Genomic DNA, 72089 nt, shown 5'->3' with positions numbered 1-72089 from the left:
AGGATCCACAGCACCCAGCTGCCACCCAGCCTAGCCTAATAGTTTGCACTAGGAGTGGGCGTCCTAAGGATTGTAAGAACTAATTAATGTTTTTGAAGACTTGTCCAGATTCATAGGAGAAAAGCACTGTGTTAAAAAGCACCATGTGTTCTGGGAAATATCTTTTTTTTTTTTTAACTGAAAGTTAGAGCTGATTGGGCAGAAATGTCATTTCAAGCTAGCATTCATTTTAATTCTTTTGAAAGTTTTGGGCAAATTCTTTTCCCATCTTATAAATCCTGTCTATTTGGAGTATGGTGGCTATTTTGCCAGCATACAGACTTGTAGAATTGGGATTTGACTGGGCTTAATGTATATAAAATATCATCCTCATTCTCATCAATGAGTAAATAGAATCAGTTGTCCAGTTCATATATGTCATTATACCACTTCTTTATAGTGTGCAGAGTAAGCAAATATAGTCTCTGCAAAATATAGTAGTTTACAATCCAGGAATAATTTTCACCAAAATGTAAAGAAACATGGTGGCTAGATATGTATATCTGAATTGTTCATACTTAATTTTCATCTTGGCTTAAAAAATTTAAAGCATGATATAAAAAACATGTTTTAAGAACTATCAACTGAGATTTGTTTATTATTTTAATGCAGCTAGTTAGCTAGCCAATCCTTTGTGTGCTTTCTTTTAAAGAGATTATTTGAACACTGAAGGAAGAAAGTAAGTATGATTAATGTAAAGTTGCAAAGTTAAAATAAATTGTACCTGATATTTCTAATAGCATTGGCTCACCTATATGGCATAGTGTATGGAAACATTTTTTATTTAGTAGATTACCTGTGACTGTAAATATAATATAGCAGGAGAATAAATTGCTAACTAGTATGTGCTTTTATGGCTTATCAGCCTGTGTTCTAGGTGCTGTATGGAACGTAAGTTTAACACAATTCTTAGCTACTGAGCAGCATTGCCAGTGTCCTAATCAACATCATTAGGCAGACAAGGTGGCATCATCCTATTTAATTCAGAATAATTGTTTTTTAATATTTAAGAGTGATCTTTCTTTGTAATTAAAGGAGATGCTTAGAATAGCTTTAATATTACACCTTAATTTTCTTGTAACAAATGCTTAACTCAGCAGTTCATTCATGTGTGTTTCATTAGGCTAAACACATTTCGTAGCAGATCTGCAAAACAGGGAAACGTACTCAGGTACTGGAGACCACAGATAGCAAATGTTTTAGTGCTGGCTTTTAATTCTGTTTACATTTGATTTAAATTATTTGATAGCTCTTTACACTTCTTTCTCAGGTGTGCAAATTATTCTCTTCTTTAAATTGCATTTTCAATAGAAAACTCTACCTTGTCTGTTAACCTAGGGAAATATGAAGACATTACAAAGAATCTTGTGTCATCCATTTGTAAAGTGATTGATCTGGAAAGAGGCAAAGAATACTTTACTTGGAAACTCAATTTATTGCATGATTTCATATTGAATAGAATATTAATCTACACTATTTATAATTTTCAAAATGCAAAGAAGCTTCTGAGCCCTGTCTCTGGAATGCCTCCAAGTGGGGAATTAGGCTGGTAACCGAGGAGGCCTGTGAAGGCAGGATGGGTGTGTCAGGGGTGAATCAGAACAGCCTAAGGAAGGACAAGATCAAACCAAGAAGAAAAACTGAAATGGAATTTGATGTGATGAAGAAATCTAATTCGTAGTTGAAAGCAAAGCCATTTGTTTTTAACCTTAGATTTTACGTTTGGTGAGCTAGAAACCAGAACAGATAATATATATTGTGGTAGGACAGAAAACATAAATGGCCTGAGAAAGAACTGTGAAGGCTCACAGAACTGATCTGGTGGCATTCACACCTACAGGGGCTGCCAATTAACACCCTGGGATCAAAGAAGAATTAGCTGAAGTCCCTACAAAGAGTGAGAAAAACATTCTAAAGAATTCAGGGTTGACTGACAAGATGCCTAAATAAAATAATCAATGTATTTTTAAAAAGAGAATTAATCAGCCTGGCAATTTAACTTTAATATGAGGAGATACTCAAGTTTATCACAAATTGTCTTAGCATAAGTTTTCATATTTTCATAGAGCAAGTGAAATTTGAACTAGCCCTTAAGGGTTCAGGACTAGGTCCTGTCAGGAGTTCCTGACCTGCTGTTGCCCAAACGAACTTTGAGGCAGTTTTCCACCACTGTCCTAGACTTGCATTGCTTTTCCACATAGACTTTGCCTGCAGGTTCCTCCTGGGACCAGAATAATACTGAATTATTAGGGCAGTCATCTGTGGCTATGCCACAGATGGAAAGTAACTGATTTTGTAAATTGACACCTTGACCTTGCCCCTGAGCAGACAATGATATAACCAACTTAGCTAACTAGTCACAGACCTAAGTAGATGAGTTTGGTTGACGGAGGGGAAGCAATAAATTATGTTTGTATTGACCTTAGTAAACCTTTTAATTCTTTCCCACATGATATAGCTCTCAACAAATTGGGAAAATATGGCCTGGAGTCTAGGTAATTGCACGACTGCAGACCAGTGGCCAAGGCCTGCAGCATCGGTTTCATGCCCCGGTGTGCTCAGACTGTTTCATCACCTGTAAGGAATGGTAGGGCACTTAAACTCCAGTCCCTTCCCTCCCATGGGCCCAGAGGATGCTGACCTTGTTGTGCCTACAATGGTGGGAGGAGGGGACATGGCCTCCTGCCCTATTAGGGAGGAAACGCTGCTCCAGGTGTGTTGGGGGTCAGGGCTGACATGAGGAGGCCTGAAGGTTACTGTTGCATTTCTCCAGCAGCTGGGCTCTCAGAATGGAAAGAAGGACCCAATTTGCCCCCTTGCACATTCATTTGGCTGCTGGTTTCTGTCAACTTGAGTGGAAATCTTCCTGAAGTGTCCTGGGCTTTTTTTGTCTGCTTGTTCACGAAGTTGCTTCGCTATCTCTTACCTAGTTACAAAGGGGAATAAACTAAAAACTTAAATGGCTTCCAAGTTGGAAAGTCTGTAGAGTCTGTAGAAAATTCACTCCCTCACTCAATCAATACATAATTGTTGAGTAACTACTACCATGTGTCACCACTGTACTTGGCAGTGGGCATGCTGAATAAGATCCAGCCTTTGCTCTGGAGGAACGTCCAGTCTATGTGACGACACTGACATTTATATATATAAGGACCCTATTAGTTTGCTAGGGCTGCCGTAGCAAAATACCACCTTTTGGATCGTTTAAACAAGAGAAACTGATTTTCTCACAGTTCTGGAAGCTAGAAGTGCAAGGTCAAGGTGTTGGCAGGTTTGGTTCCTCCTGAGGCCTCTCTCCTTGGTTTGTGGATGGCCACCTTCTCCCTGTGTCTGCACACGGTCTTTCCTCTGCGTGCATGCATCCCTGGGGCCCAGATTTCCTCTTCTTATAAGGACACCAGTCAGATTGGAAGGGCCCACCCTACGGGCCTCATTTTAACTCAGTCATCTCTCTAAAGGCCCTGTCTCCAAATACCACCCCATTCTGAAGTGTTGAGGGTTAGGGCTTCAACATATGGATATTGGGTGGACATAATTCAGCTCATAACAATGATATGATGGTGAGATAAGTGTTAACGGGTATGGAAAGTTTTAGATGAGCTCAGATGGTGTCTTGGCAACAGGACGAACATTAACTCTCAATATAACTAGGGTCCAAAGCAGGTGTCACTGTGGCAATTCATAGATGGAATTAGCTGTGCAGTCACGATTATCTGGCTAGTGTCAAGTTTAAATCTGAATCTCTTTGAGGCGAGACTAACACCTGTGTCTTCTCCACCTATATAATACCTGTTTAGTCCTTAGAGGTAATGAAGTTTGCAATCCCAGGCTGAATTCATAAGGAAGAAGAGAAACATTTTCCTAACCATTCCATGATTTGCCAGGCCCTCCAGCCCACACGGAGTTTGTTAACTACATTATTATACATCTAACTGTTACTAATTTATTTTATCCATTCCTCTCCACCCATTTTCATTGAGTTCTTCCCCAACCAAGCAAGAATCAGGGATGGGCTCTTTATTGATCCAGACACCTCTTCACAGCTGGTCCTCTGGCTACTTGAAGATTTAGCCAAAATTTTGAAACTACTACTTAAGGTCCTGCTAATTTCCTAAACAGGGCTTTCCCTGCGACTACAAAACTGCGTCTTCTCCATTCTCTTCTAATTTAAAATTGCACATGGCTGTGACTGCTGATAACCAAGACCTACCTCATGTGCTCCTTTAACGTTTAGCTCCACTGCCAACTGGCAACCTTCTTGGGATGTCCTGGTTAACATAACGGGGAGACAGGATCTGATGGCTGACCCATATCCTACATCAGGCGGCACCATCATTGTGGTGTGGATGAAATGGGCAAGGTGCACCGTGAAGGACGGGTCAGTGAGCAGGATATATCTAGATGCCCGAAATACTTTATAATCTTGGTCTTGCCTATTTTTCCATGATGGCTTAGAAATAACATTTCTAAAAATTACATTTTTTTCAAACCAAAATGAAAATATTTTATGTGAGTTGTAAAAAAGAGTTTTAGTGGTAATCAAGAAATGCAAATAAAGCAAATACGAGTTATCACATTTGAACCTTTCAGTTTGGCAAAGAATTAAAGATTAGTGATAAATTGTGTTTATGTATTTGTTAGAATGTGGAAAGATGAGCACTTATACATTATTAATGGAGTGTTAACTGGTACTATTTCTAGAAAGCAGCTTGATGCTAGATATCAATATTTTAAATTCCACTTCTAGGAATTTATCTCAAGTGTACATATATAAAATATATATATAAGTCATCACAGCGTTAGAAATAATTGGAGGAAAAATAACTAGAGACCTAAATATCCATCAGTAAAAGATAGATAAAATCATTCCTATGCATTCATATAATTTAACTCTATGTTGCCATTAAAAAGAATGAGTCATAGCTATATTCACTGGCACGGAAAGATATTGTAATAGCATATTGTTTAATAATTTAATAAAAGCAGTCTTGAAAACCACTATGTAGGACAATTCCATCAATATTAAATTGTATATATGTGTGTTTTTGTGAGTGTGTACATGGAGAGATGACATGACAATGTTCAGTGATATAGATACAAGGACAACCTCTGGGAAATGAGATTTGGGATGCTTTTTACTGATTTTTACTGGTTTAGGGGAGTTTTACTTTTTAAAATCTTTTATAAGAATGAAACCCTTTCTTTGCATATCTTTATAATGAGAAAAAAGTAAATTAAAAAATTTGGACAAAAGTATGTTTCCTAGGGCCGAGATATTTACCAAAAGAGCTCTATTTTAATACCCGACTCTATAAACTACTGGCTTGCTCAGATATCTTAGTTTTATTTAGAGGCTTAATTCTTATTATCCAGAATATGATTAAAAGGGTCTGCAGTGTATCTTGAGCTTCTCTTTCAATAAGTATGAGGTATTCCAATAGTGGCCAATTAAATTAGGAATATGCACATATTCATTGAAGACAAGTGTTATAGGCTGAAAGTGTGTCCCCCTTCAAACTCAGATGTTCAAGTCCTAACCCCCAGTACCTCGGCATGTGATTGCATTTGGAGATAGGGTCTTTAAAGAGGTAATCACTATAAAATAAGGTCATCAGGATAGGCTGATCCAATATAACTGATGTCCCTGTAAGAACAGAAACTTTGGACAAAGACATGTACAGAAGAAAGGCCGTGTGAAGACACAGAAAGAAGGCAGCCATCTAGAAGCAGAGGAGAGAGGCCTTGGAAGAAGCCAACGCTGCCGACACCTTGATCTCGGACTTCCGGCCTCCACAACTGTGTGAGAATAAGTGTTGAGCCACCCAGTCTGCCGTCCATCGTTATGGCAGCCCCGGCAGGCTAATGCAGCGAGGAAACCCCACCTCATCTGTAACCCCGGTTGAAAGTCTTGTGCTTGTTCTGTAACATTTTGAAGTCATTTAAACATGTATTATTTGAATGGTCTTAAACAAATTTTATTAAGCTGGCCCAAATAGTGAAAAAAAAAAAAAAAAAACATACATAGTAAGCACCAACTCCAAAATCTTACACCTTAAAAAAAATCATCTAAGGTAGAAACCTAAATATAATACCAAAGAAATGGAATTATACCAGCCCTAGATTGGGCTGGATTTGGCAAAAAAATTTATATACATAGGTGTGGAGCTGTTCTACAATTTCAGTTAGATAAAAGTATTTGGAATAGAAATACAATTTTAATCAGGGCTATATCTTGTAAAATTGAAGAACCTACTATTTTGTTCCGTTTATTGTTTTTGCATATGTGGTTTTTCACAGGGGGAGGGAAGCCTGGTGAGCGAGACAATTTAAAAAATAGGAAGAGGGTAAACTATTTCACTTAAAATATTCTTCAATTGGTGGGCCTTTTAAAACTTGTATTGACAAATGGAGTCCATAGAGTAACTTATTTAGCAGTATGTAAAGATTTTAGATAAAGTATGAATTTTTGGAATGTAAAGGCATGCTTGTATATGACGGGTTTAATTTTACCAAAGTGATAGTAGCCACTTGATGGTTACAAAGTATGAAATCCTCTGGAAAAAAAGTTACTTTTAGTTAACATGTGTTGGATCTTGTGTATTTACAGGAAATGTTTCCATTTAAGATCATTGATACATTAATAGTTTCCAGGCATATTTTATGACAAGGCCTAAATTAGTTCTCTTTTGAACAACTAGGAAAGGATGTTTTTAAAGTAAGCACTTAGATTTGCCTGGATCTCATTTCTAAAGCAAGGGTCTTAACTCCAAATGTTTCTGAAATCAGACTGTGCCCTGGAGTAGTGAATTCCCCAGAGATGACCAAAGCATCTTCTATTCCATTTCTTTTTACCATCATTCAAACTTCCTAAGTCTCTTGTACCCCCGTGTTTTCTTTCTTGAAAAATAGTGAATGGATGCAGCTCCCGGTTGTCCCTCCATATTCTCCACTTTTATTCATGGATAGTCTGTGGTTTTACTTTCATAGTTCCTTCAAAAAATTGCCCATCACAAATCATTTATTACAGTACTGTTTGAAAGCTCTGTGCTCATTTTGACATTGGGGTTTGACTGGCATATTTTGGTGGCATTATGAGATCTCTATGAATTGGGGGGATCTGATTCAGGTAGAAAAAATATGAATGTGTTCTTAAGAATGGGTGAAGAGCTGTTGACCTGAATCCTTTTCTCTTCCAGCATACCTAAAGCCCCCAAGTGGCCAGGTGACCCCAATCAGGTGCTGCGTGCCCCCTGTTTTGGGAAGAAGATCTTGACATTCTAGCTCTTCCTGTCTCCGGATCTCTTAACCGGGAGACAAGACTATTGGGTTCCCAACATAGCCCAATTCCCTGGTTTCCAAACTTCTCAGGGAGTCCTCGCTTTTACCCTTGCAGGCTTCCCAAGGAAGGGAGTGGCCAGCAAGTTCTCCAGCTGAGAAGAAGGGCTTTAACCAGCCCTGTAGAGAGGTGAGGGCTATTCCTACTGTCGGTGCAGACTGGAAAACTCATAAGGCTCTGAGATCTGTGAGCTACGGTTCCCCGAGCTGGCTTCCTGGCTTTAGGTGTCCGACCCTGCCTGCGTAATCTCAGCAGGAGGGAATGGAGTCCAGATTTCCCCTAGATTCTTTTTCCTAGGAAAGTTCAGGTAACACAAAAATATAGTCTATACTGTTACATTGTACTTGGTTACACTGTACAGTTTACACATGACTTGGGTACTGGCTGTAAAATCAAATGGCCCCCCAAATTGGGCTGTACAGTGTAGACCTTTGAAGAATTCTTAACTCCCTTAGGAGCCGATTCCTCTCTGCCCATGTGACCCCACTGGGCCCAAGCTCCTTTAGAAATGTGTGACAAGGGACTATGTCTTCCCTGTGTCCTCGGCGATGAGCCAGTTGTCTGGCACATAACAGGGGCACACTTAATCCTTGGAAGAGAGGAAAGTAATTGATCAAGTGGATCTGAAGTATATATGTTCCCGAAGAGACCCTGCAAGTTGGAAAGGGTGCCCTTTAGCAACCTTTTTAAACCAGGTGCTTTTTGTTGTGTGTGAGCAGCGTACCAAGCACTGTGGAGATGCAGAGATGTCTTAGATCAAACTAATTCCTGTTTCCACTGAAGAACCTGGAGTCAGGTGGAAACCACATGCCCTCTTGACGCTGTGCCCCTCTTAGCCCTGCCCTAATTCTCTGCTCCCTGTCAAGCTTCTTCGTGCTCTTTCCTCACCTCGTGCTCCCCTCAGCCCTCTCCTCTGCGTCCTGTACCCACTGCTCCATGGAATCTGCTCTTGCCGAGGTCTCCACGTTGTGAATAAGTTGTCACTTTTTAGTCTTCTCAACCTCAATCTCACCTGTCGAGGCATTTCCATGGGGACCACTTCCTCATCTCCACTCTCCGCTCCGGTTTCTTTTCAACTCTAACTGTTCCTTTCCCGCCTCCTTTACCGATTCTCCCTTCTCTTCTCAGATCTAAGTGCTGGCTTTTCTTAGCCCTCTATTTTGGATTCGTTTTTCTAGTATCACTTTTCTGGTCATTTTAATGATGGGCTTATGTCAGAAGCACTTGAGCAGTTGTTTTTTTTAAGCCACATGTATCCAGATCCCAGAAATTCTACTTTATTGGGCCTCTGGTGTGTGTATTTTGGGATAAGAAAATTCCACAGGTTATTCCTAATAACAGCTTTGTTGAGGATCATGGTTCTGCTTCTGTCTCTCTGTCTCTCCCTCCCTCGCTCTCTTTCTCTTCCTCCGTCTCTCTAGGTGATCCTGTCCTCTGCTATGGCTTCCATACGCTAACGACTTTCACATCCAGATCTGCACCTCAGAGCTTGCTTGTGAGTCCAGATCACTGCATACAAGTGCATGCTTGGGCAGCTCAGAGGCATCTCATAAAACTTGTCCTCAACACAAATCATGGTTTATTTCTCCAAATCTGCCCCTCTTCCGTCCTTTTCATTTCAGTAAGTGACACTGTCATTTGTAAAATCCAGAAAACCAGACATTCTCCTCAACTCGCTCTCCTTCATCCCGCATACCCAGCAAAGCACCACGTCTTGGCAAACCTGTCTCCTAAATATGCAATTGCTGATAAGCAACCATTTTTTTACTGCAAAAAAAGGCAATTTCAAATGATTTGACCCAATACTTATCATCTCTGTTCACTTTTCTCTATTTCAGTGACATCTTGGCCCACATGGTTCTTCAGATGGCTGAAATTCCTTTCTTACTGGCCCCTCGGCATCTGCTCTCGTTCCTTCCTTCCATTATTTACACTGTCTCCAGAGTGATTGTTTTTTAATGCTGATCTAATTACGTCATACTTTCACTTAAAATCTTCAATAAGCTCTCAGTGCACTTGGAACAGGCTTAAAATTCTTGAATGGCTTAGATGATGTTATATCTTCTGGTCCCTTTTCCCTCTGCCCTTCATTCTAAGCCACTTCTTTCCTTCTAATTCCTCCTGTGATCACATCTCAGGGACTTCTTCAGGCGCCTTCTGGTTTAGGGACTTGGCGCAGGATGGCTTGCTTCCTGGGATGCTCTTCACCATTGTTTTGCTTGGGGAGCTCCTGCAAATTCTTCACATCTCAGTCTAAACATCAGCCTGCTGGAAGCTTTGCCTCATACTCCCCGCAAGATGAAGGGCCCCTATTTGGTAGCCCAAAACTCTCAATTTTAGTACTAATCACTACTGTTATTCATTTTGTAAATGATTGTGCAATTTTTAATCCAATAACTATCTTTCTGTTAGACTGAGGCTCCAGGAAACCAGAGACTATGCTCATCTAATTTTCTGCAGTATCCTCAACTTTTTACAGGGGGCCTTAAATTGGGTTAAATCTCATGTGTATCCATTGAATGTGTGAATAAGGTAGGAGTTAAGACTCTCATGTATAAAATAAATACCAGAAAGTACTTTAGAAGCTTCGTAGTAGAGGCATGAACAGAGCATAGGGGGTGTTGGAAGAAAAGGAAAGATTATCCTGCATTTTCCACAGAAAATTTCACACAGAAGGTGGCACTTATCTTGGCCCCTTGCAGATGGCGAGGTTTCCCAGGGATAAGGAATGGCATCATAGGTAGAGGGAAAAGCAAGAGCAAAGGCACAAAGGTAGAAAAAGATAGAGTAAGCTTAGGGATAACCAGTGATCCAGTTGACCTAAGGATAAGGCACGTGCTGGGGAGGCTGGCAATAGACGGGAGACGGGGCCAATGATGGAGAACGTAAGGAGATTAAACTTTTAATTTTCAGCTATGATCCGAGCAGTGGTCTGAGAGGACTGACCTGGCCTTTGTAAGCCAGGAGCACTTGGGGCAGCCCAAACCGGGTAGGAAGACTGCAGTAAACCTTGCGAGAGATCGTGAGAGCTGGAACTCAGGTTCTTGCAGTGGGAATGAAAGGAAAGACGGACTTGAGGGAAAGATTTGAGAACTAGCATTGCTAGGAGTTTGGTGACTGGTTCCATATGACAGCAACAGAGAAACGAGGCCAAACTGACCCGTAGGTCCCCACCATAGAGAAAAGTGAGCCTCGCCAACAATTTCAGAACAGCCACTGGTCAGAATTGAAGGGGAACCCATGGCTGTGTCACTTGTTCATTCTGCAAAAGATGCAAGACTTCATTCATCAGGCAAACATATTCACCAAGATTCCCTGTTTTCTATCCAGTGTCCACTCGGCTGGAACATTCTTACTTGATAGTAGCTGTTCAGGTGATTTGTAAGCTGATTATAAACTGGTGCTTAAAAAATTTTCTTGGCGTTTTTAAAAACTCTTTTTTTCCCAGACAGTCGTTTTGGTTCAGTCCACTTCACAGACGTGCGGGAGGCTTCAAGCGCCCGCTCCGCGTTTCCTGCGTGCGCTGGTGGTCCTGTGGCAGCTGCGTCAGAGCCAGGTGCGGTGGCCGTGCTTCGTGAGGGAGCTGGTGAAGAACGCACTCCACGCAGCAGGAGCCTCGTCAGTCTACAGAGAGGAGGACGTGGGCAAAGCCTCCTTTTAGAATCGCGTGGGATTTGTTTGCTTTTTCCTAAGGCAGAAGCTCTAGATTTTTCTTTCAGACCTCAGAAAAAGCTTATTCATGCCTACGAGCTTATTTTGAGAAGGGACACCATTGGCATCTTTTTCTTGAATTATCTCTTCAAGATTAAAAAATAGTTGAAGGAGAAAGTAAAATTCTAGGGGTTGTTATTCTGCTTTGTGAGTAAGAGCCATGCATTTTCCCTCTAGACTCCGGGGGAGCCTGGCCAAAGAAAGCCAGCAGGCAGCCTGGTGCGCCCCGGTCTCTGCTGCCCAGCGGCTGAGCTGCTGGCTCTGGCCCTCCGTACGTAAGGGACGTGTCCGGGATCGAAAGTCTTCTAGAAGCACAAAAACAAGGAAACAAGAAGTGGGCACGAGAGATTATTTATTTTCTAGCCGTAAAAGAACATTTATACCATCCCTATTTCAGCTTGGATAGAGATGAAACCTTCATATTTTTTCCCTAGATAGCCTCTCCTGGCCGTGCAGGTTTTGGCTGAGAGGAATTAGGATTAGGGAGATTAAATGGAGGGAGATCGACGCTGAGGGGAGGCCCCGGGTGGAAGGGTTTCTGCAGAAGACAGCAGCCCAGTTCTCAGCATGCGCTTGGTGGCCCGGCAGGTCCTCCGTTTGAATGCTTTGGTTGGGTTGATGACTTGCGCAGCTTTCGTGGCATGGAAAAAACTTATAATTTATTTTTTTCTGAAGGAAGTGCTATATGTTCGTCTAAAGAGACCTCGGCATTCTGTCGTCTCACGGCCTTTGTTACTGAACTTGGGGAGGTTCTCGGGTATGCACGGTGTTAGAAACAAGTCTAGGACTTCTAATTTTTATTTTCTGTTTGCCACATTACAAAATTTTCCTAGGAATTTGCTGTATTATTTATCTAAATTTGTACTTGAAATGCAAAGCATTTCATCTTGTCATGGGACATTTAGTTAGTATTAGTCTTTTAAAAGGTGTTTTTGTTTCATTTCTGCCCTAAATAACACCATTTCCTTGTGTGTGTGTGTGCGTGTACATGCCTATAGTGCCCGTTAGAAATTTGTCTTATTTTGTTTGACTTTAGGAGACTTTTGAAGCTATTCTTCAGTGCCCAGGGACCGCCTGGCCCGGAGGACACAGGTCTCGGAACTGAGGTGGCCACCCTTGGTGCAAGAGCAGCCCAAGAGACCTGTGGCCAGGTATTTTAATATTTCCTTTGGTGAGTAACTAGAAAACATTGCCCTTTTAATTTACAGATGACACTCGCGTGGAAGGAAGAACTAAAAGTGTACATTTGAGATCAGAATTAGACTTCAGAATAACCTTGATAGAAACTGAGGAATTAGAGCAAAGCTTTGTTCTGTAGCAAATACTTTCCCTGGTTCACGGAGCATGCCCTCTGTCTCCCGCCGGGACTCCCACCTTGCTGCCCGCCAGGACTCATCTGCTGGGGTCTGCCCAGTGGGGCCTGCTGCGGTCCCTGTTCACGCCCCACGTCTTACACACTCAAGGAGAGCGTGGCTCCTCTGAGGTTATCTGGATCTGTCGCTGTCTTCTGCTGATCTCCATCTTCTGACCACTTTTCTCTCGCTTTCCTCTCACATTCATTGATGGATTTGTCGTGTTCCTTCTTCATTCTTTCAACACTATTTGTCTCCTTTTCCTCAATCATGATGGAACAGATGCTCCTTCTTTTACCTAAAGTCAATCCCTACACTTGGGCTCTGGATCCCATCCCTGCTAGCCTCTGTATGGTCCTCTGATTTTATCTACTTAATAGCTCTTGGATTTTTTTCATATCTCCAGCTTCACTGCCTCTGTCCTCGTTCAAGCCTCCACAATCTCACAGTCTCTCAGCTCCCCTGATCTGTCTCTCTGCGCATTGTCTTGCCTTTCCCAGACCATCCTTCTTCAGAAAGCCAGAGGGAGTTTTCCAAAATGTAAACCTGAGTGTTTCACACGACTCCTTCCTTCCCTTCCACCCTGGGTTCCCCTTGGTCATCAGAATAAGGTCCAAACTCTCCAGCACAGCATTCAGGACTCTGGACTTTGCTGAGCTCTGGGAGGAGATAACAAATCACCTCTCAGCAAATTAAATAGTGATATGGATTCAGGAAGTCTCCTATGTTAATATATATATATATATATATATATATATATATATATTTAAGATTCACATTGATCCATTTTTATTCTCTTCAATACAGATGGTAAACAAAGCTAAAACACATATATATATATTTTTGAGGAAGATTAGCCCTGAGCTAATATCTGCTGCCAATCCTCCTCTTTTTGCTGAGGAAGATTGGCCCTGAGCTAACATCCATGCCCATCTTTCCCCACTTTATACATGGAACACCTACCACAGCATGGCTTGCCAAGCGGTGCCATGTTCGCACCCAAGATCTGAACCCGTGAACTCTGGGCCGCTGAAGCAGAATGTGTGAACTTAACCACTGCGCCACCGGGCTGGCCCATAAAATATATTTTTTAAATAGACAATTTCCTGTCTATACGTAGCCTAACTTTAAAGGGTCGAGAGAGAACTTTGGAGCTTATGGAATTTAGTCTTTCTTTATAGGTCTGCCTATAAAGAAAACTGTTTCTGACATCTGCCAAATCTCTAAAGACCATACGCTTTTTTCTCTTAGGTGCCTATGAAGCCTGTTTGGGCAATTTCTTTTGTATGAAGATGTGATTCATTGCAGAGACTGATTGCTAATTTAGAAAGCATAAGTTCTAATTATAGGAAGTTGCCTGTGCAAGGCGTATGTGCAGCCTGCCTATTTCCTAAGCTATAAGATGGTGGCAAAACTACTGTAGCATCTCTGTGAGTGTTTGTGGAGCATAACTAATAAAAAGAATGGGTGATGTATGTTATAGGATATTAAGATCTCTTGCAAATAATAATCTTTTTTCTTAATAAGGCATGATGACTTATAAGTCCTGTGGAATTTTTGTAATCCCTGAGGTTAGCCCTTCTGTAATTTAAGCAGGAATAATCAGATACAAGGTGGCAGTATTTCCTGCTTCTCAGTGTATGTAATGTGATATGCAATGCCAAAATAAAACCATGAAATCAAAAACACAATCAGCTAATATTTGGCGTTTACGAGTATCATTTTGCTTTCACAACGTTTCCAAACCTCGGCTAATTAATTTGTCCACATGTCAAAGGAAGGCGATGATTGTCTGTTTCCCAGGTGGGAAGAAGCTCAAGTTAGTTGTTACAAGCCTTGCCCAGGGCCGCAGAGAAGGGGGTGTCTGTGCTGGCCTTGAACCTGGGCCCTCCTGACATCTAATTCAGCTGCTTCCCGTGCTCTTGGCTCTTGGAATTGTCCCTTTGCTCCTCGGGGCGGCAGCCTTGATGGTTGACTGAAAGGATCTGTGACGTTTGCTCTTCAGTGGCTGGAAAGTTGAAGCTAATGTGTTTTGTGATTCATGTGGACTTCAGGGGCCCCAAAAACTCAGTTCATGGAAACTTATTGTTTAGTAGAGAAAGCAAAAGGAGCCTGAGCCAATATGTAAAAACGTGATAAACCGGGAAAGGCTTCTGCTGCAACACGTGGGTGAATTATAACTGATGGCTTGTGAGCTTCCAGGGGGCATTTGAAGCATTTAGTGTTAAAGGTGAACTGCGAGTGCACTCGCCTCACCTAGTACAAGGTGAGGAATTGTCAACTTCTAGAGGGCAGAGATGATGGCGTAACTCCTGTGTACCTACAAGCTGAGGATGACAAGTTACTTTGAAAAAGGACTGTCTGAGGTCTTAAATTGCTTGCATTCCTCAATTTACATAACAGATATATTCCCCTCAAGTTTGTGTAAGTGGAGTCATATTTTTAAAGCACCAGGAAATCCTGCCTTTTAAAGGATCCTTGTTTTGAATCCATTTGAAAGTGAACTAAACTATTGTGATCGAGACAATTGCTTGTGAATTAATCTGTTTGGCAGTTTGGGTTCTTCAAATAAGTGAGTTTTTAACAACGGAGCCTTACTATGAATTGTCACAAAGCTTGGCAATGATACACTACATAGTAGGAAGTAGAAGGGTCCCTAGAAGAAGATGTCCTTTAGAGACAGATTTCTCTGGGTTGCGTTATAAATTCTGTCAATTAATCCCGAGTGACCAAAGGCAAGTTTTCTTTGGTAAATTTTACAAAGAATGGAGTCATTTCATACTGAGAATCTTAATTTAACCAAGTATCATGGCAAACTTCAAGGCAGCTCCAAGGCAGTTTATATAGATCTCTCTCATTCTTTTAATATTTGCATAACCTTCCATTTCATACATTTACTATAGCTTATTTATTCATTCTTCTAGTAATGGATGCATTCTTTTTTTTTTTGTAAACAAAGGATCTTGCAAAGAACATCTTTACAATATGTGTTTAGGTAGTCTTATTATATATGTAGGTCAGATTTCTAAAAGTGGGATGACTAAGTGTGTGTATTTTTTATTTCATAGATCCTGAAATTATGCTCCAACAAGGGGGCAGCACTTTGAATTCCCGTGAGCGCTGTATCACAGTGCTCATGTCCCGACGCTCACTTATCCTGGGCTCTCGGTTCTCAGTTATCTGATCGGTTGGATGAAAAAAAGCATCTCAATGTTGTTTTTGTCTGTATTTATTTAATTGTGAGTAAGCTTAATAAGCAGATTTTACATGTGTGTTAGGCCAACAGTTTTGTTTCTGGCTGATTGGAAAGGATACAAATCAGCGATGCCACTTCCTCCAACTCTGGGACTGAGACCCTCCCTGATATTCTCCTCCATTAAAACGGTTACAGTAACTCGCAGGATGGTCCCTGATTTATCCTTTCTCAACATATTGGGGAAAGAAGGAAAAGCAAGTGCAGGCAGTTCCTGTATCATCTCCGACTTTATTAAGACTCCTAATTATTAGACAAGCACTTTTGGTTCTTGGAACCGGAATTGGTGGAAACACTTGTAAACAAAGCTTAGGAAAGAATTTAACTTCAAGGAACACAAGGCTAAGATTTTAAGGAAAGAATGATTACCATTTTATGGAAAATAATTTTATACCCCTGAGCTCTGACTTTCAGCTAGAGAGTCATTTGTTACCATGACATTTCGATTGTTTTAGTTGGTAGTAGTTATGGGCTTAATCACTTTAATTCATGATTTGAACAGCCCACAGAAATTTGGCTGTAGCTTTTTGAAGAAAATGAGCCTTTAAGTGTGTTACTGTTGAAAAAAGAATGATCTCTGAGCAAATATTGTCTATAACAAGCGTGCTTTTAAGGCTTTCACTGTAACTCCTCTTTCTTCTTTCCTCTTCTTCCCCTCTCTCCTTCCATCAGTCAATTCTACTTCTTCCTTATCATTACAAGAAGCATTTCTCAGGTCTTACCTTACTTTATATTAATCAAAAAAGAGAGGAGAGAGAAAAAAGACCAGAACATAAAAGCAACCTCTTTTTAACTAACAGGAAGATACAAAAAAAGTTTGCAATTAAAAAAAGAATCAGGTATTTTTTGGCTGTCAGCCCCTTACGATTGCAGCGCAGTTTCTCAAACATGGACCACTCTTTGGAAAACCCTGTGAAAGTGAGACTAAGCAGAAATACAAATAGAGGTAGAGTTTATGTCTCTCGGAAGAACCAAAACATTGCTGCTGCCAAGGAATCACAGGTATTGTCTTTCTTTTAACTAGCGGTTTATGGTATTGTAATGGTCTTGTCAATGCTCACCTTCATAATCAAAATAAGAATATTTAGTACCTAAGCATAAGACTGCGAAGCTGGCCTTCCCCTATCACTCAGGTCATTTGGATTAGGGTAATTTGATAGGAGGGGTGATGGTGGAGGACAGATGTAAGACAATGGAAAAGTACAAAGGCCAACAAGGTGGGGAAAACCTGGTGTGCTATGTGGGGGTAGTCTGGCCGTGAAAAATGGTGGTGGCCAAGAGGAGTTTTAGGAGCAGAGATGGCTAATTTTTAATTGTATGCTGTTTGCAAATATGCAATTTAAATCCTCTTCATCAAAACTTCAGTCAAATCTGCCTAGACACACAAAGACTTACGTATTTTTTTAAGGTGTTATTCTTTTGCTGGAAATTCAGGCAAAGTTCTGAGTTGACTGGGTGGACATGTTATAGAGGAGAGAGAGCGTGCACATGCTGCCTGAATGATTCACAGGATGAACTGATAATTGGAAGCAGGAAGCAGAAGTCAGAGATTACCTGGAGAATGTAAGCCTTGAAGCTCTCTGACCAGCCCTTCTCCCTTTTCACTCCAGTGCCCGCGACAATCTGGGGGTTGTGGAAATCTTTGGTTGAGAGTGGAAGGAGGAACAAGGGATTTTCTACAAAATGGGAATGGTGTGTTCAAGCTGATCCTATCTAGACTTTAAAAGTTATATCTACAAGTAGGCAGATATCCAAAATGCCACCTTGCTGTTGAGGAGAGGTACTCCTCAGAGAGAAAAGGTACCTCCCCAGGTTCTAGCCCTGAGAGCAGACGCAACTATGGAGGATACGTTAGCCTTAGAGATATTGTATCAGGATTCAAAATGTGGGGGCCGGCTGGGTGGTGCAGCAGTTAAGTTTGCACGTTCTGCTTCTGTGAGCCCCGGGGTTCGCCGGTTCGGATCCTGGGTGTGGACATGGCACCGCTTGGCACACCATGCTGTGGTAGGCATCCCACGTATAAAGTAGAGGAAGATGGGCATGGATGTTAGCTCAGGGCCAGTCTTCCTCAGCAAAAGGAGGAGGATGGGCAGTAGTTAGCTCAAGGCTAATCTTCCTCAAAAAAAAGAATGTGTGTAGGGTCCAGCCCCGTGGCCGGGTGGTTAAATTTGCGCACTCTGCTTCGGCAGCCCGGGGTTTCGCTGGTTCGGATCCTGGATGTGGACATGGCACTGCTCATCGAGTCAGGGCTAATCTTCCTCAAAAAAAAAAAAAAAAAAAAACCCAAACCAAAAAACCCCACAAAAACATAAAAAGCAAATCAAAATGTGTGTATCTGTTGAGGATATAATCAGTTAAGTGAGCAAAAATAAAAATAAAGTAAAAAAAATAAGTATGTAAAAGGACATTCATTGAAGTAATTTTTATAATAGACAAAACTGGAAACAATGAGCTTTTTGGCAGATGCCTTGATTGTCAATGCAGACAATCCAAAGGAATCTACAAAAACAGATTCTACTAGAATCCATAAGTGAGTTCAGCAAGACTGATCAATAATAGCATACAAAGATTAATTGTATTTTTATTTAGTAGCAATAAACAATTGGAAATCAAAATTTAAAAAGTGAATGGCATTTAAAAGAGCATCAGAGACATGAAATATTTAGGTCTAAATCTAGCAAAATATGGGCAAGATCTGTATGTTGAAAGCTAGAAAACTCTGATGAAAGAAAGAGAACCTAAATAAATGGAGAGAGATACATCATGTTCATGAACTGAAAAACTTGACAGTGTGAAGATGTCCATTGTCCCCAAACTGACATAGATTCAACACAATACCAATCAAAATCTTAGCAGAATTTTTTGGAGCAATTTACACACTGATTTCAACTTTGTATGAAAAGTCAAAAGATCTAGAATTTTGAAGAAAAAACTACACTTTTAAAAAAGAAGAACGAAGTTGGAGGACTCATACTACCAGAATCCAAGACCTATGTAAATCTACAATAATCAATACAGTGTGGTGTTGGCAAAGGGTAGACATAGAAATGAATGGAGCAAAAGAGAGATTCCAGAAATAGATTCACGCATATATGACCAGTTGATTTTTTAAAAGAGTTTTTTTGAGATAATTGTAGACTCACACGCACTTTTGAGAAATTGTATGTAGAGAGAGCCCCCATGTACTCATTACTCAGTTTCCCTCAATAATAACATTTTGCAAAACTATAGTATATGATGGATCAATTGCAGTGAATCAGTCCATCAATCTTATTCAGACTTCCCTAGTATTCCTTGCACCCATTTGTGTGTGTGTGTTATGTAGTTCTGTGCAATTTTATCACCTGTGTAGGTTCATGGATCTACCTTTACAAAGTACTCACAAAACACAGTTCCATCACCATGATGACCCCTCATCTTTCCCTCTCGTAACCACACTAATTTCTTCCCCTCACTCTGATACTTAACTCCTGGTAACCACTAATCTGTTCCCCCTCTTTACAATTTTATCATTTAAAAAATGTTGTATAAATGGAATCACATATTTAACATTTTGGGATTGGCTTTTTTCACTCAGCATTATTCTCTGGAGATTCAGCCAAGCTGCTTTGCGCATCACCAGTTTGTTCCTTTTTGCTGTTGAGTCTTATTCCATGGTATGAATGAGCCACAGTTTGTTTAACTATTTGCCCTTTGAAGGACATCTGGGTAGTTTCCAGTTTTGATTATCATAAACAAAGCTGAAATGAACGTTCCTATACAAGTTTTTTATTTGAATACAAATTTCCATTTCTCTGGGATAAATTCCAAGAACACAGTTGCTGGGTTGCATGATAATTGCATATTTAGTTTTTTAAAAAACTGCCAAACTGTTTTCCAGTCGTCTTTACATTCTTACCACCAGTGTTTGAGTAATCCAGTTTCTCTGCTTCTTCACCAGCACCTGGTAGTGTCCTTATTTTTCATTTTAGCTATTCTGAGAGGGGGAGGGTGATATCTCATTGTGGTTTTAATTTGCATTTCTCTAATGGAGAATTATTTTGAACATGTTTTCATGTGCATATTTACCAACTGTATATCCACTTTGGTTAAATATGTCTTCATGACTTTTGTACATTTTTTAATTGGATTTTTTCTTTACTGTTGAGTTTTGAGGGTTCTTTATATATTGTAGATACTGGTCCTTTGTCAGATATATGGTTTGCAAATACGTACTCCCAATCTACAGGCTGTCTTTTCATCCTCTTAACAGAGGTTTTTATATAGCAAAAGCTTTACATTTTGATGATGTCAATTTTTCAGTTTTTAAAATTATGCTTTTGCTGTCCAGTCTGAGAACTCTTTGTCTACCCCTGGATCTCAAAGATATTTTCCTACGTTTTTAAATAAAATTTTATAGTTTTAAGTTTTACATTTGAGTTTGTGTTCCATTTTGAGTTAATATTTTATAAAGTATGAGGTTAATGTTCCATTTTTTTTTGCCTTATGGGTGTCCAATTGCTCCAGCATCACTTGTTGAAAAGGTGCCAATAGATTTTTGATAATGCTGCAAAGTGCATTCAATGGAGAAAGGATGCTGCTTTCAACAAATGGTGCTGGAACAACTAGATATTCATGGCAAAAATAAGAACCTCAACCCATACCTTACACCTTGTTTAAAAACTTAGCTCAAATGAATTGTAGATCTAAACGTGAAAACTGAAGCTATGTAACTCCTGGAAGAAAACATAGGAGAAAATCTTTGTAACTCTGGGTTAGGCAAAGATTTCTTAGATACAATACCAAGAGCACTATCCATAAAAGAAAAATGTTGATAAAGTAGACTTCATTTAAAACTTCTGATCTTTGAAACTGTGAGGAGAATAAAATGACAAGCCACACACTGGGGAAAGTATTTACAAAACACATAGGTGACAAAAAGCTTGTATCCAGTTTATGAAAATAACTTCCAGAACTCAGTTTTAAGTATACAAACAATCTAGTAAGAAAATGGGCAAAGGATTTGAGCAGATACTTCGCCAAAGAAGAAATTCGGATGACAAATAAGCACATGAAAATGGACTCAACATCTTTTGCCTAGAGAAGTGCAAATTGAAACTACAGTGAGATACCACTTCGAGTGTATTAGAATGACTAAAACAAAACAACAACAACAACTGACAATACCAAATGGTGACAAGGATGCGAAGCAACTGAAAATACATTGCTGGTGGAAACGCAAATTGGTACAGCCTTTTTGGAAAATGTTTGGCAGTTTCTTGTGAAGTTAAACATACACTTACCGTATGACCCAGCCATCCATCTCGAGGGTATTCACCCAAGAAAATGAACACTGCATGTTCATGGCTGCTTTATTCATAGTCACCCAAACCTGGAAACAAACCAGATGTCCTGATGCCCTAATGGATGTTTCAACCTAAAGGTTAAAGCTGGTAGATAGGTGAACTGTGGTACATCCATGCAGTACAAAAGAAGAAACTGCTGATTCATGCAACAACATGGATAAATCTCAAACGTATCACGCTAACTGAAAGAAGGAAAACTCAAACGCTACATACTGTATGATTCCATTTATGGAACATTCTGGAAAAGGCAAAATTACAGAAATAAAAATAGAACAATCGTCGACTGGCTGAGTGTGGAGAGAAGAGTTGAATGAAGGGACAGCAAGAGGGATTTTTTTTGGATAATGAAGCTTTTCTGTATCTTGATTGTGGTGATGGTTACATGACTGTGTTTGTCAAAACTCATAGACTGATATCAACAGAGAGGGAACTTTGCCATGGATAAATAAAAAGAGTGAATAAGAAGTATTTCTCTATAAAAATATATACCAAAATCTTAAAAATTCTCTCTTGAGTGGTAGAACGTTGCAGAATTTCAATTTTTCTTTTGTTCATATGTACCTTGTAATGTTTTGGTAAAATAATAATTTTCAGGATAAAAATAAGAGAAAAAATAATACATGCTCACTGTGGAGTATTTGGAAAAGACAGAAAAGTGGAATGTAGGAAAAAAATTACTGTAGCCCAACCACCTTTTGGTAACCGTATTCTTATCTATTTTATGCCAGTCTTTTCTTTCTATATAATATGTACACACTTTTCCAAATCACTTAGATTTGGTTTTGTCTTTCTTTAAACTCGTACTTATTATCTTAACTTCCAAGGGTGTGCATACTTACCCCAAGAAATATATTTCTGTTGTTAATAAAAACAATGGACACTTGTTCCACTTTTGCTGCCACACCCAAGGCCTTGGACTTTGGTCTGGTCTTGGGGACCAGAGGCCACAAAGCAGCCTTCTCCCCTTTGGGGACCATGTGAGTTGCCACTCGGTGGATGCTGTCAATGCAGAGCTAGCTACTGCCTGGCTGGGCACCTGCCGGGGCATTCGCACGCGTGAAAGCCCAGAGGCAGATATCATACCTCCAAGAGCTTTATTTCCAGCACAGGAGGCACCCACTTAGGCAGCCCTCTGTGAACTAGGACGTGTATATTTGTTCTCAAATCTAGTTCCCTTCCTGGCTCCCTCTCCTATTTAGAGTTCCTTTATGGCTCCTCCCTTTACCTCAAGCCCAAGTATCACATTCTTTCAGTTCTCCCTGCTTGATCGAGCCTGTGTGTATACTAGACATTTCCAGGTTTGTATCGCATTTCCTTCTGAGCATCTCCTTGATTGTCCTAGCTGCTGTTCCTCTGGTTGCTGGCTGGTCCCTTCTCACAGTTCTCTGTATTTCCAGGTCATTAGTCTATGCCCCGCCTCTCTCTCTCTCTCTCTCTCTCTCTCTCTCTCATTCTCTGTCCCCTCCTTCTTTCTCCTGCCGTCCTCTCCCATTTGGACTCTTGTGTTGCACAGAGATGTCTGAGGGTCAATCCTCTCTCAAACGCCTCATGGCCAAAGTATCTGTAGTGACTCTACACCCAGCACTAAATGTCTGCTGACAATATTGCCTATGAATATACATTGTCAAGTGTGAAGATTATAGAGGCAGTTTTTGGCTTACCTTTGCAGGATCTTTTTTAGACATAGGGAGAGGCAGGGTAGTCCACTGCCTAGGAATGAGTACTCTGGGGCCAGATGACATGGATTTGAATTCCTGTTGTGCCAGTTTCCCGCCATGGGAGCTTGGGACAGTTCCTTCACTTCTCTGTACCTTGACCTTCATGTCCATAAAATAGGGCTTTCACAGTATCTGTCTCATGGTGTTGCTGTGAGGATTAAACTGGTTTTATTAAAATCATTTGGAGGAGTGCTTGGCACATTGTAAGTGCTACAGAAATACTAGCTCTTCTCGCTGTAGAATAATTTCACCTCTGTGGGCCACAAGGATGATGGCAGAAATAAGTATTAACCACAAATGTCAAACATAAGTTGGGAAATGAAGCAGTTCCCAGAAGAGGATCCTCTGTGATATGAATGGAAACCAGCAGTCAAGGCCTGGAGTCCCGAGCCGGCGGAGGGGGTCCCAAAAGGATGAAACAAGAAGGCTCCCCAGACAGAGCAGCTTCTGGGACACCTGCTACCTCTGCAAGGCCTGGAAGCAGCAGGAGCCCAGAGAGCTGCCTAGTCCTGTCCAGTTTCGCATGTGCGGCGAGTGTGGGGGCGGGGGGAGAGGGAAGGAGGGTCTTTCACTCACCAACTCACCAGTGCTCAGTGAGCCGAGCAAAGGTTAGAGCAACAGGTGCTGTTTTAGACGATCCTACTGCTACCCAGGGGCCTTTGCCTTGGCTCTTGGTTGAGTCCTACTTGGACCTGGGAGAACATGCTCTGCTAGGAAAAAGTTAACAAACCTCATTCTGACCTTTGAAATGTAAACTCAGAACCCTGAGAATCCTATTTACCTTTCCTGTTTTGCTTTGTCCTCCCTGGCTAGTTACTCGCATAATCACATCCTCGTCTCCCCAGAGAATAGAGGCAGCAAAGGGACATCTACGCGTGCCACGGGGAACGAGCTCTTTCCACAAAACACACAGGGCTAGTAGAGGACGTTGTCTAACTCGATTATCCGTGTCCGGCATGCATCTATCGGAGGTGCAGAGTGCTTATGTGAGCTCTCCATCTGTTTCTTTACAGCGTGCTCTGTGACTCCTTCTCATCTGGCCTGAGGATTCCTGTGCGCACCCTCCCTCCAAACAAAAACACAACAAGCAAAAACTCCAGCGGCTGGAAGCAAACTGGAGGAAGGAGAGGGGATCAGCAGCATTTTGTGTCCAGGAGGGCTTCAGCTACACATGAGGTGGAGAAACAGGGCGACAGGGGCGGGGCAGGGAGTGGCTCCACGCTGCCCTGTGGAAGGTGCCTCCTCCCTGATTGCAAGAGGGTTCAGTGGGCTGGCTGAGTTTTCTCAAGCATATATTTGAAAAGTGAGATTTTGAAAAATTCCATTTACCATAACCACAGAAAAACATAAAATACTTAGGAATAAATTTCACAAAAGGCATTGAAGACCTCTACCCTGACAACTACAAACAAACCACTGCTGAAAGAAACTAACGAAGGCCTAAATAAACGGAGAATATATACGTGTTCATGGCTCAGAAGTCCAACATAGCCCAGCTGTCAGTTCTCCCCAGGTTGACGTATACAGCCAATGTAAGCCTGATCGAAGTGCCAACAGGATTTTTTTTTTCCGGTAAAAATTGACAAGTTAATTCTAAAACTTGTATAGAAAAAGCAAAGGCCCTTGAATAGCCAACACAATCTTGAAGAGAAAGTATTTCATAGACCTTAAACATTGATGACTAAAGTTCTGTTATTGAGTTTAAAGGTTTAAGCTCGTTTGGGGAAAAAGTTAAAATACTAATTGATATGCCCAAGGGGATTTATTTTTTGTTTTCACTTTCCGCGTGTATTTCACTGGTGGATAATTCTGAAAAGTAATGCAGTTGTAACTGTATTTGGTTCTTGATTGGCTGCCTTCTTTTTAATTTAAAAGTTGCAAAGCGTGGGGGTGGGAGGCGGGAGCCAAGAAAACAGATCATTTCCCTGCACGCTTCTGTTCGTTTCTAAGCGCGCAGGCAAAAATTTAGCTCTAGCATACACAACTCTCTGAATTTACTAACAAAATCCCTGTGTAAATCTTAAAAGGTGGTTTATATTTATAACCGCTTCCTAACGTCTTCCCCTTTTGTCCTCTCGTTATACATGGTAACCATCAGGTTTAGAAAACTGGGGCTGTTAAGGGAATGTTAGAGAAGATTGGATTAAGGCCAGGCTGTGTTAAACTTCTAAATGTAAATATCGACTAACATCCCATGGTGAGTGGGAGTGCAGCTAGCATTTATATTTACCACTGGTTTCCATAAATTCACATTAGCAGGGCTGCAACGTTAAACTGGATACAAAACTTGAATGGAGCTCCTTTCCTATGTACAGTCTGTGAGTGGATGTGAATGGTGATGACAGCTGCTAGAATAACAAAACTGGGGAGAGGAAAAAGGATAGCACAGCTCTCATCCTGAGCTCAATTGTTGCTAATTGGAGGACTAGTCTCAATATCCAGGCAGCTTGTTCTGGGCTCAAATGGCAGACAGATGCTCTAAAGCCTTTGGGCTCAGGTGTCTTATAATTGTGGGTCCAGCCAAGGACAGATGTGATTTGTAGCCCACATTTTGACCTCTTTATAGCGCAAAGTGCCGGGAGTTGTTCCCACTTTGCCCCTCTCTTTCCGATTGTTTCCATCACAGTCCCCTACTCCCAACTGCTTGTTGATTTCCAGAACTACCTCTATATTTTACTGACAGTCCTCAGGAGGTTGAATTCCAGAAAGAAGGATGGGAAAGAAATGAGACCAGAGGAGAAGGGAGGACAGCCTCAGCATAGAGGTCACTATGAAGCTGACCCACAGGCTATTTGGGGGCAGAAAACGAAAAACATTTGCTTGGGAGCTATGTGGTTCTGGGAAAACCACTTCTGCCTCAACAATGCAGATTTTTATATGAGTAAAGTCAAGTTAAAAAGAACAATGAAGGCAAGTTTGAAGGAAAAGAGTCTTGTCCAGAAAGAGAGGCGATTTACACGGTGTATAGGAGGTGGTGTTTTGCAACAGTCGAGAAGAGGTAAAGACTGTATATTATGAGCCTCAAAACTTTCCAGTTATCAGCTGTCACAATTACCTCTCAGATAATCAGCAGGCCTCTGTAAATGCCGTCACCAATATGTGGGTTCGGATATTTATCTTAAAACTAGTAGCTCAGATTGATGGTTAGTTTATGGGCTGGCTCTCTGAGAAGTTGTCTATCCCAGTTAGAACACAACCTGAGCATCATAGTGCTCCCCAGCACACACACACTAACGCACTTTGCATTAGTGAGCATCAGGCAACTAGTTCCAACTTCTGCAGAGTTCTTTAGCACGGTCAGAACTACACGGCCCCTAGCATTTGACCTTCCTCTTTAAACATTAAACTTAGCTTTTAAAAAGAAATGTATGTAAAATTGTAAGATATAACGTGCATCTGTCATTATACATCTTACTGACCCTATACTGTCTAGATCTGTGCTGTCCGGTACGGTAGCCGCTAGTTACTTGTGGCCCCTGAGCACGCAGAATACGACCACGCCACACTGCCGTGCGCCGCAGGGATGAAATGCGCAGGCAGCTGGAAAGCTTCAGTGTAAAAAGTGTAAACTGTCTTAGGAATAATTTTTCTCTTGCTTGCCTGTTGAAATAATATTTTCGATACGTTGGGTTAAATAAAATATATTAAAATTAATTTAACAGTTTCTTTTTACTTTTTTAATGTAGCTACTAGAAGTTTGAAATTACATACGTGGCTCAGATTATATTTCCATGGATAGCACTGGTCTAGATTTTTAATATAAGAAACGTGTAAAAAGAAAGTTGATCAACAGGCAAGAAATTCACTGATTCAAGATATTCCTCTCATATAAACAATTAAATATTTATTCAAAACCAACTACATGATCAGTGCTTTGCTAAATGTAAAGGAGACTACAGTTTCAGTGAGGAGAAGCCTCGCTAATAAGATGCACTGGTGTCCAGTCATGTCTTATTCGGAGACTGGAAATGAAGGGTCGGCATTATACCTACAGTATTTTCATACGAACGATCATCTGTGACGAATCAGATAAGCCACGGAAAAGTCACAAGAAAAGACAAGACCCAGGGGTCATAGAGTTTGAAGCAAGAATGAGTTGAAAGCCTTCATTCTACAAAGGTTGGGGGGCCTCCACATCCAGGGAGAGTAAGTGACTTGCCCACAGCTACACAGAATCCTTGGTCTGTGCAGACTGGTCAGAGCAAGCCGCTCCTCTGCAGAGTCCAGGGCTGGGTGAGAGCAGCTGGGGCTTGCTCTTGCCCGCTTTGTCCCCCTTGGCCAAGCAGCTCTGTGTACCACTGATGGCAGAGGCCCCGAGAAATGTCACTTTTCTCTGAGCCTCTCATCATAGTTGGAATAGCCCCAACTTTTAAAAATTTTACTTTTTCCTCCTTCTCTGAGGTTCACTGTGGGGAAGCCAAATGCCTATCACAATCCTCAAAGGTCGTAACGAAATCCCTTTATTACTTCACGTTGTTTCAGGAGTTTCAGACATATGCTTCAGCCTCCCTAAATGGGAGTCCGTGCTCCTCATTCAAAATATGTTTAATATTATCATGTTTTTAAAAGTGAAATGAAGAAGATCTTTAAAATCATATAAAACAGGATTTGTGGTGCTTTTGAGTTCATCAGGAAACCCATCATATTTGTATTTATAAACCAAATATTTGATTGTAGGCGATTGCAGCAGGAAGTTGAAGCAACTTGTGGGAGCCAGGGCTGCTTCTGGTGTAATCAAAGTTTGTTTTCTTTTATTGTTCATAAGATGATAAACTCATTAAAATATCTTTTTAAAAATACAATCTTCTTGAGGGCTGGTGTTTTGGAGGCCTGCCACGATCTTTATCTTTTTCCCCCCAGCTTTATTGAGATATAAGTGACGTATACTATCGTGTGAGTTAAGGTGTACAATGCGTTGATTTGATGCGTTTATAGATTGCAAAATGATTACCACCTCATAGTATTAGCAACTGCCTCCATCCCACCCCATAATTACCATTTCTTTTTTGTGGTGAGAAAATTTATGATCTACTCTCTTAGCAACATTCAAGTCCATGATCTTTAATCTTAACGTTTCTCATTGTGTGCTTAGGGATTTTTCTCCCCCAAAATTTGACATTATTTTTTCTTCTTACTTTAAGGAAATGGGAAATACATGTATACAAAGTTTATTTTTATTTCTATGTGTTCTTTTTTGAGATCAGTTCCTCTTATAGTTAATAATAATTGTTTTCTACCCTTCTCTTTGAAGATATGTATTACCATTACTGATGATTTGTATTCGGTAATCTCTAGATAATTATGCTTATTCCTTTGGAATTTTTGCCAATAATTTAGGACTGAAAACTTAGCTCTGCGTATAGATTTCTAATTCTGGATCTTGTTGCTTGTTCCTACTATTGGAGTCTTCACAATAATTTCTCCTATTTTCTTAATGCCTTTTAGCTGCAGAAGTTGGTCACTGATTTTTTCTGTTTGTTTTGGGAAAACTTACTTCTTTGTGAATTAAAGATGATGACTAATTTTTCAATTGGAGTATAGTTTGTTTTCTGGCTTTTGTGTACCTATTGGGGACTGAAATATTAGTTTCTTATTGAAGGTGCATTTAAACATAGTAAGCTCTCCGTTTCTAGACTCCAGACAACTAGAATGATAAATCATTTAAAAAACATAAGATCCTTTTAGCAATATTTAAAAAATGATCTTGTAATATTATAATATTTCAAAATGCTTTGAGAATTGTGTTACTAGAGAATGACAGTTTCAGGACTATGGGTGCTATTTTCTAACATGGCACATAAACTATGAATGAGATGTTCTGACCCCGGTTTCATGTGTCTTTTGTGGACTCAGTCTCGTTGACTTTGTTTTCACACTTCTTCTACGGTAACACTCAGTTTGCCAGGAATATTAGATTAGTCAGAACAGCCCATTTCTAACCCAAAGGACGGCAGAAACAACAACAAACCCCCTAGTTTCAGTAATAAACATTTTTCCTTCCATTCAGAACGTACCAACTTTGTTTCTTTTTTAATGTTGCTAACGATTATCACTTAGTTGAATAATTTTATTTTCTGAAAGTTGTACTCCTTCCACCACAGATTTAGATTGTGCCTGGTTTAACCTCAGAGCTGATTCTTCACATCTGGATTAACAGTCCAGCGTGACTGACTGACCTAGCGTTTCCTTTAGAGGTAAATGTAAGTGTCAGCTCCGTAGTAAAGGACATGAAACTCCACGGAATCTCCGTCAAGCCGTCCTGAATTATGTATTAATGGTGTCTGTTTCCCCCGCCGGATTACAAACCTGGGATGTGTCCCCAGGTTGTTATAGTCTACTTTGTTTTCCCTGATTCATCCAGCATTTGGTGAGCACTCAAAAATGTTTATGGATGGGAAATAGATAAACACATTACAATAGGCCTTGGAAAGCGCTTCCTTTACAGGTGATGCATCGGGTCTCAGCTGGCGCCTTCCACCTCCTTGAGACCATCCAGAGCTCTCTGCTCTGCATTCACAGAACTGGAGAGGGATGGAGCAAGAACGGGTTTGCTTACTGCCCGAGACTGAAATGTGTGCACCCTCTAGAGAATCATGCACCAGGGACAGGGCAGGGAAAGGGGTCATGGAGGGAAAGCCTTGGTTTCTAGTCAGGACCTGGTGCTTCCAGGTGCAATTCTCACCTATTTCTGGCTTCATTTTCACATCTGTCAGATATAGGTATATATTGCGGGCTAGTGAGTAAGGCAAGAGGCCAGTGCTCCTCAAATGTCATTAAGCACACGACTCTGCTGGGCATCTTGTTAAAATGTGGGTCCTCATTCAGTAGGTCTGGAACAGGGTCTGGGTTCCTCTCTCTCCATCTAGTGCCCAGAGGATGCCCACGCTCCTGATCCATGGACCACACGTTGGGCAGAGAAGTAGGAGCATGTATACTTCATCTCTGCATATCTGAACCTATGAATGGAAGACAGCAGGCCCTCAACAACTGTCTGCTGAAAAAAAAATGGACAGTTCTATATTTCATACACAAGCTGAAAGCTTTCAATTCAGAACTCGTCCCTTAGAGGAGAGAAGAAGGATTTCGAATTCCAAACACTTTGCTTTTAATGTCAAGCCTGGTAGACCGAGGGTACAGAGTGTTTACCATGAGCCACAGAGTTGGTTTCCAGCTGGAGAGGAAATTCGAGTTCAGCTCACAAGTGAGGAAGGGATTGGAGACACAATGTGCGGCGAGGTGCTAGTGGGTGCTGCAGAAGAGGCCCTTCCACACTCCCTGCTCCAGGGCTCAGGCCCCAGACAGAGTCCCAGAGCAGAGAGGACAGCTACCCCCTCTCCTGGGCCTCCAGGAAGACTGGAAGACCCACCTCAGAGCATCACCCGAGGAGTGGACGGGTCGAGGTGAGGACAGCCTTGAGGGGTCCTGGGCCCCTCAGAGAACTTGAACTGGCAAGTTCAAGAGTTCCAGAAATGGGGTTTGTGATCTGAGCCATGTGCTGTGTGTTAGCAAGACATAAAGTGTAGTTATTTTGTGTTTCTGAGAGGCATTGGTAAATTTTAAACTTGTTCCAAATGTCTGATATTAGTCTCCACTTGAAGTGGAAAAAAGTAGAGAGGCAAAGAGAGGGAGGAAGTAAACAGAAGAGTCATGGAAAATGCCAGCCAACTGTTGCATGTCCATAGTGGCGATTTCCCAGGTGTCTCCTGCCTGGCCGACGGAATGAATTGGATTTATTTGATTATGAACCCACTTTGTTGGAGTATGGTAAAACATTCCCAAGGACTTCAACAGGTCTTTGGTGACACGAGCAAGGAGAAACATCCACATTCAAAATACACATGCCCGACATAGTTATGGTGCCTTGCTCACTCAGTGAGGACTAGATCTGACATGAGTTCACTTTCAAAGGTGGGGTTCAGACAGATCCCATTCAGGGGAAGATAAAGGAGAAAACCTGCCTTGAAGACATCAGGCCGAAGGGAGAGCAAGAGTGCTTCTGTTTTTTCGCTTGTGTTGTGCTGTGAAGCACTTGAAACTCCCACAGCAAGGTGGGCCTCCCTCTGCTAGGTACTCCCTCCCGCCTCAGTCCTGTGGGATGCCATGTTCTATCCTTCTCTGTTCCATGAGATGAAGAGAACCCAGTTCAAGTGGTGCTGGACTCTTGCAGGCACAACTCCAGTTACAACATCTGGTAGCTTGGGAGGCGCACTGGCTTGAAGCTTGGAAAACTGTTGTGACATCCTTGTCCTCGTAAGAGGCAGCCTTCTACCACAGCTTCCTCTTGGAGCCCCTGTACCACCCAAGCTGACAGCTGTGGAAGTGGCTGGGATCATGAATCAAGTAATGGCAGGACCCCTGTGGCCCTGGACCTTCAGAAGGACTAGACTGGGAAATCAGTGCCCTGGAAGATCACAGGCCCCTTCTGGTTCTCATACTTTGTCTCCTTGCTAATTTCCTCAAGCTTTCATCTCAGATTTGTCTGAGGACTGGAACTCCATGCTTGTACTTGCGTTGGATCTCAAACTTAAGCTGCTAACAATTCAGAGTCCCAGGCCTTACCTCAAACTTGGTGATTAACGTCCAGAGGTGGAACCTGGAAAACTTTTCTTTCTCTCCATCTTTCCTTCCTCCCTCCCTCCCTCTCTCCTGCCTCTCTTCCTTCCCTCCCCCGCTCCTTCCTCCTTTCTCCTCCATCCCTTCCTCCTTTCTCCTCCCTCCCTTTCTTCTTTTCTTCCTTTTCTCTTTTTCCCCTCTTTCTTGCTCTTCTTTCCTTTTAAGAAGAAGCTTGGTAGGTGTTTTCTGCAGGTCAGTTAGGCAGAGCTGGGCAGCATGGTTTTTGTGAACGCTCTCTGGGGTTTCTGCTGTGCCCCTCTGGCCATGCCCCTGACTTCCTTTTGGCCTATGGACCAGGCTTTAATGTCTTGCCCACACATTCCTAGCAACTACCCCTTCCCCTCATCTTTGGCTTTGTTATTTCTCTCTCAGCCAAGGCCTTGCAACAGCACCAAAACACAGAGAGAGGAGGGCTGAAGACGGCCCCTGGGAGACAGCTGAGGTTGAGATTATGGTGCAGGGCAGCCCAGAGGGGTAAGGAGGGGCAGACCCAAATGATTATCATTTCAGAAGGGAGAAGAGCAACTGAGAGAGACAGGTAAGCTTCGGTGCCACTATCTGCAGACACGCCCGAGAGAACGCGCGCCACAGGAGGAAGGGCATTTTACCGTAGTGGAAGAAGTGGGTGGTGAGGGGAAGAAGTCAGATCACACGGGCAAAGGAAAGTGTGAGAAAACCCCACTTAAATGGAAAGGAAATTGCTTCCCACCGTGGCCACTATAGGCAAGTTACCTCCATTTTCTGTTTCAGGGTCCTCATCTGTAAAATGAAGACGAGAACAGTTAGGAAGTTTAACCATTTTCGTCCATAGTAGCTAAACACAGGGCTTGGAGCAAAGCCAAAGCTCAAAACCCATTTCTCCCTCCCCCCACCCCGTTCCTCCCCCTCCCTCCCCCCCTTCCTCCCCCTCCGCATCCTCTATTCTACCTTTTGCTCTTCTTCCTCTTTTCCTCTTACTTTTAAATCTTGTTACAAACTCTGGACTTTGCACATAAAAGTAAGCAATTATTATTATTATTATTTTAGTTGTCAGAGACATTGACCTTGAGTTAAAATTATAACTTTATCTGAGTATACACTTCCCTTTAAATTTTGCAGATATGAATGCCTTCTTTTTTCTCTTCAGCCTAATTCATTTGAATCTCAGCACGTGGGCAAGTTACAAGGGTCTGAAATCATGTTATGTAGAGCCAAGCAAAGTTACTGTCCTGAGCTGAGTCTTCTGTTGAAATATATCTGTAAATTTAAGTTTTTCACGAGGAAGAGTCTCCTTGCTGCTTTGAATACTCTTTGCTTCTTTCCTCAATCAAGATTTGTTTTATTTTATTTCTCAGACACCTAGTTTATCTGTGTTCCAAGTTATTCTAACATGTATGGACTTTCCCCCATTTATTGGAGTCTCTACTAGATGTGAAAAGAATTGGGGAGAAAAGCAGACAGCCTTATCAAGTGGAGGTCATTATCATTTACGATTCTCGAGAGGAAGGCAGAAACAACACCGACCTGCTTTTGATGGTCTGCATCCACCAGCTGGTGGCCGAGACTGGTTTGGGGTGGAGAGGTGCCATCACTTGCAGTACGTTATCTTCCTAAGTTGCTTTAGTGTTCTTGGGAGCTCCTTCAGGGAAAAACTGACAGCTCCTACTTCTCTCTCATCCAAAGCACCAGGCCTATAGATTTGCTAAACTTATTGGTTTCTTCCTTATGCTTAATAATGGATATTCAACATTTGAAACATGGTGTCACCATGCCTTTAATGTAAGGGTGGAAACTGCCACCACTGAAAAAGTCTTGACATCACTCAAATTTTCTAGGACCCTCTTTTGTTTCCCAGGGCATCTGAATTCTTAACGTATGTTTAAACCTGAACATATTGCTTACTGCTTCCAGATACTGAGGCCATCCTGCCTTTACTGGAAATGCTGGACTACCCCACTCAGTTGCAAACAGTGGTAAAAGAATGCTATATTGGTGGCCTATTGTTCTAGACTAGTAGACCCTGGAAGACATTTGTAACATGTTTATTAAGTTTTAGATTTTAAAGCGAATATTTACTGGGTCAGCTGTTTAATGTTTTTTCACTAATTAGACTAATTCCTTACAGTTCGCCCCTCCTCTGTGTTTTATGTTTATTGTGACCTATATAACACACAAAAATACATAAAGTCTCAACCATAGTAAAAACTGTAATAAATAATTAAGTAACTTCATTATGGAGTTCTTCTTGGCCAGAGTTCTTTTAGCCACATCTTCCTCCCTCCCATTCTCCCTTTTGTTTTGAAGTCTCCCCAGGCCTACGTCTTGGGGGACCATAATTAACAGGCCTTTGTTCCAGTGGCCTCTGTTCTCCTGGCCCACTTCCCTGAGTGATGTTTTGGAACAACCAGTGGGTCCGGGGCTTTCATTCTCCCGTCCCCTTAGGGCCTTGTGGTCTCTCTGAATTTCAAGCCTCAGATTTCACGAGAGATCTTCGCTGGGCAACACTGGTGGCCTGCCCTGCCTTGCCTTCCTGGCTCTAGGTGCTATAGAGCCAGGAGCAATGAGTGTTTCTGGAGGAGGGGAGCAAACTGCCCACCAGCTGGGCTCTGAAGTGAAGCTCTACTCTGGGTTACAGGATTCCTGGAAAGATGGTGTCCAGAACCAGCATCACGCTCTTTGTAGGTCTAACTAGGTTCTGATGTGGCACCAACATCTGGTTTTCCCTGGAGATGTTTACATGCAACTGGTCTGTGGAACCAGTCCACCAGGCAGCTCATCCCACCGAGAAAATGTGTGCAGATGAGTTAACTTCACGACTGAGCTGAACTGAATGGCTGCCAGTAGCGTAGTAATGTGTTTTGAGAAGTTTTGAAAGAGAGAGAGGAAAAGCTGGTTTCCCATCTCATTCAAATAATTTTCCATTCCTCAGGGGGAGAAAGGAAAGTCTGAGAATCCAGCAGAATTAATGCAGGTTACCCATTACTTCATTTTATAATGTTTGGCAAGGAAAACATGTAAGTCAGTTAAATCTGTTTATTTGGCTCTTCCAGGCATTCCGTGTAAATGGGGCCTGGCTGGAGGGGACAGTGCAGTTACTTCTGCTCGGACGCCTTAGTGGAGAGAACGAGGTCTGTTTTACAAGCAGGGCGGGCAGCACCTGCATTCTAACAGGATCATCAGGGACCCAAGGGTTTACTTGAGCATTTGTAAGCAGTGGCTGTCCTGCTCGTGAAGAACGAGCAGCCCATCTCCGAGCCCTCAGGCTGTTATGGAAAAGCTGTTCCGGGTGGCCCAGGTTCAGCTCCTGTTCTGCCAGTGCCAGCAGCGTGACTTTGGGCAAGCGGTGAAATCTCTTTGCACATGCTAAGGAAAACTGCCATGTTCAGAGGATTGTTGTGAGAATCCCATGCCACAACAGACGTGAAAGCGCCTTATAACCTGTGAACCAATGTAATAATGTGTTCTAAAAAAAATCGTGCTTCACACTGACAGTAAGAAAGGCAGGTTTTCAGCTACAACATGGCAGCAGGTTGGGTATTGGATCTGTAGAGTATCAGGATTCTCGGAAGGAAAATATTGACTTCCCAGACCAATTCCAAACATGCATGACCGGTACTGGCGAAGAGACCACCTGGTAGGACGGCGTCCAGTGCCGTCCTTAGTGGAGGCCATAGGCTACGTTGGTCCCGCAGCAGACCTGGCCGCAGCGCGTCTCAGCGGCAGCGGGTGAGAGCAGAGCCCGCGCGGGGCGGACGAGGACGACGACAGCTGAACACCGGCCGGTCAGACAATGCTGGGCGCCTGCTCACACCACTGCGTTTCTTCTCCACAGCCGTTGACTCCACTTCAATTGTTGTCTGCATTTTACAGGGGAGAATTCTTGGAGAGATGTCCAAATTAGACAGCTAGAAAGTAGCAGATCAGGGAATTCAAACTCAGGTCTGACTCCCTTTCGGACCCACACCCTTAACCTCTGTTAGAGGGAGAGGAGTATAGCAAGGCTTGTTTCCTGCCTGGAGGCCCCAGTGCAGAAACTGTCTTTTCCTCTACAAACTCTATGAGGATGACCCCGGAATTCCTTAGGGTTACCCAGAAAAATAAAAATAGAGAGGGAGGTAGAGATGCTGACACAGGTCTGTAATATTGTTGCTTAGGATTAGCTAGGAGCAGGGCCCCTCTCAGGACGGTGGGGTCTCAAGAGGACCCTGGACTCTCCCTTCTGAGATTTTAGGACAGATGTTTCAAGACTGCCCTCTGTGAGGACAGATACTATGTTTTTCGTTTCTAAGGATTCTCTTCAGCATTCAGTGCCTTGTACATCATTAAAAAAGAAATATCTTGTGTCCAGTAGAAGTAATAGAAATGAAAGCAAAAACAAAATGCCTCCTCTAGGCCCTACCCTTTTAACACTTCTAAAAGTGCCAGCTCTGAAGCCTGTGGCTCTGCCACTCTCCACGGCTGAGCTCTGAAGGCCACGCCTGCACTGTTCTGCTGGGCAGCTGAGGCCCACCCGGCCCCACCGTGTTAGCGAGGAAGCTTCACTCCCATCTACCTTCTGGTTGAAACGTCCACTGAATTCACCGCACGACTGGAGGAAGGAGTAGATGTGACTGGAAGGGAAATGGAGCTATTTGGCTTTGCATTCACGACTTTTGGTCCTCTGGGATTCTTGTTTTTTTTCTAGTGGTGTTTACAAATAAAATAAACAGACGTGAAAGCTTCAGTGAAACGGAGAGAGAATGCTCACTAACAGGGTGATGCTGATTCACGCATGTCTGTAGTTTCACTTGGCGAAGACTCTCTTTTCATTTTTCTCATTCTTTGATTTTTTTTCCCTTCCTTGCTGATAACATAGACGTGGAAACATCTTTAATATGTTATTTTGTAACCAACGACTACCTTATGCTTCACATCCATTTGGATCATTGTGAAGGTATCCGCAAGGAATTTGACTGGAAAGGAAAAGACGTAATGATGCCCAGAGGCCAGGGGCTGTTTTATCCGGTGCAGAGGCAGAATCCTGCATTCTCACTGGAAGCCAAACCTGGGACTGTATGACTGGTGCCCACTCACTAGTGTGTGAGAAAGGTCTGGGTGAGTTGCTGAAGCTCCCAGGGCCAAAGAAATGATGCTCAAAGCACATAACCTGCCAAACAAAACCATCAGTCTTGCTTCTCTGTGAAGGATTCCTATCCAGGTACCTTCACTGGACCTCAGTGAGGTCTGTTCTTAAGACAGAGTGTCCCAGCTTTCATCTTCTACTCCTGTCATTGGTGAGTTCACTTTCTTGCGCTTAATATCCTTTCCCGGTAGTTTCCTAGGTAATTTACAGAGTTGTCCAGTGGGAGACCTTCATGCTAAAGATAAGGCAGCCTCATCCTTCTTGGCTTCACACTTACTGGCCATCTGACCTTGCCACTTGACCTTTCTGAACCTCAGTATTCTGCACTGCCTACTTCACAGAATGGCTATATGCATAAATTCAGTAGTGTGTGTGAAAAGACTCTAAAGGCTACAAAGCATTATGCAAATTTAAGGCCCTTTAATTTTCTTCATAATTTTAGAAAAAGCAGGTCATTGTTTGTAAGTGGAAGATGGAATAAAGAAAAAATACTTTTTCATTTTGTTCAAATAATGTTTATGGTAAAATCATATAAATTGAAGCTTTTGTATGAACCATATTTGAATATGTAGGATTCATTAGTGTGACAAAATAGAAATATATTGAACTGATGTATCAGTTTACAATTAAAAAAATTAGAAGCTGATGTATTTTGTAACCACATAGTAGCAAGTATTATTGGAATACTTTTTAATCCACAATCAAGGTGATTAGAAAGCTGGTTGCTTTGCACTGCTTAGGTATAACGTTTATACAATTATTCTATTTATTTAGAATCCCAAAGTAGAACAATTAAATTAGTATAATTAATTATAGGTTAATCAGAATTATTTAACTTATTCTACTTATGCAGATTACTCCTTCATTAGGTATAGAGAATGGTTTTTTCTTCCTAATTCAAATACCTTATATTTACATAGTGCTTTGTAATTTTCAAGGCCTTTCACAGACACTACTTAATTTGAGGCTTAATATAAACTTTCTGCGTTTTCCTCTCAAAGTAATATAGGAGGTGAGACATGAGACATTGGTGACCCCAACAGTCCCAGGAAACCTGAGACTCAGTGGATCCTAAGGCACTGGTGAAGCCAGACTTTCCTCTTTGATGCTCTCCGAGCCCTGCCTCCCTTCCCCGTGGTCCTTGCCACGGTTGTGTTTGTATATTCATTTCTGTGATGACTTGGTGAATGCTTTTCTCTTCCAGGAGATGTGAAGTTCCATGAGGGCAGGACTGGTGTGTTTGCTCACCTCCACCTCCCCAGCTCCTCACACAGTGTCTGGCACTTAGTAGGGCTCAGTAGAGATTTGATGAATGAATGAATGAGTCCAGAAGGTTACCTGTTACACTACGTAGGGTCTACTTTTTTGAGACTCCCAGGAGAAGTTTCTTTGTGGTCTTACTATTGCAAACAACATTGTTTCTCTGACACAGTTGGTTTGTTCTTAACCCACAGACACTCTCAGCTGTGTCCGCATTCATATTTTCCTGTTCTTGTTGGCAATAAGAAAGTTTAGAAATGAATTGTGGTTGACCCTTAGCAGGTGTGTAGGACTTCACAGTATATACTTTGTGCACTGGCCACCTTCCTGCATACAATTTATGCCCCGTTCCTTACTTTCCCTTTTGCTTTCTTTTTTTTTTAACCTTCCTTTTGTTTATTATATTGCATATTTTCTGTGACCTTTACTATTGTCTTAAACATATTTGGCAGCAAGGCAGGTTATAAAAAATAGTACTCATATGAATGGCCCTTAATGTACTGGAGGCAATAGATTAAAGGTTAGAATTTCAAGGATGGGATATTTTCATACGACTAATTTATTTCCAATTTTGGGGTTTTTTTTTGTTTCATGGTGAAGTGGTGGTAAGAATTGATGTTCACACTGAGATTCTTGGGTTCTAGCAATGTAAGATCATGTAATTGCATAGAAATGTGGACTTTGCTGTCCATTCCATGTTTAGAGTGTGTGTGAGAAATAAGAAAGTCACCTGAACAGTGCTTTGCCAAAAAGGTTGCTTGGTTCTCTCTTGGTCTGCTCCTGCATCCTTTACTGTGTGGAGATGTGGTCGAGGCAGGCTCTTCTCTGGCCCACCACTCTGTTTTGCTCTGTCTTTCCTCTGGGCTTCAGGGATGTCAATGAATGGAGAACTTATTTCCCACGCTGAGAGCGTGGTCCAGGATAGACCATCTCGGGCATTCTTTTGACTTGAGAAATGCTGTCTGACCCATCACGTCCCCAAATTAAACCTTTAAAATAGTTCCAGCCACAATTTCCATGGTGCTCAAGTGACCAGATTTGTAGCACCAGCTTCTTTGTGCTTCTGAAACTCTCGTGGCCCCGCTGTGGGGGCAGGGAGCCGTGTTTACATGTGAAGCGCCACTTTCAGATAGACTCACGATTGTGTGACTTTCAGTATTCGCTATGTCCTCACTCTTGGCCAACACAAATATGTTATCACATCCGACCTTCCTCTGCATAAGAATGACTTTGGAAGGCCACAAGATTCTCTAATAAACAAATAATGAAGGAAATGGGAGCACCTGCAAAAGGAAGGAAACCCTCAGACTGCAGATTGGGAGATAAGACGTAACAAAGCAGTCCACGTTCTTGTGAAGTGATGGGCCCTTCCAAGAATGCAGGACGCTGTGACCGCTCCGATGGAATTCCTGCCCTGGAACACTTGTTCCAACACAAGCACGCCAGGCTAGCCAGACAGGGAAGATTGTCTGATCCTCTGTCACTGAATGAACCCCCGCCTTCACCCCAGGGCCTCCCCTGACCCCACCTAGGAGGCAGAGGAGGGGAAGCTCCTGGTGCCATTACCTTGAAATTAACTCTTGAAGGGCGACAACTCCCATAGGTAATCTGCTAATCCCAGCCCTTCTCCTGGTCCCCTGCTGCCCATCCTCCCTTCCCCCACCCCAAATCTTTGGAGGTCTGTTTGTGAGGACCGTCCTTAGGGTTGGGAGGAACGATGCTCCCTTCTTATTCTTACTGGAGAAACATCTCAGCCTCCATTAGCCTCGGTTTCCTTCTCTGAAAACAATCCAGTGAGACTAGAGGGTCTCCAAAGTCCTTGCACCTCTGATTGCTTTACAGTATTAACCGTTTCCTCCTTCCAAAGATGCTCGAACCTCTCTAGAAATGCTCGTTTGACTTCTCTAGATTGTCTTTGCTTCTTTCACTCCTTGTAGGAATAGAAGGCTCTGGATTCAGACTCCCTGGGTTCAAATGCTTGCTTCATAACTTGCTAGCTATGAGCTCATAAGCAATTTCCTTAAACTTTTTAAGCCTCAGTTTCCTCATCAGAGGGAAAAAAAGGAATAATGGTAATGATTATTATGCCCGTTTCCCAGGTTTGTTGTGAGGATTAGGAGAGAAAACCCAAGTACAGCATCTCATGTTCTTTTTTTCTTCCTTCCTCTCCCCTCCTCTATCTTCCTAGCTTTCTCTCCTACTCTGCCTACCACCTCCTTTTCCCTCTACTTTCCTCACTCCCTCCTCTTCCTCGCATACTCCTCTGTACAGCTTGGGTAAAAGAGAATCTAAAAGGGACCACCAGCCAGATATTGGGCAGGAATATTTGAGTTCCTAGCCCCTGTTTCACTCCTACCTCCCATGATGACTAGGGAGGTGAGCCCAGAGACCCTGTGTCTACAGCATCAGCAGGTAGCACAGGGGGACGCCAGGGGCACAGAGCTGCAGGGACAGGTGAGAAGTGCTTGGGTGCATTTCTTTTTAAAGTGGCTACAAGCACATCTAGTCTTTTAAAAAGCCGTTCTCAGATGAAGCAATGACCTCACCTTAGTTCAGGAAGTTTCTTAAAACATCTGCTGCCTCGAGATTCGTTAGGTTCTCAGAGCGGTTTTCCTTTTGGACCTATGGCCACCACGATGACTGAGGGGACCGCGGGAAGGTAGAGAGGGGGACACGGAAGAGAAAAAGGAGAGAGGAAGGAACAAAATACAAGTTGGTATAGGTAGGTGCCTGGCGTACTTTGGAGTTGGTTTGGTAAGGAGTTTGCGGTTGAGTTTTAGGAGAGTTTTCTTTTTAAACCATACCTAATTCATCCTGAAGCTCCACTGCTTAGGAAGCTGTGAGGTTAGAACTGTATCTACAGATGAGCTGGCAAACAGGTGACTAGGATCCCACAGTCAGTGGTAATTAGGTTTCACCTCAAGTGCCTGCCCTACCAGTTTGTAACATCTGCTGAGAATGCTGTGTTGAGAAAGATTCTGAGGCAGTACTACAATTTCTTATCAGTGTCTGCCATCGGCAAAGCAAGAGTGATGGGTATATATGGACCGTGTACTTGCCAGTTGTAGATTAAGATGTACAATGATGACATCACCATCTCAAGCAGGGGCAAAATAACCTAAGACTGCTCCAAAATATAGGGTGACATGCTGAAAGAGGAAGAGAGGAGTGTTCTTTTCTTGGGGTGAGGGTGGGAGATGGAATGGGGATGAGAGAGTGGAGAAGACAGGGCTGCTGCAATGAATTGGGAAGGAAAAAGAACTTGTTGCATGGGGGGGGATATAGAATATACATGGACTTTAACTCTTTGGGACATGAAGTCTTATGAAACAGTGCTTTATCAAAAGTCTCTCCTTGCATCTGTTAATGTTCAGCCTCGCTAAGGTGGACTCCAGTAATTCAGCTGGACGTATCTACTGAGCGTAAATGGTTTTCTAGGTTTCCCACTGATGTTTCTGTCTTAAGCTATTGATACTTGCAAATAAAAGGAAAAACAGTTTAATTCAAGTGTATGGAAGAATCCTTGCTTGTCCTCAATTTCCTTGATGAAAAGTTCAGGCTTTTAGATAAATTTGACTATATCAAAGGCTTTAAAAGCTGTCTCCTGCTTTGAAAATAGTTTCTATTACAGATGATAATTTAAATCTAAGGAGTGAAGCAAAATTTGGTCATGGGTACTCAATACAAACTCAAATTGGAATTGTCCTTGTGTCCTCAAGGTGCTTAGGTTCATTAGAATAAATTAGGGACCGGCCCCATGGCCGAATGGTTAAGTCTGCAGGCTCTGCTTCAGCAGTCCAGGGTTTCGCAAGTTCGAATCCTGGGCACAGACATGGCACTGCTCATCAGGTCATGCCGAGGTGCCATCCCACATGCCACAACTAAAATACGAAACTATGTACTGGGGGGATTTGGGGAGAAAAAGCAGGGAAAAAAAAAAGAAGATTGGCAACAGTTGTTAGCTCAGGTGCCACTCTTTAAAAAAAAAAAAGAGAATAAATTAGAATGTCTTCCAAAAGGTTTTCATTTTTTAAAACAAATATTTGTATGTATGTTATAATGACAGTCACTATTTCAAACTGCCAGGTTTGTAACTGCAGGACACTTGTGTAGATTTTTTTCTAGGTCATGATTTTGCAGTTATAAACTCTCAGCTTTCTGAAGCAGCACAATGAGGACGTGTAAGAAATTACGTATTAATGTTTGTTTTCTCCTTTCTGTACTGACTCCCCCCACTTGCTGTATTAAACAGAACCTTCATTCCTATTGATTGCACCTTCATATTTTTGTTTTGTGCTCAGTTCACAGCTTCATATTGATCTCCCTTCTCTGTTTTTTATTCAAACCATCCTGGCTGCTTTAACCTATTTACCAAACTCCTACCATAAGCACCTTCTTACACCTTTGCTTAAAACCACCCAGCAGTTTCCCAGTGCCTATAGGCTAAAGCCCACTGGAGGCGTGCACGCTGTATCGGACCGCAGCCCCATCCCCGCCCTCTCCGTGCCTCATGACCTATGCCCCTGCCACGTCAGACTTCTTACGGCTCCCTCTGCATTCCGTGCTGAGTCTTATCTCCGGGGTTCTGTATGTAGCATTTCTCCACCCTTCGTCTTTTTGTCCACCAGGTAAACTCTTACCCTTTGAAATCCAGCCCAAGCATTGTCTTTAGTCACCAAGCCCTTCTCTCTGCTTTCACTTTGGTTTTGTCCGTCCTTGCTCGCGCAGGATCTCCAGGCTGCATGCTGTAGTAGGACCAGATGGATCGTTAAATAATTAAATACTTTCACAGGCTCTGGGGACCCCAGGAGCTCCCAGTGATCCGGCAATTAAAGGGTTACTGCCTGTTCCAGCAGGAGGCCCCCCGGGACCCTGTCCCAGCGCTTTGGCTCTATCCATTTGCGTTCAGCAGGTAATACTTTCAATTTCCCCCTTAATTACATGGTTTTCCATCCTTTACGGTGTTGCCTCTTGCACACTCTTCTATCTCGCCTCCTGAATTATAGCTTCTATGAAGGCAAGGATACAGTCTTTCCCAACGGAGAATCCCCAGCATCCAGCACAGAATGGAAAATGAAGTAGGTGCTTAATAAATGTGGAATGAGAATGAGACCATCTCCCGGGGCAGGGGCGGGATAGTGTAGAAATGACCGTGAGCTGATTTCTGGTTGGCTCAGAATCTCCCCACGCTGGTTTCTTTTCTAGCAGTGCTTCTTATCTAGGGTGATTTGGTCCCCCAGGGACATCTGGCAATGTCTGGAGACAGCTTTAGTTGTCACCAATGTGGTGGTGGGGGTGCTCCAGACATCTAGTGGGTAGAGGCGAGAGACGCTGCTGAACGTTCTGCATGCGTAGGGCAGCCTCACAGCAAAGAGCTGTCGAGTCCAGCATGTCAGCTGTGCGCAGGTTGAGATGCTGCCTTACAGCCTTGGCAAAAAGTTCCTTTCCTCCGCACTGCCTCCGCACTCCCCTTCTCTCCTCCGTTAATGCCTTTCTCCCTACTGTCCCCCGTTCCATGGTTCTGGTGAGTCTGCACCCAGGAATGGAAGACCAGAGGCATTCCTTTTTCTTCTCTCTAACTTTCCTTTCCTTTGCTGCCTGAGGAGGTCCCTTTACACCTTGTCTCTGCCAGAGTCCCTCCAAGTTTAAGGTCCCTCCCTTCCTTACATGCCTAAAAGTGAAAGTTGTTGAACAATGTGTAAGATCTGAAGATTACTTGCGCACCACAACGTACTCAAGACAGTGTCTGGGATCCGAGAGAGAACTAGTGAAGGACCCAGAGGACACTTGAGTCTGGATACCTGACTGTGTCTGAAGGACATCAAAACACCCGTGGAACATGGGGAAAACGGGCCGCCGGTCAGTTTTGTTCATGGGGAAGGAGCCCATTGTTCCCTCCTCGTGAGTGGCTGGTTTTGTTTTATCTTTATGTAGCCACTATCCTCTTTTTTCCCCACAGACTGACTCATTCTTTTTGTGATCTTTGTTTTAGCCTTTTTTTTTGGTTTCTTCCGATGAACTCTTTATTTTCCTGCATAATGTCAAAATATTTTCTTCAAAGGCAATTTCCTTTAAAAATAAACTGTTATCAGGAGAGAAGCTATGTTCACAGCTGGTAAAGGCATGATTAAATAATCCCCATATGGGGAATTAAAAGGCAATTTCATAATATAGCTGTAGAATACAAAGAGAAAATCGAAGGAAACATTCCAGTTAGTTAGGAAAACTTTTAATGAAATGAAGTGTTTGAACTCTATTTGATTTTTGTTTTTTGTTTTTTTTTGCCAGCTTCCCATGTGTGCGTGTTTTACTTGGTTGAGAATTTGTAAGAGGTTATCTTCAGACAGTTATAGGCTTCCTGAGAGTTTGGTTAACCTTCTAATTACATATAAAATAGTCTACCAAATCGTTACGCTAAATGTTTTGGACATAAATTTGACATGGGTCCTTATTTTACTGCCAGTCTCCACCTTAGCTCTGTTTTTTATTTTTTATTTTTAGGGTTATCATAAGTCCAAGAGAAAACACGAATATTTCAAGAGAAACTCCTATAATCTTGATGTTCACGGAGTGCCACAGACTCCTTTGTCCATGAGTAGTGAAAATGTGAAGGAAGAGAACCTACTTTTGAATCAAAGAGACTGGGGCCCTGCCAATGACCAGCGTGTGACTCTCAGAAACCACCTAACCTCTCTGGGCCTTAGTTTGCCTCATTTGTAGACTGGGCACAATGTTACCACCCTTCAGGTTTGTGCCAAAGATTAGAGTTTATGGGTGCAAAGCCCTTGTCACAGTGCCCGGCAGGTCGTGGCTGCTCAGGAAACAATAGCCGTAATCGTTATTAGCATCGTTGTGTCCGTGATTCAGAGGACACCAGCTTTTTCCATCAAATTTCACTTTGAAACTGATAAAATGTCAGAGCTACCAAAGAGGAGTTTGTACAATGAATGTCAGAATTTCTAAGACCACAAATATACGATTCCAAGCTGAACAATAATTTTCTGCCTATCATTTTGGGACCAGTATATGTTGATTTTAGATGAGAATTCTTTGATTTTTTTTTTAGCATCATTGGGTATGGAAATCCTGTACTAGTACCAGACATCAAAACAATTTACATAGCTGTATTTGTGAGATAATGTAAATTCCATAGAAAATCGTGTTTGAATGATTATAAATGTTATTCCAGTATCAGCCCAAGATTTTTAAATAATTAATTTAGCTATGAAATTTAACATTATTTAAATATACTCAAAATGATCTAAATGTATCTTTTGAATATTTTGAACTTTGCAAGTTGATTTCATTGTATACGTTGACAGCTGAGGTAGCCTGTCTCATAAAGCTATATTAAATCTTGAAAAAAATGAAACAACTTAGAAAAATCTTTCCAAATTCTGTGAAATGACTTTCTATTTATTGTTCACATGTAGCTCAGAATATTTTAATGTATGCGTGTACACTAAAATAATCAAAATTATATATTCTAAAACCACGCCTTGAGTTTCTATAACACAAGTGACACATGCTCTGGAATGGGGTTTGAGGAGCACATTCAGTAAGCTGGTTAATGACTCTCCGTAATACAAGATTTAAAGTCTTCTTCCAAAGCATATTTATCTGTTTTATTTCTCATGAAACTTTGAATTTTATTTGAGTACCTCCATGTCATTTTTGTGTTTATCTTGAAAAACCGTATTTAACATTTTGTAAAGATTTCCATTAGTATTAATCCAGTAGATTAATTTCATTTTAATCCAATGGTTAATTTCAGAGAATGGCATTTGAATTGAGCTCTTCTTTTTCACCTTTTCTGAGAGTGCTAGATCATACCTGTTTCCTCAGGTTTAGGCTGGAGGTACTTCAGTGAAAGATAACCTGGCTATCCGCACGCAACCTTAGATGCTCACAGGAGTTTTGAAGATGCAGGGAGTCAATTATCCAGCAAAGGACGTTCTCTGATTCTAAAGAATGGGGAAAAAAATCAGTAACGTGCAGAAACAGAGAATCAGCGTAGTCTTAGAGCGGATTACTTTGTATTTTTGTCTTATGAACTTTGGATTGAACTTCTGCAGGGATCCGAGCTGGATGAAATGTCGTATCTGAGACCGATCCTTATCTCCTAAGCGTTTCCTTTGTTTCTGGGATTCTCTGGGCTTCACTCTCTTATTTTATTGTGAGTGTCCCAGAGCTTTGATCTTGCAATGAGCTCTGGTTCGCAACACAAACCCTTGCTTTGGTGTGACACACAGAGGACATGGGTATACTCAGAAAACCCACCTAGACAAGAGGTTACTTCTTCTGTGGTTAGGGCTGAAGGCAAATGGGGTAACTTCAGAATTTATTGTCTCCCATTACATTATGGGAAACTGAAAATTCACACGGGTATTTTAACATTAAGAAAGCACACCTGTGAGAACAAATTTGATGCACAGTATGTATCTGTTTCTCATTTCACTTACAATAGGTTCTTGAGCTTTAAGAATTACAATTTTCCCCTTTGTATTGCTGCAGACATAAAAATTTAGAGCCATCTTTCAGATTCCAAATTCCTGTCTGGTTAAAAAATTACCTTAAAACAGTTTGAAGCTGTACAGTAAGTACAAAAATGATTAATATACTGAGCACAAAATATATCATTCGTAGGTGTTTTTTAGCCTAAATAATAATTACAAATGCAAAGTGCAGAATAAAAATAGAAGCAACAAGTATTTTATTTGCAAATAATGTTTCGTATTTCCTGACGGTTTTAAATTTTTCTTACTTTAAGGAACAAAAGAGTAAAAATTTTCTGAACCATATAGTTCATTGTACGCACACTTTCTGAGAATGTCCTCAGTAATTAAAGGAACTCATTTAGACTATGAGCCATCGTACATGTTAGATACGCATGTACAAGGTAGTCTGCAATTAGAGGTGTCGTAAAGACAGTGCTCCCACACTCAGCTAACACTAAAGATGCTGGAGCAGAACTTCAAAGGGTTTCCTTCTTCCAGAAGATCTACCAGTAAGTTAATTATAAATACAGTTGTGTTTTTTAACATAAGTTTCTTATTTTTTGTCTTGTTTAAGGAGAAATATGTTAGGCAGCGAGCCAGATTCAGCCACATGACTATATTAATGGCAAGTTTATCATTTTGAGATGGACACTGACACTTTTATGTACCTCAAAATAAAAACAGTGAAGAAATTGATTTCATATGCTTAATAAATGAGTAATTAGGCTGGAAAAATTTTATTTGCCAACATCAGACATTTCCTTAACAGACATTTCTACTAACGGTTTTCATTAACTTTGAGGAATTTTAGCTGAAAGCCAGGAAGGAAGTGGTCTTATCATTGTGGCCATTATGTCAGCCTTCCATCCCGAGTATCCGAGATTTCTGTTATGTTGCTTTTTGTTTAGATACTTACTTAACGTTTTCTTTTAAACTGGGACTCCTCCACTCGCCGAGAAACAAGCCCTAAACTCTGTCCGGTGGGTTCATAACCTGAATTCAAGCTGTAGGTAGTGTTTGCAATGCTAAAAATGCTGACATTTGTCATTGTGAATTATGCTTCCTTTAGGAAATTCCTTTAGTAAAGAGAGGCAGTCATTTCTGACACTAATCAGATGCCTCTGTGCTGACCCTCTTGCTGAATGAGGCCGGGGTTTTTAGGCTATTTGTGCTTCAAAAGGAATAACCATTCAGTGTAGCATTTCAGTAGATAATGACCTACGAGACTTATTAGGCATATTCCACAAATGTTCCCGCCCACAGCAATGAGGAACTTAGAAAATGTGGCAGAGCTTTTCTTGTGTCTGCTGAGCACGGCTTGTAGCTCTTCATTCACATTTTTCACTTAACCTGATGGCTTTGAATTCCTTGCCTTGTGAGTTCCTATATATATAAGATTAGAAACTCCTTTTGGCTATGCAGAAGTATGGGCTTTTAGATGAAATTCAATCCATTGTAAAAGGCTTTGTTCAGAGCGATATCATTCCTTGTTGAATGTGGATGACACAGAGAAGAACATTAGTTAACTGGGGACAGAAATTGTGTTATCCAATTTAAAAAAATCTGTAGCAATAATTTTGGGAAAGACTAGAAAAATTAAACACCAGTGAGTTTATTTAAGCCTTCTAAGGAAAAGAGGAAATACGGGAAGAAAATGAAAAGTGCAGCCACTAACTCTTCCTCTGGAATGTCTTTGACTTGCCTGCTTTTCTATGCGTTGTATTCCAATGAAGTTTGGGGACTGAAAAAGAATTTTTCATATTTAAAGAGGTGATTCTTGGTACTCATCTTTGAGTAAAACGGGTTTAACAAAGTCTTTGGGAATGAAGAAGGAAAAGCATTTAGATCTCACGAAGTGTTGGGAATTATTTTCTTCTTGCCTACTTGCCAAATATGATAGCTTAAAACCCCGCGGAAGCCCTAAGAAGCTTCTGACTCCTGTCTCCCGAACACTGCCTCCAGCCAACCACTTCCAGCCCAGAGGGGAGGCTGCTCTCTCAGACTGGAGATGCCACTCTTGATGGTTGGCTGCGGATCCCGAAGAAACAGAAACACGGAGGCTGAGGCTGGTGTAGCGGGTGGGTGGGAGCCGGAGAGGTGTCCACACATCATCGATGGAGGAAGGTAAAGACCAAATATTTCATTTGTTCATAGAGCAGGATTAAAATTTTTGTTCCCTGTGGAGCACAGGCATAAGTCCTCAGACAATCTCTGCAAATTTGCTGAAGGATCCCTTGAACTTAAAAGTAAATTCTTCGGCTCTTTGAGTTAGACATTTTTACCTCCTTACACCCTTTTCAACTAATAGAAATGACAAAACACCCCACAGAAAGCTCCCTGATTGTCCTCTGTGTCCTTCTCTGCCTTTCACATCTTATTTTTCTCCCCAGATGCATTTAACAGATTTTCATTTTGTTTCGTGTAAATGAGCTTCATCTCAGAGCGGCCACGTCCCTCCCCCGTCTGAATCCACCCTTAATGGATAACCCTTACTTCCTGTTTCCCGGTCTTCCCCCTTGAAGCATTTGCTGCTCCACTGTGTTTAACATTAGCACTGGATGGTTCCCAGGCTTCATTTAAAGATGCTAAGTGAGGTTTTTTTTTTTTTTTAATTGACTTGGCTGGAAGGTGCTCATATAGTAGAAAGGATGCCGGGAAAAGAAAATGAGCAGGCATTCTAGAGAAGTGAGGTAATCGCACTGGGCAGAGGGTGGTTCCGGAAGCTCCCGCTCCCAGTGGGCTTTGGTGTGACCGAGCGTGAGGCTCCTGGCTCCTGGCTCGGTGCCTTGTGATAGAAAGGGCTTCATAAATATTTAACCCCTCTCCTGGCGGGCCTCTCTCATCTCCAGTAAGTATTTTGGATTAATTAACTATCTGCTGATGGAAGAGTCTTTTATTTTTTTTAAAACTTAATTTTAAAAAAAAGACCAAAAATCATGCCTTCATTGAGCTGAGACTCAAAGTTCTCTGAGAAACTAGTTGACGAGGAAACCGGAAATGCTCGACTGAAGAATGTAGATAGCTGTTTCATGTGTACCCAAGTCATCACATCTGACTGAGAGGACACTCAGCGTGGGAGAAGTGAATGCCGCCAGAAAGAACGTGGAATGGTCAGGCTTGCTGGATAGACAAACACATTAGCCTGCAAGCTGCAGTTGCCAAGTCTTTGGCGTTTTTCTTTTTGATGTCATTTGTACTAGGCCTGAAATTTGCTTTGAAATCACAGGAAGAAAGACTCTATATAAACTAAATGGCCATTATTGTTGCTAATATTATTATGTCACACCCAACCTCCAGTCCCTCCCGGACAACAACTGAACCCAAGCACTATCTGTCACACGACACCTGAGTTCACGAGGTCTCCCCCACCTCTAGCCTGGCGTTATGTAGGCCACTCAAATAAAGGCAAAGAGGTCTAATATTGCTTTGGAGGTACACACCATAAAAACACCATTTGAGGGGAGACAACAAAGACACAGCATGTTCGATTTCCTCCAAGGGAGTAAGTTATGCTCAGACACAGACCCAATCTCCCGCACATTCCCTTTTTTCTAGGATGAGTTAACAGAAAAAGGAGTTTAGCCTTCCAGATTGTTGTGGGGGGTGAGGCCTGGCCTCATTGCACAAGCTGATTCTAACTGTCTCATGGTAAGCACTGAAACTCAGACACAGCAAAAGATTCTAGCCGTGTTTATGCTGACGTTTTGGTAATGGTAGGGGCAAACGGACAGTATGTTCGAGCCTCCTGAAACTATCCTAGGACTGGTGAAATCACTAAGTGCTTACGTTTCAGAATTTACAGCGAGAAAAGGAACCGCCCTCACACATCCCCAAATATTGGTGAGAATTATACCCTTCTCATGATAATATGCCACTCGGTCTTCATGCTTTTAACTATCTAAATATTAAAATATTTTTTCGAAAGATTGGCACCTGAGCTAACAACTGTCGCCAATCTTTTTTTTTTTTTTTTTTTTTCCGCTTTTTCTCCCCAACCCCTCCCAGTACATACTTGTATATTTTAGTTGTGGGTCCTTCTAGTTGTGGCATGTGGGACGCCGCCTCAACACGGCCTGAGGAGCGGTGCCATGTCCGCGCCCAGGATCTGAACCAGTGAAACCCCGGGCCACCGTAGCGGAGCATGCAGACTTAACCACCCGGCCACGGGGCCGGCCCCTTAAAATATTTTTAAAATTAAAAAAAAATTTTTAAATAGATAAAATTTATTTATCTATCTAAATGTTAAATATCTAGTGGATATTTATTTAGCATCTATTCTGGGTCAAGCTGGGGTCAGATGGACTTGATTCCTGCCTTGCTGGAGTTCCAATGTTTAGCATTGAAACAATTATCCATAAGCGAATAAGATCTCTCACACTCTGAAACACTGTATTCAGAAGTTGAAGTCCACTTAACAATCGTAGTGAGGAGGAGGGGGGAGAGAAATCAAAGAAAAGGAGGAAGAGAAGGAAATTAAAGAAAATAAAGCACGAGGCATAAAGCAACAAGTGAAAAAGAGATCCAGCGACCACGCTAACCAGTAGCAGAGGGCAGCCCGCCCCCAATGCCCCGCGCCTTGGGCCCTCCCCCACTGTTGGTTTGGGGCGCTGTGGAGTGGGGGGCGGCAGGAGAGCCGGGCTTGGCGGACGCTGCAGTCTGCTGTTCTTCGGGCGGTGCCCTCCTGCCACAAACACCTGCTAAGGTGACAGAATTGCAGCAGCCACAGGGAAAGCACAGGAAGGGACCCCCATTTATCTTGCAAGGGTAGGTCTGGGCCACGTGTTCGGGACTCCTTCTCTTGATAAGATCGCCCACTTGGGGATGCTGACCCTACCTACCTGAGTCAGCTAGTGCCAATGGTGAGGAACCTCCTGCTGTCCTCCGCTCGCTTGGTCTATGTCCAGCAGGAGGGAGGGAAGAGGCCACACATGATGACAGAACGTCCTTTCGGCCCACACCCCCATTCTTCCAGCTGCATCTACAAGCTGTGCTTGGGACATAGGGAGCCACAAATAAAAGGATGTTGCATAACTTAATAGAAATATTGTCTAAGGTGTAAGCCAAATGCCTTACAGGGCAGGTGGAAACATGAAGAGCAGAGTGGCAGTGTGGTGAGGGTTGGCTCAAGCTGGGAGCCAAGCGGACAGCATGGGCCCCACTTCACAGGTATCAGCAGCTTAGTTCCATGGCGTATTGCCATATGAGGAGCATGGATCCAGGATTTCTCAATCTTCTGATTTTTCATGAGGAGGCAGAAACCAAGACTTCTGTGTGAAATCTCACTTTAAAAAGTCTCGTTTTAAAAATGTTGCTATCATTATTATTATTTTTGCTGAGGAAGATTAGCCCTGAGCTAAAATCTGTTGCCAATCTTCCTTTTTTTTTTTTTTTGCCAAGGAAGATTAGCCCTCAGCTAACCTCTGTGCCAGTCCTCCTCCACTTTATATGTGGGTTGAAGCCACAGCATGGCTGATGAGTGATGTAGGTCCATGCCTGGGAACGGAATCCATGAACCTGGGCCACCAAAGCAGAGGGCGCTGAACTTAACCACTGCGCCATGGGGCCAGCCCCATCATTATTTTTAAAACACTGTGAGGACTAAACAAACATCTGGGGGCCAGATGCAGCCCAAGTCTGCTAGTTTATAGATGAAAACAAAGAGGCCCCTATTGGGGGAAACGATTTGATAAAGAAAGCAATTTTGAAAAAGTTGTTTTCAGTCCATATTCATGAACCCTTCTGGTTTTTATGGCGTAGAGAATGTGCTGGACACTGTGAGGTTCTAGGCAACGCTGCCAGGTGCTCTCCTCCTCTCTCCTTGCCAGGGACTTGCTTTGGCCTTCTGCTGCCTTCACGGAGCAGGCACCTGAGTCCTTTCATTAGCTCTAGGAGACCAAAAATCTCCCCAGGGTCACTGCTAATGCTTAATTCATCCGAGTTAATGGAATGAGTCTAAAATACTTTGTGTGGATCTTTCTGTCTGGAGATCAATGGAGGTACCAACGCGTCCAGACCCTGAGAATGACCATAACAGGCCATAGCACTTGACCCAAATATGTTTACCTGTAAGTGTGAGAAGGGTGGAGAATGGAGGCCTGCCATCACTCTGGGAATAAGAAAAAATGGACTTTTTACCACAAAAAAGTCAGGACAAAGTCAATTTCTAGGGTGTGACCCACAGAGAACATCTGTGACCTCCTATATTTCAGAAGTTCCAGGATGAGGCTACCACTCTGACTGCCACCACCGGTCAAGCTGGTCAGCAGGAAGCGTGGCCTGTCAGAAACACAAGGGGGGAGCAAGAAAGGCTTTTTTCTAACTTACCCAGACGCCCCATGGCCTAGAGCTGATAGGCCCAAGACAACGGACGTTAGTGAGCTTCTCTCTACTGGTCTGTGTTAGATATGGGAGGCCCCCTGGTGCTATAACAAATACAACCCCAAACCTCAGTGGCGGAAAACAATAAAGTTTCCTTTTTGCTTAGGCAAAGGCTGTGGGGCTCAGAGGGCGGTTTCTGTAGGGCTCTCCTCCAAGCATCGCTTCTGGGATCCAGCTGCCTCCCTTCGGGGCCTCTGCTGTCCCCCAGAGTTGCCTTGAGGTCCTCTGCGGGGGTAAGCAGAGAGACAGGACTGATGGGCTGTTTCAGGGCCAGGCCTAAGAATGGTGGTCTTTGCTTCCGACACATTTCATAGTCCAGAACTTAGTCACCTGGGAGGCTGCTCACCCTCCTGTTTACCTTGGAGGAGGGAACAACGTGTGTGAACAGATAGGCATCTTTACACACCACCTGTCGATCACCTGAGCAGAGGAGGGAGAGTTATGACAACATGGGCCTCTCTCCTCCCCTCCCTTTCTCCCTCTTTTTCCTTCCCTCTCTTCCTCTTATCTTTTTTCCTCTCTCTCATGCTGATTATGACTGGCCCACCGCAAGAGCAGGAAAGCCCAACTGATAAGAGGCTGGTGAGCCTGCTTTCCAGGAGGCTGGACTTCAGAAATCAGGGAAGAAACATGATGGTCATCCCGATTGAATTAGCCTATTGCTAATTTCTCATTTGATAGAGCTGTTTTCAAAGAACGCTTCTTCCTTCTCCTCCTTAGTAAGCCCAAACTCATATGAATTCATAGACTAACAGAAGATGTGTGTAGATGATTCCCATTAAATATACACATCTTCACTTACTTCCATTTCCATGACTGAAACAAATCATTTATTTCATTGATTCTTTGCACTTTCAAAGTGGCTTCCATCAGCGGACCTAATGGTGCTTCACAAATATCTAAGTTATTAACATTTATCTGAATGAGCTTTCGAGGTAGCTGAGCCAAACATCAAACTTCCTAAGTTTATAGGGGAGAAACTGAGTCACAGAAGAGTTAAGGGTTTTGTCCACGGTTACTCTCACAAGTAATCATTATTGCGTGAAGTTCCTGACTCGTAATCATCTAATTCCCCAAATCAGATCAGAATTTGCATTTAAACCCCTTATTTTACTCCTGCAAAAATTAAAGTATGTTTATGTTTCATATATTTTAAATATGCATTTTTTAATCACTGCCACTAAAATTGCAGGTCTTTTGTTATAATTCAGAAATGGTTGGGTTGTACAAAGAGCTCACTCAATCAAAGACAAGACTTTGAAAGCCACAAGGTCACATGAGATGTCCAAGCCGGTAGGTCCTCTCGGTTGTGCATCTGGCTTCGTGGTGAGCCTGTGCTCCCCTGAAACCAGCAAACAGCCTGCCTCCCTTTGAGCGCAGTTTCCAGGGTCAGAGCGCCGTTCTTGGTGCGAACAGCTTCTGTGGGAGGCAATGATGTTCCAACCAAGTTCAGTAAAAAGGGACTATTTGATGCACTGTATATAGAATTGTTACACTAAAAAGATAGACTTTTGAGTAGGCTTAAAGTGATGTTTTTGGGGAGGCTTTATTGACAGAGGCCGTGACTCTGAGGTCAGTGAATGTGGCTTTGAAGTTTGTTCTTGGTGGAGATCTTCAGTGAGAAGGTAGTTTCCAAATCGCTGGTATGTGAACGCTGCTGGTGAGTAATTGCCCTTTATAATCTTAGGAATTTTATTCTTTGCTGGATTTTGAAAAACTCAGACTCCATGGGGAATTATATTTTGGCTGGTATATTTGGAACTGCTAATAAACACTTACTTCCTGTTTTTCGTACTACTATGTATAGCAAATTGTAGAATGACTTGCATTGCCACCTCTGTTTCTTGTGTGCTTAACCAGCCCTGATTTATGTGGTGGAATAATCGACATCACAGAGTCTTTGCCAGCACATTTCTCATAGCTTCAAAATGTGAGATACTGTATCTGACTACTGCAGCGCAAACTTGACAGATGACAGGAGAAAATATTCCATTTCATCAGCACGGAAAAATTTGAATTTTAGTATCTTGAGCCCCAAATAACGTTTGGAAAGTGTATTTGTGTTTACATATAGTTTTGAGGTCAGTAGTTTATTGTTTTAGGAAGACATACGATGGGACAGAAAACATTTTTCTGTTTTCCTTTGAGGTGTAATTTTTCTTACTCAAGTCAAAACAGCGTATTCAACCAATAATTAGTACTATTATTATTACTACTCATTTCAGGTTTTTAATTTGCAAAATGCTCTGGTTGGTTTTGTTGCTCACGTTAGCCTGGCTGGCACTGAGACCTCCAGCTTGTGTCGTGTAGGCTGCGGGTTCACGTCCAAGTCCAGGAAGTTGCTGACTTAGCATAGGTTGGGGCTTCCCATGGAAGACGAGGTGCCTGGGGAGAACTGGCCCTGGGTCAAGCACTGGCCCTGGGAGGAGGGGACTCTCTTTGGTTTGCAAGTCCAGGCTTGCATTGAGTGAATACCCAACAGATAGTCATCCTCTCTCGCTGATAGAAAAGTATAGAGAGTAATGAGTTAGTGGTGCCCCGGAATCACTACCCTTTTTCCATTGTCCCATCAGAGCACCACCCTATGTTCCTGGTCACCCAAGTGGGAATGGAAAGGTTGAAAATAATGCGAGATGTTACTCAGGAACAGGACAAATTTGGCACCTCACTGGCCATGGAGCAGTACTACCGTTAGACTGGGCAACTGGGCCACTGATTCAGGGACACTGCTCAGACCCTTCTCTGCTTTGCCCCTAACCAATGGGGCAAGATATTTTGGGGGGTTAAGGAGTATCCACCTAGAGCGCATGCTTAACCCTCCATAATCTGCTCACCCAGGACTAGAGAATTTCTGCCCGAATGACCCCAATACTTCTTCCAGGGTCTTAAGGCCCCGCTCCTCGTCCATCCTCCTGAGGGGTAGCTGGTCTATGTGTGTGTGTCGGGAGGATGCAGTTTGGACATGAGGGATGGGGTGTCTACACACATGTACTCCAGGCCCTAAGAATGCAGGATGGAGCTGGTGATGGGCACAGAGGGAGCAGGCCAGTACCTGAGGCCTCCATTGACTCTCTCGTCCTGGCCAGGCAATGTTAGGGGCAGGCCTGCTGTGCAGGACCACAGGGAAGACCCAGCTGAAAAGCCTACACAGTGCTCCCCAAGTGTCTTTCCTCTCCTCTTCCACCTTCTTTTAACCTCTTCACAGCATTCTCATGTCTGTACCTCTCACCTCTCTGCAGTGGACTTCCCAAACCATCCTTCTAAGCTTTCTTCACCAAATTCCAGACCCCACCTTCAACTGTTTCCTCTCCCTAGGGGTCCCATCAGCACCTTGAATGCAACATGCCTAAAGCCAGACTCAAATCAGTCTCCCAGGACCAGCTGCTATTTTTGAGATCTCTGCTTTGGGAAATCTCACCAGTTTCCACAGTTATCCATGCAGCCGTATTCAGAACCAGTTTTGACTTCTCACTCTTTTCTACTGCCCTCATTTAATTGATTCCAAATGAGTGAATCGGTCGTCTCCTGATGGGAGGTAGGACACCGCTGTGCAGGCCTCCAACCGGCTGCCCTTCTCAGGGCTGCTGCCTCGTGGAGGCTTCACGGCTGCTCCCCGGAAGGGCCTTCTCTGCTCCTCGCCTCCTCCTGCTTCGTTCTGACCACCTTGCACCACCTGGCCAGACTCACTTCCCAAAGGACAGAAGCACTCACGTCACTCCCCTGCTCAAGAGCCTTAAAGGAAGCTCGTTTGCCAAGCAAATTTAGTAAAAACTCCTTAGCCAGTTATTTAGTTTTTTATGTTTCCATGACATATATATTCTGTATCTTCTATCAAACCATTGTGATCAATTAAGATCTATCTAAAATAGTACCAAGAAGCCTATCTGGAATTCTCAACTGTAGTGAATATATTTTTCTTTTAATCTATTTTTTATAGTACAATATTTCAGACAGGCAAGATTTGGGCATAATACGATGAACAGCATATACTTACTGTTCAGCTTTTTACAAATCCTGACATTATGCTGCGTTTGTTTCAGATTTTTCTTTTTTAATTTAAGAAATAAGCTTCACTGATACAGTAGAGGCTCCTGGCTACCCCAATTCAATTCTCTTCCCTCTGTCTTTTTCTCTCAGAGAAACACCATTATTGTGAACTCAGTGTTTATTATTACCGTACATATGTTTACACTACATATTTATGTATCCAAAGATACATTTTATTACTTTTCAGGTTTATAAACTTGACATGAAAGTTATAATTTAGCAATTTTTTTGTTCTCCATATTGTTTTGCAGCCTTATGTCTATTTCATTTAATGACTGAGTTATTCCACCTGTGGATGAATAGGCCACAATTTATTGATCTGTTTCCCTTTGATGGACATTTATGCCATTTCTAACCCTTTGCTCCTCCAAGCTCCTGTGCCTGTTCACACCTCATTGTGAGAATTTCTGCAGGGTTTATACCTAAAAGTGGAATTTCATGGCTACTGGTGTGACCATCTTCAGCTTCATCAGATTTTGCTAAAGTGCTCTGCAAATTGTGTCCATTGATGCCCCTACTGGCAGGCTAGGAGGGATCCTGCCTCTCCACACTCTCACGTGCCTTGTGATTATCAAATTTGTAAAATTTTGCCCATATGATCTAATTGTGAAATTAGATCTCATTGTTGCTTTAATTTGCATTTCTCTGATTTTCAGTAGAGGTGCTTTGCTGGACAAAACACATGAGGTACAAGCAGGAAAGATCCATAAAAGATCTGTACATTTGATGGTCCAAAAATAAAGGCTTCTGCATAAAAAAAGTCACCACAGAGTTAAAAGATAAGACACAGGCAGGAAAAATAGAATGCAATGCATGTAACTAATGCAATGTCAGTATCCAGAATATATAAAAGAGCTCCTGTAAATTTTAAAACAGGACAACCTGATAGAAAATGCACAAAGGTATGAACAGGCAGATCTCAAAAGAAGAAATCTGGGGCCGGCCCCGTGGCCAAGTGGTTAAGTTCGCGCACTCCGCTGTGGCAGCCCAGGCTTTCGCTGGTTTGGATCCTGGGCGCGGACATGGCACCGCTCATCAGGCCGTGTTGAGGCAGCATCCCACATGTCACAACTAGAAGGACCTACAACTAAGATATACAACTATGTACCAGGGGGATTTGGTGGGGGGGGGGGGGGGGTGGGCTGGAGAAGAGATCTCACACCTTCCTGGAGATCAGTAAACATTTGCTGGCTATGAAATGAATATAACCAGTGGCTGAAGTGGATCTCTGTGCATGTCACTGTCCTCATCAGGTTGCCGGGACACAAACGCTGAGGCAGAGATCTGTGTGGGAAGTTGAGTGGGAGTGGTCTCTGGAGAGCATCAGAGAGGCAGGGCTGGGCAGGGTGAGAGGCTGATTTGGGCGCTCTGAAGCAGGGGGCCCTTCAGAGGGGTCCTGAACTGAAAGGGGCTGGGCCTTTGTGTCCTTGTCCCACAGTTACTGGTTACAAACTTCCCCAGGGAGGGCAAGTAACCTTTGGCAGAAAGGACTGTCCAAGGAGAGATTCAGCGGTGAGCCATCAGTAGCCTCCGCTGCTGGCAGCTAGGGGAACCGAGTGGAAGCTGGGAGGGGCGCACCACAGCATCCACCCCACCCACTATTGAGATCCAGTGGATTAATCCGAGTACTGTCATTAAGAATACCGGCATGGGAGCCAGAGAGCCCTGAGATCGAATCCCAGATCCCCTGCTTATCCAGCTCAGGAACCTTGAGCGACTTAACTGTGCTGTCTCAGTCACGACGTTCTTCGGGCAAATACTTAAGTACCTGAGAGTCCCTATCTTGAGATTGTTACGAGGGTTAAGGGAGAGAATACTCACAAAGAGCTTTGCACGGTTCCTGTTACACGGTGCATGCTTGCTCGACAGTGACTATTATTTATTATTATTAATCATACTTGTGGGTAAAAGCCTGTGTTTCTTTTGCTGTCAGTGGAGTACAGCAAGAAACACTCCTGGAATGTGCGTCCGCGGCTTTCTGAGATAAACGAAGCGCTCGTGAGGCCAGCGGGACCCGCGGCGCCTCCGTCTCTAGGCTGAGCTGGCAAAGGCCTCAGCTGTTTAATGAAACGCTTCCTGGACTCGTATTGAAACTCCACTGACTTTTCATTCCTCAAGGCCGATTGTTATTTTTCTCTCCCTACTTTCGTATGACTTAATTCCTATAACAAATTGGTAATTTCAGGCAAGAGAAACGATTCAAATGTGCCATCTCTACCTTTACTCTACCTGGTGACTGTGGTAAGTGGCTTTAGACATTAGAAAATCCTTTCTTTGGTAGAACTGGGTAGAATCAAAACAATTTTAGAGTTGGAAGGGACCATTGGCCTTAAAGATGATCTAGAATAATGGTTTTCATTGTTTTTAAGGAGCGGGAGTGTACCTCCTCCCACGCGGCTGCCACCGCTGTGATGAACGAGATCTTAGGTGGGAGCCCTTTATTGGAGCAAGAAAACAGACAGGGTCTGCCTGAAGCAGGGAGGAGACCAGCATTCCTCCTCTCTGCCTGTGCCTCACGGTGTCCCTTTAATATAGCTCTCCCTGATGTAGCTCTTGGCCAGAGTTAAAAAAAATCCCGGGTGTAGCCAACAAGTTCACTGTAAACATGAAGGCTGGTTCCTTCTATCTCTCTGGCTATTTTTGAAGATTGGCACCTGAGCTAACAACTGTTGCCAATCTTCTTTTTTCTTCTTCTTCTTCTCCCCAAAGCCCCCCAGTACACAGTTGTATATTCTAGCTGTGGGTCCTTCTGGCTGTGCTCTGTGGCTCACTGTCCCAGCACGGCCTGATGAGCAGAGGCATGTGGGTGCCCAGGATCCGAACCTGCGAAGCCCTGGCCCAACGAAGCGGAGGGTGTGAACTTAACCGCTCGGCCACCGGGCGGCCCCTGGCTGCTTCTCAATTCCTTTTGCTGGATCCTCCTCTTCTTCTACCACTGGGCTCCTCAGGCCTCTGTCTTTGGACGTTTCCTCCTTCCACAGTCACGTCTTTGGTGGTTCCAATCTCATGGCTTTCCGTTCGGTCCATATATTATTGATTCCCACATTCCGTATTTCCAGCTCAGACCTCTCTCCCGACTCCGGACATATTTCCAACTGCCTAATTGATGCCCTTCTTGGATATCTAATAGACAGCTCAAGATCAACATACCCTGAATGAGACACCTGGCCTCCCGCAGACCCTGTCAACTCTGTCCTTCCAGTTGCTCCATTCCCTAAATCCTTGTCGCCTCTCTTGTTCACGGTACATCCAATCCGTCAAGAAATCCTGTGGTCTCCACCTTCAAAATAGTTTGAATCAGATCACTTCTCTTTCACTTCTGTTAACCTGTCTCAGACCATCATCGTCTCTGATTTGGATTTTGCAATAGTATGGCCTCTTAATTAGGGTGATCATGTAATTTATCATTAGAAGTGGGACACTTTCAGGACTCAGAGGGGAGGGGAATTAACAACTGAATTGAGACGCATCGCCCAGGATTGGTCTGGGCAGGTAGGTGGTGTGGTCACCCTGCTCTTCACTCATCTTCCTGTCTCTGCTCTTGCTACCTTGAAGTCTGATCCTGATGTATCAGCCAGAGTGCCCTGCTCAACTCTAGCTTCAGATCATATCATGCTGTTCTAACCCTTTAAGTGGATTTCATTTCACTCAGAGGAAAAGCCAAGATCCTTACCAGGTTCTGTACCTCCTGCTCCCCATTGCCCTCCAACCACATTTCCTGAGTCTCCTCCTCTGCCCCTCTCTCCAGCAGCGTCTTTGCTGTGTCTCAATCATGGCAGGCATGTGCCACCTCTCAGCCTCTGTGCTGGCTGCTCCTGTGTCTGAAGTGCCTTTCCCTAGACCCTTTTCTGGCTGTGGCTGTCCTCCCCTTCAGTCGCCACCTGATCATTGGGGCCTGCCCTTACTGTGTTATTTTAAATTATAGCCACCCTCTTAAACCCCCTCCCTTTTCTTTGCTTTGCTTTTTTTCATAGTACTCTAATATTTTATGAAATTCACTTATTTATTATATTTATTTTCTGTCTCTGGCCAATAGACCGTAAGCTCCATGTGGACAGGGAATTGTTTTGCTTGGTTTCTGCTGTACCTCTTGAGGCTGGAACAGGGCCGGGCACACGGTTACAACTCAGAGATATTTGCTAGTAACTGAGTGAAGAAGCCAAAACGTCAGAAGGGTAAAGAGTTTACTTCAGTCACTAGCTGAGCTTATGGAGTGTCTGACTCTGGAGCTGGGTCCCTGACTTCCCACGTCAAGGGCTTTGGTTGGGATGATAGGACCATGTGTGATGAGAGAACAGACTGAACTATTGATGGCTCAGCTGAGCTCTGTTATAACTGGGCACTTCGTCCTGTTCAGATCTGGATGTCATTTCTGAAAGCTGGGTACTAAAAATGACATTGGAAATAGATCAGAAAAATCCATGAAGGACTAAGTCTTACTGGAAGTCATTCCTAAGAGCAGTAATGTGAAAATAAGTGAAATCCTATTCAAAGGATGATCTGGGAAGGATTTCTGCTTCAATCCTATCGAACCAGAGATTAAAATAGCACTTTTTGTGGTGACTGCCTTGGAAAACAGAATAGTTCTAAGAAACTGGTTATGTTTGAGGAGGAAAATGGTAGGCTGGAGGCTGGGTTTTGCAAATGCTTGGAAATCTGGAAATCTAGGATTCTCTGTGGTTCTTTTATCCTCTTCTATTTCTTTGAAAATGTAAATCTTGCCTTGCTACAAAAAGTAGGGTGATGAATGTGTCAGATTTTCGGTATTAATATGCGAATTACTGTTGGTAATGTGTGACTTCTTCCATTTCTCATGTCTGAAGTGTCCTCTCCACGCTCTTTCCTAAGTTTTTCCAGTAAGAATCCAAAGTTTAACCATTTGCAATAGTTTGAAATATTTGCATGTTGCTTTCTATGTTATATGTTGTTTTCGAAAGGTTATTAAACTATTTTCATGAGCATCTGTCTTATATCTCCAGTCAAATTTAAAATCTTCTGAAGGAAGAGGCTGAGCGCCTGTAGACGTTTTTTTTGAAGTTGCTATAAAGTGCGGCTCTTTCTCTCGTGAGGGCCAGTGAAGGGAGGAGAAGCCCTTGACTCCACTTTCACTTTTACCTTTCCTACCTATAGAATCTCTCTGAAGTTCAGTTTTCTCATCTGTAAAATGGGAATAATAGTAATAATAAAAATAATCAGCACTTCAGCAGGTGGGGCAGAGGGTCAAGTAAATAACATATGTATTAGTAGCCATTGAGTTGCCTGTCTGGGACCCTCGCTTTGGGGGTAACTGCCCCCTCCACTGCCCAGCCCACTCCCATCCACATGGTCACGATGGCTGGGCTCCTGCAAGCCATGTTTGAGCAGTGTGACCCAGCCTCCTTGCCCCACAGGATGACAAAGGATGCCTGGGCACCGGACCCGAGAGGACCTTTAAACACTTGGAATTAGGATCAAGAAATTCCAGTTTTATCTGGCTGTCCTTTTAAAGAGAGGAAAGGCAAACTCAGAATGTTCTTGCTGGTGACATTTTTTTCCCACCATGAAGTTGAATCAGAGGGGAAGCAGCTCTGCAGATAAAGAGAATATAATAAAGACAAAAGAAAGGATTTGGGGGTTCCTGGGCTACAGCGTTCTGCTTCCTCATTCTTGAGGCCCAGTTTCATTCCTGCCCTAATGTCAGTGAGATCCCCTGGCACCCACATAATCAGTTCTCCTCCTTCTCATTCTCTTCTTTGCTTTATTTAGCTTGAGTTGGTTTCTATTACAACTAAAAGCATGCTGGTTAATACACTATATGTGAAAATGATTAGTAAATCAGATATAGTAGACAATTATTGAGTAATTTTTTTTTTCTTGCTGAAGGAGATTTGCCATGAGCTAACATTTATGGCAATCTTCCCCTATTTTGTATGTGGGTCACCAGCACAACATGGCCACTGATGAATGGTGTGGGTCTGCATCTAGGAACTGAACCTGCACCGCCAAAGTGGGGTGTGCCGAACTTAACCATTAGCCCCTGGGGCCAGCCGTATTGAGTAACTTCTTTTATACTGTGTTCCGCCTTCTCTTTTCTTGCTTGAGTCCTGGATGGTAGCAGAAATGTGTTAAGATTTTGAAGTGAATCAACCCCTTGACCTCCACTTCCATCCCCAGCACACACCCAGGCATCCTTTGTTACCACTGGCCGTGAAAACAGCACTTCCTTTGTCCTCTGTCAAGCTGATATAGCTGTTCTGTGGGCAAGAAAGGAATTGGGGCTCTTGTGGTAGCAAGCTAAGAGTGAGTCAGGGAAGAAAGAATGCACAGACCCTGAAATGACTGTTTCAACAAAAAGCTTCCTAGAGCAACACTTGTCTGTGGGAGGTGGGGATGGGGGCTCTGGCGCTGGTGGGCTAGAGAGCAGGGCAGCGGGGCGATACTGTTTCATAGCGTGCTTTCACAATCCCTCCAGGCCAGAACTGACAGGGACACAGAGCTGGGCCTCATAGGTAACACTCGGATGTGGTCCATTTTGGTTTTGCTCACACCACTTCATAACGTGACCTCTAAGAGCCAAGATAAAATGACACAGATGTGCGGCACGGTTAGATGCAAAGATCTGTAAGTTGAACTCTTTTCCTTTAATTTCATGTTGAACTTTTAAAGACTTTAAAAGAGAGTCTAACACAAAGGACCCATTCAAGTTTTCTCCTGTTGTAGGGAAGTTGAAAACATGCGTATGCAAACATCTTGGCTGTTTGCTAGCTGCAGAGGGTGCAGTTAAGAGCACTACTGAGCCTTCCCCACGCCTCCCACGTGTAAAGTCAATAAATGAGGTTAATTGCAAGCACCCATACCGGAAATAATTTTGGAGTCAGAACAATGGTGAGCAACCTTGCCCTCCAAGAGGAATGTGTGGCTCTGCATGGCAAATGTCACAGATGGCATGGTACACTGAGAAAAACCACATTTCTCTGTCATCTGTTCTTTTATGTTAAAACTCAAGTGCCTTGCCTACAAACTGAGCTGGGTCTGTCTCCCATCACTGGAAAATGCCAGGAGGGTCTGAATATCAGTACTGTGGCTGTTTTTAGAACATGGCAGAAATGGATACTATGGAAAAATGGGTGGTAGAGTGACATGACTTAAGCCATTTCCTGCTGAGAGGCAGACAGTTATCAAAGAAACGGGAAGGTCAAGCAGAACACTGGTCAGAGTTAAATTGAATGAGCCGGAGGAGACCCACCAGGATTCTCTTAGCTACAATTTTGCTCTGAGAGAGTCCCACCATCTCTAATGGGGGGTACAGAGGAAACTCGTTTCCCCCTAAATTTGCTTTCACCCCTCCCCCACACTCACTGATTTTAGTAGCTTTAAAGTATTCTGAAAGTAGATGACCAAAGGATTTTTATCTCCCCAAATTTCTCTGCTGTGGCATGTTCTCTTCTAAATTTTTGATTATTCATTATCACTCTATAAGAATTTGGTGCCATGACAATTTGGAAATGCCAAATAAAAAGATTTATGACATTGCAAATTGTACACAATTATTACATTGCAATTCAATGACTTAGGAATGTTCTAAAGCTAAAAAATAATTATATTGTTTGGTTGGTCTGTATATAAAATAGCAGACAAGCGTCTAGTGTTAGCCCTCTACATACAGTATCAAATCCATGAAAAATGGCAATGCTCTGGTATTGATTTCTTTGCAAGTAATGAGTATTACACAGTTAGGGGAGCATACCCTTTGGAATTAGATCTGGATATGGATCCTGGCTCTGTCCCAGCAAGTGTATCATCTTGGGCAATTTAAAGGACCTCTTAAAACCTCAGTTTCCTTTTTGGTAAATTGAGAGTAAAACCCACTTTCCAGAGTTGTGATAAGAACGAAAGGAAGTAATAAGTATAAGGCGCCTGGAGCTACTATGAGCCAAACCTGTGTGATTACTTCCTGACTTCTCTCTCCTCTCACTTTCCCCCCAGCTTACACTTGAAACTAGCACGTACTACATTATTTTGATGCCTTTTTCTTTTTTTGCCAAAAATTAAGTTTAGTTTTTCATTGATTTTTCTCTTCAGAGGAGGCGTTACAAAGGAAGAACAGCAAAACCGGTGGAAAACCCTCCCTTCGGAATGAGTTGATTAGTTATTGCCGATTATCTTCGATGTTCGGTGCAGGACCTGGTGTTCGGTAGGTACTCAATGTTTTTGATTAATGATCGATTGTTCATCAAATGCTTTAATTTAAATGTCAAGTTTTACTCTGAAAGGAGCAGCCACAGTCGCCAAGCAAAGAATTAAACCTTCTTTAGAAAAACATCTCCATGTATGAAAGGGTACCATCGTTTGTTACAGAGAATAGAATTAGGGACAGAAGTTGAAAATCCTAGGGAGGGTCAGTTTATCTCTATTTTGAGAATTGTTTAACAATTAGAATTGCTCATTTGTACAGTGGATATTCTTGTGAGGTATAAGTTGAAATGATCTTAAAAACACTCTTTTTACTGGAAATGTCTCTTTACTTATTACATTGTATCCTAAATTGATGTTATTTTTTACTAATTGGAATCATAAGAGGTTTTATCTGTATGTACGAACTACATAACGTTAGTGAACTTTCACCAGTCATCACACACGCACGCGCACACACACACACTAGCGTCTGGCGATGTCGGGGCAGTGTTCCATTCTGGACAAGCATTGCGAAGCTTGGGCCTTGTCTTGGGTGTAGGTAAGGAGTGGAGGCTGTGATTATGAGTGAGTAGGGACTGTGCTCTCCCTCAGCTTGTGACGCCATCTTGAAAGGGACAAGAAGCGAGCATTCAAAATTTAGCTGCACGCCAAATTGGGCAGCCAGGATCTGGGAAACAGTTTTTAAAAAAGTTGTTCTGGACACTCCTGTTGCGTGTTTTTCATGAACTCCTCCAGAAAATTTACTCAGGGCTCTGCTGGGTGACCAACTGGGCATATAGCACTGGCAAGTGAGGCCAGTTTTGTGACACTCTGTTTGTCCTTCAGATGGACTTTATGAACCCAGTGGAGTCCCATTCTGGAGGTGGCTATGTCTCCAAGACTGATTGGAAGGATGTGGGGAGGGGCAAGGAAAGGCTACACTGACTGGCTGTTCCATCCTTCCTTACAATCTCCCAGCTGTTTGAAAAGACTGTCAGCAGAAACTGATGCAGGGCGCCTTCTGTGGGAGCCAATGCAGTAGGTGTGAGGGTGGGCCGGTCAACTCTGTATCCTCTTACAATTGGGGGCATCTATGGGAATTTTTTAGACACTGTGGAATGGATTCTGGTTTTGGAGGTGGGCAAGTTCTAGACTGGGAGATTTTACCATCTCCCAGTCTAGATTCTGCTTGTAGAGCCCCTGCTTCCTGCGACTGTCAGGATCTCAGGCCCACTGCTGGGCCAGTCTCTGCATTTTCTCTGGTGCTGCTTTTACCAAAGGGTCAACCAAAACCCTTACGTCTCTGCCTAATTTTTAGCTGCTCAGAAGGAAGCTACGGAAACACATTGGATTTAATCATGGCAAATGATGTGTTTACCTCAGAACGTTTTAAGTTAATGAGAAACCTGGAAAATATCAATTTGGTCATAATGCAAAGTCCAGAAAGCAGTAAATAATTCTAGCACCTTTCTGTGTCTGTAAAACACAAAACTAGCTTTGTTTTGTTTTTTCTACTTAAAATCTATTTTCTGTTTTAAATCTCAGTGGGACGTATTTTCAGCTTTGAAAGGCTCATTAAATCATAGATCCTTAAATTAGGTTCTTTTCAAGGGGTTTGAAAAACATACAAGTACCCATAAGTCCTACTAATTCATACTGTCTTGAGTTGTCTGGGTAGACGCATTCCCACTGAACGAAGCTTGGTCACTCTACTGAATCACTACACGGCGAAAACACTTGGTTTATCAGTGTGTACTTGAAGGAATTGACCCACATGAATACTGATCTCTTAAGCTATATTTATTTCTTAGTCTTTACTTTATGATTGGCATATTAAACACTTCATTTACATGCTTTGAAAGGTCTAGAAAGAACAATTTATGCTAAAAATATTCCTGTTTGGGGCCCATGACTTGGGTAGAAGGAAAAAGTGTTTAGGGATTAGCCTCGTGCAAGTGTCGCTTCCTGAGGCTAGGCATCGCAGTGGGGTACAGGGACCACATGTGTTTATTCAACCAAAATGTCCTGAGTACCTGCTATGTGCTGAGTCATGTACTGGACGCTACAGATACCAGTGTCTACCTCGTGGGCTTAACAACTTTGTACATTGCTAGTAACTGTTAGGGATAGCTTGTAAGAGCTGTGTGAAGGGAAGGACAAAAGCAAGTCAGGGGACTGATTAGATTGGGACTGATCTCAGCACAAACCAAGAGGGACAGCCTAGCCTGTCTTGCATGTGGGCTCCTGGGGTTCAGGTTCCCAAGAGGCCATACAGACTCTGTGGTCAAGAAGCCAATGGTAAGTTCTTAGATTGGATGCCAATTCAAGAGCAGTTTTTATGTGTTATATCATAAATGCCTTAGCAGAAATTCAGTTCAAGTTAGTGAAATAAAAATAGCAAGCGAATTTTATGTGACCAAGAGAATAAAAAGCATTTTTATCCTATTGCTTACTTTGTAAAAAGAAAAAAGCAATGTATCTACTGATTCAAAAATAGCTAGCACTATTGAGTGCTTACTACAGCCCAGGAGCTGGGCTAAGTGTCTCTCTCTATCTACACTCTCATTTAATCTTCAACATTAGTCTTCTGAGCTGCATACTATTAGTATTTCAGTTTTACCGTCAGGAAATTGAGGCTCAGAATTAGTTACCAATTATTCAGCGTCACGTGACTGTTGAACGGGAAGGAAGGCAGTGGACTGGATCTCAGCCGCTGACTCCAGAGCTCATGCTCTCAACTCGTCACCATTGGTTGACCTTCTGGCGTTGGAGGAGGCATGCTGGGAAACGGAAACCTGCTGCTCCTCCAGTCCATTCATGGCCCCGTTACCTCCCCAAGCCAGAAAGCTGGAAGTCCCCTTGACCTCTTTTCTTCCTCTCTTGCCCTTTCTGATCACCCATCAGGCTTTCAGTCCCGATGACTTTCATTCCTCATACTTCTTGAATCCGCCTGTGTTGATCATTCTTTACCCGGACAACTGCAATAATTTCCTAACTGGCATCTCTCTCTCTTCCAATCCAGTTTTCACAATGCTGCCAAAAAGATCAAACAACAAAGATGTTTGTGCAACATCTCTGCTTAAAACCCTTCAGTGACTTGCAGAGCCGTCATGATCTGGACACTCCCCCAGCTCCTTTCTCTCACTCTCTGCTCCGGGGGCCTTGAACTCGTTGCAGTGGCTGACTGTGCTGTTGCTTCCAGGCTCTGCCCTTCTTTTTGTCTATGACCGGAATGACCTCCTTGTGGTATTCTGCCTGGAAGACTGGCTTTAATGTCTCCTCTCAGAAGTCTTCCTCAGCCCTCCCAGTTAGAGGTAAGGCCTTCTTCTGCTTCCGATTGCACCTCATCCATGTCTTTGTGATAGCAGTCACCACTTTGAGCTGTCGTTTAATACCTGCCTATTTGCCCTCACTACATGGTGATTGTTTCAAGGCAGAGAAATGGAACCTGTCAGAAAGACACAGTGTACTAGGAGGAGCTGTTTGTACCAAAAAGGAGCCCCCAGAACAAGCGTCTTACAGTACTCTAAGTCCCATGAGGAGTCCTGCTCAGGGTCATCGGAAGAGAAGCTTTCTCTATAGGGATCCATGGCACGTGAATACCTATTTTGCCAGTGTGGTCAGCTCACATGCCAAATGTCAGCCCTGCCAGCAAGGTGCCTCTGTATTTCTCTGCGGGAATGTGCTGATTCAGGCTTCCTGCTGCCCGCATCAACGACACTGCCTTCTAAGTCCGCAGCAGTGAAACTTCTGCCAGAACTGACGCCCCTCCTTACTAACTGGGCATGGCCCCTTTGTCCTTGCACACACAGAGACGTCACAGGAACATGGTCTGTTTGTCCCCTCCCTGAACAAGATGCCCTTCTGTTTCTTTGCACTTCAGGTTTTTTGGTTTGTTTTTAAAAGTAACTGGAAATATGTCATTCATCAGTTTTCTTTGGGATCCTGTTTGAAATGAGGCTCTTGCTGTGTGTCAGTGAGGGGCCCTCATCTGGAGCTCAGTTTTTCTTTGAGTTGTTACTTGGGCCACTGCCTTCTCTCAGGATGGCAAATCGTGGTGTGTGTACAGCCTTGACACAACTCCCCATTGTCCATGGAAGACATCACAAATGGATTACAGCACTCTTGTCACTAAGTCTGGGCATGGCCTCAGAATCCTGCTTAACCCAGCATTTTTAGATAGCTACTAGCAATCATTTGGAGTTGACACCTGAGAGGAAAACTGCTTACTATCTTCACCCCACAAGGCCAATCTGACCCCTGTTCTTATGTTGACTGGACGGTCTGCCCAGTACTTCTTGGAGAAAATGGAACTGTCTTTCCCCAGGGACCACAACATGACCTTTATTAATTTTTATCTTGCTCCTATGAAGCTATTAGGTCCTTGTGGATGAAAATGTCAGAATCTGCAAAAATCCTCCTAGGTATCATGTTAAAGGCACATGAAACCCAGGCTCATTTGCCCTTACCAGCAACGGAGCTGCTGTCACGGCTCCTGAGGAGAGCGTCGCCCCGCCACGGTCCAGGCCCAGCTATCCACATGAGCCTCAGAGGGTTAAACCACTGATAAACCTAATGAGATAATGTGCATATGATGGAAGAAGCAGAAAAAGAATTTGAAAAGCTATAGAAAATGTTTAGATTTTTTTGAAAGCAAAGGAACAAAGATGATCACAACTGTGAATGTTGCTGTGTATTGAAACAAACACGGCAGTAAGAACCATCGAAGGAAAATGAAAATCTAGGTCCCAGTTAAAATCTAACAAGATTACCCACCAAGTTCAGAGAGCTAAATATTATACTTGTTTTCATTTCATTTTTCGTTTTTGCCTCAAAATAATCTTAAATGACAAGAAAACCTATATGTGTGTCCTTTGAGGTAGGATTACCAACGTTCAGCTGATGAGGATGGAACGTAGCTTTAAAATGAAAGCATATTAGAGGCCCAGAGAGAGAAGGCGAGTATCTCTGAGGTCATGCTGAACAGGAAGGAAGAGGCTGGGCTGGGAGTCGGGAGATTAGAGTGTCGTCTGGTCTCTGCCTGTTGCCAGCTGTGTGACACCAGGCAGATGTTTAATGTCTCTGAGCCTCACATGTGTAAAATGGAGATAGTTACCCACGTGAACAGGCAAGGCTGTAAGGCACTTCAGAAGCCTGGCGTACAGTCAGTGCTCAATCAGTGGGGACACTGTGTGTCAGGTGGACCCACAATAATGGAGAATGATATTCTTATTTAAATTGCAGTCAGAAAGACTGCCCCAGGTTAAGGTAATCACTTCCTTCTCTGTAGATTCTTCACCGAGAGACTGTTAAACCAGCTGAACAGCGGCTTGAGCTGGAGGGAAGCTCAGCCCTGAACAAGCTCATCCAAGTCTGATGTGACCTTGATGGCGGTGCTCACTACATTTGCTGCAGCTGGCCTATGTCTGCCCTGAGGTCACCGGTGCTGCATTTGCCCAGTGTCCAGCCAGAAGGGGCTGGAGCCCTCCAGAAGAATCACCCGTCTTGCAAAGAATGACCTGATTAATCCTGCTTCTAGCGTGGGGACCCCTCCACTGGTCACAAGAGTCAGCCTTTAGCAGCTGCTCCAGGAGCGGTGATAAACAGCCTGGGAGGGCTTATCTGCGCCCCTCGTAGCATCTGAACCAATAGACACTTAGAGAGAAAACAGGACAGAAATGATTATTAATTCTTCCTCAAACCCGAGGAGTAGCTCTTGTGGGCCGATGGGGTTCTGAGTCTGTCGGCCCTCAGTGCGGCTCTGGGGGGATCAGCATTGCTGTTCTTACTGGATAGGCAGAAAACCCAAGCACCAGGGGATTAAATAATTTGTATTGGAATGAGATTTTACTAACTCCATAGAAAATGGACCTAAAACTTAAACATGGATAAGCCACATCCTTTATTTAAACAATATTTTACAGTCTATGATGAAAGAATACTTAGAGATGGAATTTCCAGATTGGCTCTTTGTGAACTCACAGAAAAATTATGCAACTTTCCGTTCATTCAGCAAACATTTATTCAGTACATACCAAGTGCTAGACACTGTGAGTGGTGCTGGGGATACAAGCTCACATCAGACTATTACCTGCCCTCAGGGAAATCAGAAGGAGACACACATGTAAAGAAATAAAATAAAATGGTATAGTGATAGTGACAAAAATCTGAACACGTTACAGTAGGGGCCCAAAGAAGAGCGAGTCCCGAAGATCGCTCTGTTTGTTTTGCCCTGGGTAGGCTTGGCAACAGAAAGAATGCTACCGAACCTTAAAAGAGTTGCAATACTTGTCAAGTGTAAACCCACAAATAGGCGAACATAATACATGCGTAAGTGCTAGAAGGCATGAGCATGTGCACAGAGAATGTTCTCTTTTATGTTTAGTATCTGAATTGAGATTGTAGTGATTCGCCCAATCCTAAAAAAACTAGGCTTTCAAGCCCCCTGTGATTTGACCTTAGAATAATAACTCCTTGCTAATAGCTATCTCACCAAGCCAGAGACTTATCAAAGGGGTGGGCCCGAAATCAACCCCCAGGTGGCCGGTTGGAAGGAGGGTGGAGTCCCAGCTCCTGCCAAAAGGAAACAGTTTTCAACCCACTTATGCTCTCTCTTCTTGAAACGTTCCCTTGCATTGACTTTGGCAACACCCCGTTTTCCTGGTTTCCTCCTAACTCACCAGCACTCCTCCAGTCTCCTTTGCTGACTCATCATCCTCTATCTTGAATGAGATTTTTCGGGGCCCTCTTATTTCTCGCTATACTCTCTCCGCAGGGAATCGCATATTCTGCCATGACTTCTGTTACAATGTAAATGTCAATCACTCTCACCTGTCTCCAATTTAGGTTTTTTCCTCTATCATCCAGACACGTATGTTTAACTCTAAACTTTATCTATCACTTGGGTTCCTCCGGCGAAACCCGCATAGGATGGAAACTCATAGAAATTCCCCTCAATCTCCCTCCCTGTCAGGTGTTTTTGACCTTGGGGAGTTCTTGTCCACCAAGTCAGGGATTCTCTAACCTGACTTCACATTTGAAACATCTGAGTGACATTGAAAACATACGTGCGCGTGGGCCCCTGCTGAAGCAATTAAATCAGAATCTCGGGAGTGAGGGTCTTCAGGCGAGTTTAATGCGCTGAGCTAGTTACTCAGGTTGAAAGTCTATGAGTTACCCCCGACCTCTCCTTTTTCGTTATCCTTTCATAGTCAGCCGCCCGCTGATATTTTATCTACAAAATAGCTTGACTTTACCTACTGTTTCCCATCTTCAAAGCCACCA

General features: G+C 42.9%; 1 protein-coding gene across 1 annotated transcript; it reads left to right on the top strand.

The window, feature by feature from the left end:
* Nucleotides 1-34947: 34947 nt before the first annotated feature.
* On the top strand, nucleotides 34948-46142 carry LOC139045798 (uncharacterized). The gene is made up of 6 exons (XM_070514533.1): nucleotides 34948-35072; nucleotides 40101-40182; nucleotides 42154-42356; nucleotides 42521-42640; nucleotides 42735-42806; nucleotides 44230-46142. The coding sequence occupies exons 1-6, from the start codon at nucleotides 34948-34950 to the stop codon at nucleotides 44321-44323; spliced, it is 696 nt and encodes a 231-aa protein (XP_070370634.1). The 3' UTR covers nucleotides 44324-46142.
* Nucleotides 46143-72089: the final 25947 nt, after the last annotated feature.

Source organism: Equus asinus, chromosome 7 (assembly GCF_041296235.1).
Source record: "Equus asinus isolate D_3611 breed Donkey chromosome 7, EquAss-T2T_v2, whole genome shotgun sequence".
In the NCBI taxonomy this organism is placed as follows: Eukaryota; Metazoa; Chordata; class Mammalia; order Perissodactyla; family Equidae; genus Equus; species Equus asinus.
Note: the sequence above shows the minus strand (reverse complement) of the source record. Positions and strands in the feature narration are given on the sequence as shown.

Excerpts from the sequence above, each read along its gene's own strand:
- LOC139045798 (XM_070514533.1), top strand. The coding sequence starts at position 34,948 with ATGCATGACCGGTACTGGCGAAGAGACCACCTGGTAGGACGGCGTCCA. Across the intron at positions 42,357-42,520 it reads TTCGTCTTTTTGTCCACCAG|GCTCTGGGGACCCCAGGAGC; the intron begins GTAAACTCTTAC and ends ATACTTTCACAG. Across the intron at positions 42,641-42,734 it reads TATCCATTTGCGTTCAGCAG|CTTCTATGAAGGCAAGGATA; the intron begins GTAATACTTTCA and ends CCTGAATTATAG.